Source organism: Nesoenas mayeri, assembly GCF_963082525.1.
Source record: "Nesoenas mayeri genome assembly, chromosome: 21".
Lineage (NCBI taxonomy): Eukaryota > Metazoa > Chordata > Aves > Columbiformes > Columbidae > Nesoenas > Nesoenas mayeri.
The window spans coordinates 1,306,688-1,378,776 of NC_137571.1; the positions used below are offsets into that span (position 1 = coordinate 1,306,688).

Below are 72,089 nucleotides of genomic sequence, written 5' to 3' on the forward strand. Positions count from 1 at the left end.
TAAAATGAAAAAGAAGTGAGGGAAAAAGCATTGTTCTAAGAAGTTATTTCAAGGCACAACTGCTGAGGTGTAGTAGATGCTTGGAAAAGCAAGAATGACTGTTAGGACTGAAATTAAAGAGATTTAAATCATCATCATGATCATCAGTGAGAATGAGGAGTTCCCTGTTACTGTTACTAGTAACAGCACCACTGTTCACAAACATCCTTCAGAGCATCTCCATTTTTCCTGGGCTCCAAAGCTCATCATGCTCAGAGTTTGGCATGGATTGCTGCAAACCCCTGTGACCCAAATCTCTACAACCGTCTCTGCTCAACAGCCTTTTACCCCAGGAAGGGGAAAACTGCCAATGCAGACAACAACCCAGTGCCCAACCTGCCTGGAGAGCCAGAGAAGTTGTGCCACAAAACAGCCGCCTCTGAGGGAAGCTGGAGGTGATGGAATTGCAATGGTTTCAACCCAAATCATAGAATCATAGAATCATTTAGGCTGGAAAAGACCCTTAAGAACATGGAGTTCAACTGTAAAACAAACATTGCCAAGACCACCACTAAACCATGTTCCAAAGTGCCACGTCTCCATGTCTTTTAAACACCTCCAGCCATGGAAGCTCCAATCCTGAGCTGGCAGGACACCATTGGCTGCAGTTGGACATAAGATACTGGTCATGGCTGTGAGTTCAGCCCTCGCTGGCAGAATGTCTCACACCCTCACTGAGGAGGGCAGGGGGCTGGGAGATGGGAGCACGTTCCAGTTTCCAGATCCCAGCACAGAGCCCAAACCATCCTGCCCTTGGACTCTGGATCCCATTTCCTGAGATGCAAAGCTGTTGAGCCTTTTGTGGATAATAGTGTTAAAAGGCACGAAAAGTCCTTCACATGTTTGTGTAGTTTGTCTAGGAATGTCAGTTTTATATGCTTATATTTCACTATCTGTAAAACAGTGCTCTGCCTCTGTGGCAGCCCCTCTGGCAATGACAATTAAATAGATATTGGCAATATAAGGCTCCATACCCCATCCACAAGCACACATCTAAGTGGTTCAGATGACGGGTGGTCTGGCAAACGTCACCCTTTGTGTCCCCAGATGATGGACACTGCTCATGTGCCTCTGCAGAGAGTGGCAGGAGCTGGATCCCCTTCTCGGGACAGACTCCTTCCAGGAGAGACACAGACACAGGGGGAACTCATCGGGTCTTTACGGCATTTCACTCGGCATCAGTTTTGACATATTGGGTGCTGTCCTGTGACTGCCCTTTCTGCACAAATGATCATACAAACACAACCATTTAGTGAAACATGGTCATAAAGGGGCTGTTATGGACAAGAAAGCTCACCGTGAACTCTGCAGAGAGCGAGGAAGTTTATAATAAGCAGCAGGAAGAACCAAGAAGCTCGAGGCCTCTTCTGAAGAGCGGGAGGCCTGAGCAGCCGTGATTGGCCGTTGTAGGTGTGGGAGAGGGTCAGGGCATGTCAGGGAGAAGCAATGAGATGGCTGATGGCTTCAGTGAACCCTTCCAGCCATTTCTGAGCCCAGAAATGGAAAGCAGTTGATGTCTGCATGTGTAGGAGGAACAGGAGGAAGATCTTCCTGGGAACAGGGATGGAAGAAAGGCCTCTATTGGGCTAATCATGTATGGCAGTGCCATTTGCATGCTGTGGGCATGGCTGTGCCTGGGAAATGGGGAACGGCTGCTGCTGGGGTGGCTGTGCTCAGTCATGGCCCATGAGCTGACCCTGCTCTGCTCCTCTCTTACACTGCCCAAACTTGGGTGGTCCTCAGGAATCACCCATGAACGTGGTGGATCCATGAACCTCCTGGAGTGATGGGTAATGATCCAAATAGGGATTCAAGCAAGTTTGGGACTGGGACATTGAGGTGATTGGTGACCATTGTCAGGTGTATGAAAGAAGCTGGATGAGTTGTGAGGAGCTCACAGGCATTTCCAACTCCACAGAAAACCAGAGTCTTGCAGTTAAAGCAACAGCACTTGACATAAAACCCACCCCCAAAACACAAAACACTCACACTGACCACAGGAAAAGCCTTGAAAAACATTGGAGAAAAATCTACCAGGTCCCAGGGGTCAGGGCTCAGCCATTCTGGTGATGAACAAGCATCAAGGGCTGACATGGCACCAGAGCCACTTCCACATGGCCCTCACCACCTGGAACCAGTGTCTGCAAGTCTGCCCTTCACCAGCCTCCAGGGACAGGGACCTGCACTGGTTGTTTCCTTCACAGTTGTGTCAGTGATGGCCCTTCATGGGGTCCAAACACCCTCAGAAACTTGGGGTTTGCTTCTGCCTTTCACTTCATTGGAGGTTTGTTCATTCTTTCAGTATCTGCAGTTCAGGATCATGGCAGCAGAGGGCTCACTAACATCGAAAATGTTCTTACAAGCCAAAGCTGTGTGCATCATTATCCTAAAGGCTTCAAGTCTGGTGTCGATGATTAGAGAGATTTCAGGAATAGCCAAACAAAGAGCATTTCCATAATAAATAGGAACAAAGCAGTATTTCTTCTATTTCATTCTCTGCTCGTGCTTCTCTCCCTTTCCAGAACAGGTGGTATCAGCAGCCTCCTGTATATATTGATGTCGTACATCTCCTGATAAAGTCTGAATATGTCAGAAAAGTGGGTGCCTAAAACACCGTGTGAGTGAGGAGACAGGCCAGGACACCTCAAGAGGAGTCACACTCCTAAGCAGGAAATCTATAATCAGCTCCCCAAAATCCTTGTTTCACTCATTGCCCCCCTGGGATTTAGAGCACATTTCTTTACATCAGATTCTGCACTGAAGTTCACACTGATTGTTACAGCTTCTTTGCAGGAATTGCTTCATGTTTCCTTAGAGAACTGGATGAAAACAGGCACCGGGGAATTTTTAATTAGAGGAAACAAAAAAGGAGAAAAGAAAATAAAAAACAAAACCACAATAGAACTTAATGATGTTTCTCAGTTCTGTGGTTTCACAGAACTGCAGACAGAGTTCTGGCACTGCAAGCACAGGGAAAGGCCAACGTTTCATCTCCCACAGTCCATACACATTCTGAAAATTCATATTTTGGCAGGATAGAAATTCCACAGATATTTTAGTGCAAATATTGAATTATTTCATCTGATAAAAAAATAGATTGTGGCGATTTTTGTTCTTTTTGTAGTTGTTGTTGGGCTGGTTTGGTTTTCAGTTTGTAGGGGAGTTCTCAGGTTTTCGGGCTGAGCTCCATGGTCTCACTATAAACATCCAGTGCAAACCTCGAGAGGCCCCGTGTACCTGAGGTGTTTGCCTGGGACTGGCAGGTATCAGACCAGACTGATAGAGCCATGTCGCTTCCATCATTTACATCTGGTATTCAAGACTTGTGTGTTTAATTAGAAAACTTTCAGGACTGTAGGTAAAGAGGCAGGTACGTGAAGAGCACTTAGAAGTGTTAGAAGAATTTTGCAGTTGATATCACAGAATCATAGAATCGTTTCAGGTGAAAGAAATGCTCAGAATCATTGAGTTGAACCATAACCTGACTCGAGCACTAAACCGTCTTCCTTAAGAACCTCGTCTAAACTCCTTTTAAACCCCTGCAGGGATGCTGACTCAACCACTGCCCTGGGCAGCCTGTTCCAATGCCTGACAGCCCTTTCCAGGAAGAATTTTTTCCTAATATCCAATCTAAACCTTTCCTGGCACAACTCGAGGCCATTTCCTCTTGTCCTATCACTGGTTAGTCATGAGAAGAGACCAACACCCTCCATGTTCCAACCTCCTTTTGGGCAGTTGTAGACAGTGATAAGGTCTCCCCTCAGCCTCCTCTTCTCCAGCTGAACCCACCAGTTCCCTCAGCCGCTCCTCATCACACTTGTGCTCCAGCCCCTCAGCAGATTCGTCACCTCCTCTGCACTCTCTCTAGTGCCTCAATGTCCTTATGATAAGGACCAGATTCAAGGTCCAGCCACACCAGTTCCAAGTACAGTGGCACAATCACTTTTCTAGTCCTGCTGGCCACACTATTCCTGATACAAGTCAAGATACTATTGGTGGCCTTTTTAGCCACCTGGCCACACAATGGCTCCTGTTCAGCTGCTGTCATCAACACCCCCATATCCGTCTCCACCAGAAAATTTTCCAGCCACTCCTTCCTGAGCCTGGGGTTGTTGTGACCCAAGTGCAGGACCCGGCACTTGGTCTGGTCAAACCTCATACAAATGGCCTCAGCCCAATGATCCAGCTGGGCCAGATCCATCTGTATGGCCTTCACACCCTCCAGCAGATCAGCACTCCCATCCGACTTGGTGTTGTCTGCAAACTTACTAAGGGTGCACTTGATCACCTCATACAGACCATTGATAGAGATTAAAGAGAACTGAGCCCAATACTGAGCCCTGGGGAAAACCATTCGTGACCGGTCACCAACTGGATTTGCCTCCATTCACCACAACTCCTTGGGCCCGGCCCTCCAGCCACACCTCAGACATGGTCCCCTTCTGGCCAGAGTGGTGCTGATGGGGCTCAGGAAGTGGATGCTGGGTGGGAAGTTGGCTAAACACTCATGACCAAATATCACCAGTGGTACAAAGTCCTCTGTGCAGCCAGTTACTGGTGTCATCTCAGTGGCCAGCACTTGGATCAACACTGTTGAACGTCTTTATTCTCATCTTTTACGATGTTACACAGTGCACTTTCAGCACCTTTGAGGATGATGCAAACCTGGGTGGAGGCCTTGAGCAATCCCACCTGGTTCACCCTGCCTTGAGCAGGAGAGTGAGCCAAATGAGTGAGACAAGGGCTCTCTTCAAACCTGAGTTATTCTGTGATTTGACAGAATTTTTGCCTTTGAGAGATTTCGAGAGAGAGAATAGGTAGAAGAATAGTAACAAAAAAAAAAAAAAAAAAAAAAAGGGCAGAAGTGGAGATATAGAAGTGCTTTTCAGTCACATTTTTAGTAGGAAGTATATATGACAAATTTGAACATGGTGAGGAAACGAGATGGGTGTCTACAGCCTGTGAGAAAGAGGGGCAGGTGTAGGAGTGTGTAGAACATGCTTCGGTCCTGGGTGCTAAGGAGCAAGACGGATGGGTGTGGTATTATGAGGTCAGTTGTGTCTCAGACACTCATAATCCAGTCAGAAGAGTGTGGCTGTGAAGGGGCCTGTGAGGTCAGTTCCATCTCTGGACGTGACAGCCCAGCAGCAGAGACATGGCTGGGTAAGAACCTCGTGTCTATTAGAGAAGCTGAAAGGCCAGCAGCAGTCATGGGATTTAGAGGATCATGTTGAGGTTACTTCTCCCTGGTCAACTGGAAGACCAGAGGAGGTCTAACAGGTTGGGATCTCTGCTTGATGGGGAGTTTCTGAGGTGGTGAAGCTTTCTCAAGTAGTGGGAAAAAGCAGCACAGACCAAAAAAAAAAAAATAAAAAAGCACCAAGTGCAGACTGGGACGTGGAGACTGGATATCGGGAGGAAGAAATGACACTGGAAGGGCAGTGCTGTGGTGCAAGAGGTGACGCAGAGGGAGATGAATCAGCCCGTGGTTTGTGTTCCAAAGTACAGCCAGTGAGGGTGCAGACACAGCAGTGAAGGTGCAGAGATGCTGGGCTGAGAGCAGGTAGGGACAAGGAGGCCATGAGGCCCCTGTGCTGCAAGGACAAGGTGTCTCCTCACAGGCATCAGAGGTGCAGACAACAGCCATAGCCAAGGGGAGAAGGAGCTCATGTCTGGTGGGGCTTTCAGCCTCTTTCCATCCCGTGATCATCTCCACGACAGCCTGTCCTGTGCTGTGGCATCCCCTGCACCTCTGTTCCTGCAGGCTGGAGACATCCCCCCTGCTGCCCCACCTTGCTCTTGTCTGAGCATCTTCCTTCCTTTGCTGAGATCTCTCCATCCTCCCCAGCTGCTCCTTGAAGCACAAAGCCTTGGGCTGATGCAGACTCCCTCTGCTGACCTGCTCCACCACAGCACTGCCCTTCCTTCACATTCCTTTCTGCTCATGTCCAGCCTGGACCTCCCCAGATGCACTTTGGGACATTATTTCTTTCTCAAGCTCTTTCCCACTATGCAGAAACCTCCACCACCTCTGAAACCGCCCTTCAAGCACTCTCAGGCTACTCCTGCGCTGCTGCAGCCTCCCCAGCGCTGCTGGGCCAAAGCAGACCAGGTCCCTCCGCACCCCACACCGTGTGCACAAGGTGCTGAACCTGCCTTGGCACAGCCCTGCACTCTCCAGTTCCTCCCTGCTTCTCCAAACTGGGAAGCTGCACACTGGCACACACCCGTGTGTGTGGGTCACACCAGTGCTGAACCGAATGGGATGAGAACTGCAGGTGTCTGGGTCCCCACGCTCCTCCTCATGCAGCCCCGTGTGCAGCTGCCTTGTTCATGGTGAGCGTGCACCACGGGCTGGTGTGGGGACCTTGTAGTGCCCAGGCCCTTCTCCTCAGGGTCACTGAGAACTCGTCATTTCATCTTGTCACAATTTAGAGATTTCTGATGGGCGAACACCAGATATTCACAAGGTCTGGAATCTCCCTTGACTGAAGCTCCATTTGCTCAGGTATTAATGTTTGAACGCAGATGGCTTATCCTGATGAGGGTGTCTCTACCAACATAACAGCATGAGGCACTACAGGATTCTATAAATATCATCTCCTGGGGAAAATGTGGCGTCTTGGGTGTCTGATACTCAGAATACCAGAGGTCTGGAGTCAAAGGGATAGCTTCCCTTCATGTGGTAGAGCAGCAGGAATGCGTGGAGCTCTGCCTGGGGACAGACAATGTCAGCTGAAGGTTGAGGAGTCAGCATGAGAGGGCAGAACAACATGGGCAGTGTTGTGGTGACTGGACATCAGCTACAGACTCATTGATGAGGAAGAGGAATGAGATGAGGCCTCCTTCAGACAAATGAAAGAAGCCTCATGTTTCCAGGGCCGTGTCCTCATGGCAGACCTGAGATATCACAATATCTGCAAGGAACCGGCCATCCAGGAGGGTTTGAAGCTCATTGACAACATCTTCCTGACATGGGTGACTGAGGAGTCAGTGGGGTGAGGTGCCCTGTGGGACTTCACACTTACAAACCAGAAAGAGTTGGTCAGGATGGAACAGTCAGGGATGGGAAAGTGGAGCTGAGGCTCCTGGGAGATGAGAACAAGGCCAAGAGCAGGATTTCAGGAGAGCAGGATTTGGCCTGCTGAGGGACCTGCTCAGGTCCTGTGGGATATGACCTTGGTGTCTGCAGTGCTTTTCTCTCTCATTTCCTCCCTCCTCTCTCCCACCTGCTGTTGTGCAGCATTTTTAACCCTTTCTCAAATACAATATCCCAGAGGTGCTGCCAGCATCACTGAGTGGCTCAGATTTGGCAAGGAGTGGGTCCATTTTGGCCGGTCAGTGGTGGGTCCACAATGTCGGTCAAACTTGTTGTTGACTTCTCAGAGAGGTGACATCTGTAGCACACCCACACTCACCCCCAGTTCCAAGACTTTGCCATGTATACCCAGTAGAGGGTGACAACATGTGGGATGTTTACAAACTACTTGATCATGGAGAAGAAATGGAAAAGATCTTCTGTCAGCAACCTGAGAAACTCTCCAGACAATGAGCAGGTTCCTATGGGGAACTGTAATTGCCCTGAAATTCACTGGCCAGGCAAATCTGCAGGTGCCAACAGTCCAGAACATCTTGGGACAACTTCTTAACATGTCTGCCTGATGGGCCAACAAGGGTGATGTTCACCTGAATCTGTAACTGGGAAACAGGAAAGAGCTGGTGAGGGATGTGAACATCAGTGTCCACCTTGGCTGTCATGAGCAGGACACAGAGGGGTCCCAGGCACCAGAGGGGAGGGAGGAAGGCCAGCAGCAGAGCACAGGCTGGTGGGCTTCAGAGGAGAAGACTTTGACATACTGGGGAATGGTGGGCAAAGTGGAGACATGGAAGTAGATCTGAAGGGTGAAGGAGCTCAGGAAATCTGATAATCCTTACAGGACAGGCTGCTCCAAGCACAAGAATGATCTCCCCAAGTACCCATGAACAGAAGCATTTATCGTGTGAGGCTGCTCTTCTTAATTGATGGACCTCCAGGGCACAAAGGCAGCACACAGGAGGTGAGAGCAGGGGAAGCTGCAAAGGAGGAATATTAAAACCTTGTCCATGGTCGTGGGGATGATGTCAAAGCTGCCCTGGACTTGATACCTGCACGGGAAGGGCAGCAAGATGAGCTGACAGAGCATCACTTGCAGTAAGAGAATACACAGGGTGAACGTGGGCTTGCTGCTGAACTTCATAAGAGTAGAATCAGACGGGACTGAGGTTCTTCATGGCTTCTTTGCCTCCAACTTCACCAGCAAGGTCTCCTGGGACTTTGTTCCTGAAGGCAGGAGTCTGGAGAACACCCAGCAGTGGATGGGGCTCAAGTCAGGAGTGACCTGAGCACACCCAGACACCATTACAGAACAGAAGATGGGTCACTTGACCAGCTCCTGGACACAAGTATCACTGTGCTGTGGCACTTGAGATTGCCGGGAACACCCACCTCTTGGTCCAGAGGAGTGTGACTCGTCTTGAGGTGTCCTGGCCCGTCTCCTCATGCACATGGTGATTTAGGCACCCCCTTTTCTGGCATATTCAGTCTTTATCAGGAGATTCAACAGATCAATATGAACTGGAAGCTGCTGATGTGACCTATTCTGGAAAGGGAGTGAGGGGCGAGCAGGGAAGGAAACAGAAGAAATTTGGCTTTATTGCTATTTATTATGGAAATGCTCTCTGTTTGGCTATTCCTGAAATCTCTCTAATCATCCACACCAGACTTAAAGCCTTTAGGAAAATGATGCACAGAGCCTTGGCATTTAAGAGCATTTTAGATGTTAGTGAGCCCTCTGCTGCCATGATCCTGAACTGCAGATACTGAGAGAATGAACAAACCTCCAATGAAGTAAAAAGCAGAAGCAAACCCCAAGTTTCTGAGGGTGTTTGGACCCCATGAAGGGCCATCACTGACACAACTGTGAAGGAAACAACCAGTGCAGGTCCCTGTCCCTGGAGGCTGGTGAAGGGCAGACTTGCAGACACTGGTTCCAGGTGGTGAGGGCCATGTGGAGGTGGCTCTGATGCCATGTCAGCCCTTGATGCTTGTTCATCACCAGAATGGCTGAGCCCTGACCCCTGGGACCTGGTAGATTTTTCTCCAATGTTTTTCAAGGCTTTTCCTGTGGTCAGTGTGAGTGTTTTGTGTTTTGGGGGTGGGTTTTATGTCAAGTGCTGTTGCTTTAACTGCAAGACTCTGGTTTTCTGTGGAGTTGGAAATGCCTGTGAGCTCCTCACAACTCATCCAGCTTCTTTCATACACCTGACAATGGTCACCAATCACCTCAATGTCCCAGTCCCAAACTTGCTTGAATCCCTATTTGGATCATTACCCATCACTCCAGGAGGTTCATGGATCCACCACGTTCATGGGTGATTCCTGAGGACCATCCAAGTGTGGGCAGTGTAAGAGAGGAGCAGAGCAGGGTCAGCTCATGGGCCATGACTGAGCACAGCCACCCCAGCAGCAGCCGTTCCCCATTTCCCAGGCACAGCCATGCCCACAGCATGCAAATGGCACTGCCATACATGATTAGCCCAAGAGAGGCCTTTCTTCCTTCCGTATTCCCAGGAAAATCTTCCTCCTGTTCTTCCTCCACCTGCAGACATCAACTGCTTTCCATTTCTGGGCTCAGAAATGGCTGGAAGGGTTCACTGAAGCCATCAGCCATCTCATTGCTTCTCCCTGACATGCCCTGACCCTCTCCCACACCTACAATGGCCAATCACGGCTGCTCAGGCCTCCCGCTCTTCAGAAGAGGCCTCGAGCTTCTTGGTTCTTCCTGGTGCTTATTATGAACTTCGTTGCTCTCTCCAGAGTTCATGGTGAGCTTTCTTGTCCATAACACCCCCTTTATGACCATTTCTGACAAAACAGTTGTCTCTTTATGATCATTTGTGCAGAAATGAAATCACCTGTTACATAGAAACTGATGCCGAGTGAGATGCCATGAAAACCTGATGAGTTCCCCCTGTGTCTGTGTCTCTCCTGGAAGGAGTCTGTCCCGAGAAGGGGATCCAGCTCCTGCCACTCTCTGCAGAGGCACATGAGCAGTGTCAATCACTTGGGGAGGAACAGGGTGACTTCTGCAAGACCACCCTTCATCTGATCCACTTAAGAGCTACCACAGATGCAGAGTACTCTTTTAGTGACATTTAAATATAAACATGTCATTTTATTTTCTTTAAAAACTGACATTCCTAGACAAATTACACAGACATTTGAAGGACTTTTCATGCTTTTGACATGATTATCCACAGAAGCCCCACCAGCTTTGCATCTCAGGAATTGGGATTCAGAGTCCAAGGGCAGGATGGTTTGGGCTCTGTGCTGGGATCTGGAAACGGAAACGTGCTCCCATCTCCCAGCCCCCTGCCCTCCTCAGTGAGGGTGTGAGACATTCTGCCAGCGAGGGCTGAACTCACAGCCATGACCAGTATCTTATGTCCAACTGCAGCCAATGGTGTCCTGCCAGCTCAGTATTGGAGCTTCCATGGCTGGAGGTGTTTAAAAGACGTGGAGATGTGGCGCTTTGGGACATGGTTTGGTGGTGGGCTTGGCAGTGTTTGATTTATGGTAGGATGCTGTGTTCTTAAGGGTATTTTCCAGCCTAAATGATTCTATGATTCTATGATTTGGGTTGAAACCATTTCAGTTCCATCACCTCCAGCTTCCCTCAGAGGCAGCTGTTTTGTGGCACAACTGTCCTGGCTCTCCAGGCAGGTTGGGCACTGGGTTGTTGTCTGCATTGGCAGTTTTCCCCTTCCTGGGGTAAAAGGCTGTTGAACAGAGACAGTTGTAGAGATTTGGGTCACAGGGGTTTGCAGCAATCCTGTCAAACTCTGGGCACGCTGAGCTTTGGAGCCCAGGAAAAATGGAGATGCTCTGAAGGATGTTTGTGAACAGTGGTGCTGTCACTAGTGACAGTAACAGGGAACTCCTTATTCTCACTGATGATCATGATGATTTAAATCTCTTTAATTTCAATCCTAACAGTCATTCTTGCTTTTCCAAGCATCTACTACACCTCAGCAGTTGTGCCTTGAAATAACTTCTTAGAACAATGCTTTTTCTCTCGCTTCTTCTTTGTTTTAATCATTTAAAGAGTACACCTCTTGCACAGAATTGCCCCAAAATTGTGCTTCTTTCATTATTTTTCTACCTTTTCATTATTTCTTATGTGGTGTGATGTGGAGGTTGCATAGGAGAACAGTTTTTTTTTGAGACAAAGAAGGCCAAGGAACAGATCCCAGGTCAGTGCAAAGGCCCAAAGGAAGCCAGAATCTTTATGTGTGTGCACTGACACACACTGTCACCTGCATTTCCAGTCTCTGCAGTCCCAACAGTGCCGCAGAGTCTGGAGTTCTGAACTCTCTCATCTGCCCTGTTTGACACGTGTACAATGGAACTACCCCAGTCCAATGGCTGGTTTTGATTCTCTTCACAGCCTGAAGAACCACATGGGTCAGGAGACAAGCCAGGATACCCAACCAGGACTCACATACCCTTCACGTAGATTTTAGGTGTTCCCTGGCATCTCAGCAGACATGTCACACTGATATCTGGGTTCAAGGAGCTGGTCAAGTGCCTCGTCCCCATTTCTGTAACGGTGGCTTTGCTGCCTGGCTGGTGTGCAGACTCTGTACATTGGATGCTGAGACCTCTTGAACAACCTGCTCTGAAAGGATGAACAAGGTGGTGTGTTCCTTCTGCAAGGGTACTAGGAGAGCAAAAAAGACCCTGGGTTTGGGCAAGTGAGAAGGGATGCAAAAGTTGTGGTCAGGGCTGTTTAGGGGCACTTATAAAGCAGCCCTGCACCTCATGTGAATTATTCCTGTGGTCAGAGAGAACCTGAGAGCTTTGTCTGAATTGAAAACATGAGGGGGATGAAAGGACAGCATTATTCAGGTTTAAAGGGAGTTTGGAAGGTGTCTTGACCAACGTCCTGCTACTCAAAGCAGCATTAGACCAGATAACTCAGTGCTTTATCCTACCTTGGCTACAAAAATATTGCAGGAAATGATGCTGGATTCCTTGCTGACTTTCAGGTAACAGACCACCACTGCTTTGCCCACGTCCACAACCCTATCCTTTCCTCATAGAAAGCAAAGAGGATGGACAGGCACAACCTGCCCTGGGCAAACCCCATCACCTTCTCTTCCAGACACCCAGAAATGGGGTCCCAGTGGACATGCTCTGGGGCACAGCCCTTAGTTCCCCTGCTCACCCATGGGCCATTTTGAAAAGTGCACACACTGTGTGAGAGCTGCCAGTGGTCAGGGAGTCCCCCCAGTCTCCATGAGCTTTCACAGATGGTGGAGAGTGGCCTCACTGTGACATGGTCCTGCTGTCCCAGCTTCTGGGATGCTGCCCCTGCTGTCCCATAGACTGGAGAGGACTGTGTTAGTTGCAGTGACCCCTGACTTGATCCTCATCCACTGCTGGTTGTTCTGACTCCAGTCACAGAGGCCTGGGAGACCTTGCTGTACAAGGGGGACAACAAGAGGACATAGGGTTTCTCACCTCTTTCTTTTATTAAGTGTATCAGTGGCCAGACAATGAGTTTGTTTCTCCTTTAACTGTTCCTGCAGTAGTAACAGCTCATTATGGGAAGTTGAATTGCCTTACAGGTCTAGACTGAGCTTTGATCTGGGCTGTTGCTGTGCTTGGAGGCTGCTGTCCTTGAGACCAGATGAACTCACTCCTGCCACCCTGCCTGGCAGTTCATTCCATCCGTGTCACAGCTCTGTCTGCAGCACTGACAGCTCCAACTCCCCAGTCAGGTCCCTGGCTGAGGACATGGCCTCACATCTGGGCTGAGCCACCCCAGCTGTGGCACCAGCCCAGCTCTGACCTGCACAAGAAACCTGGCACCAAGTGTCCAAGAGCCCATGTGTGCAAAGGCTTTGAATCAGAGCACAGACATGACATAGCCAAATATTGATGAATGTCTCTCTAGACCTTGGAGTATAAAACCAGAATAGAATGCCTGAACTCATTCAACTGAAGATATTCCTTCTTCAGCTTGGAGAAATTAGATCCTTTGGTGTAACCTTCGTGGTGTCCTGTCTAATGATGGGACAAGAAGAGATTATTTTCATACTAATTCGTTTAATAAAAAGAACACAATGATGTGTCTCTTCAGAGGAGAGAGAATCAACATCACTGATTACTTCAGATTTTTTGAAAGGATGTGACCCTGGAGTCCCAAGGACACCTGGAGGAGCCCAGAGGGGACAGAGCAAGGGACATCAAGGGCTGCTCCTGTGCTGCTGAGCTGGGCTGGGCTCCTAGGACACAGGGAGCTCATGGCAGCGGCAGCACTGCAGAGAGACAGCTCTGCCCAGGAGCAGCTCCTCTGCACACGCAGCAGGGCTGAGGGCTCTGCCTGCAGCACCGAGGGCACAGGAGCCAGGCACAGAGAGGGAATCGCAGTCTGGGCTGGGAGGATGCTGAGAGGTCACTGGAAATGAAATCCTCTCTGATATGAAGCCTGTGGCTGCAGGGCATTGCATCTGCAAATCATGGTAGGATCTCAGAAAGCTGTCACATTGCAGAGCCTGCGAGAGATGTAAGTACAGCTCTCAGAGGTTCTCTGATCAGAGGGGAGGATGTGCTGCAGAGCAGGGATTGCCTTCTGCACTGTCAGTGACAAGACGTGAATGCTGCGTTCTCCCCAGGGTGGCTGTGGGGTGTAAATGTCAATGTGCAGGCAGGGGTGCCCAGGGCTGTCCTGCAGAGCAGGGTCCCTGCACCCCAGGGCTGTGCCGGGCAGGGACTCTGCCGCCTGCCAGGGTCAGCGCTCAGCCTGCCCGGGAGAGCCCAGCAACACTGAGGGGAGAAGCTGTGGGGTGAAGGAGTGACCCCCGGCAGGGCAGGGTCCCTCTGCTGCTGGGTTCTCCGTGGGTCGGGGCTGCTCACAGCTCCAGCTCATTCCAGAATATTGACAAGAGGAGGTTTCAAGGAGAAGAAGACAAAGAGTACTACAAAGATAAGGAACCTCCCTGAGTCTGTGTTTTCAGTCTCCTACTCTGGGGAATGGGTGGTGATTAAGGCTGTTCTTAATTTTAAAGAAATACTTGAGACACATGAACCGCAGTAGGTCTTCAAGAGAATCCTGGCATGCCTTGCCTCTCCTCTGCCCAGAACCAGCATCACCTTTGCTGGACACCTTACACTTAATCTGTAACCTGTTTTCCAGCCTGCAGACAGGAAGATGCCCCCAGGCAGTGCCTATGAACAGGAAGGATCTGTAGGGCCAGGGGGAGGGCACAGAGGGTGGGATGGTCTGTGAGCACTGACAGGGAAGAGACATGGACAGGGAAACACCTCCCAGGGGAGAATCTCCAGGCAGCAGGAAAATGATCAGAAATGAGAGGAAATCAAACCGGGAGTTGTTACGGGAGGGAGAAGAGAGAAAAGTCCCTGTGACCCCCTGCAGGTCAGATCCCTCCTGTGAGCAGCCCCCTGGCCTCCTGTCCCACCCAGCAAAGCCTCTGCCCTCAGCGCCGGGGGCTCCAAGGCACGAAGCAGCTCCTGTGCAGCCAGAGCTCCAGCTCCTCTGCAGAGCACAGGGGCTGAGAGCAGCTGCCCGGCACTGTTGGTGTCTGGGAGGTGGCTGCACAGCTGGGGAAGCGTGACGCTGTCTGAGTGCCCGGCTGCCTCTGCCCTGGCCTCTCTCACACCCACCCTCACCGCATTTTCCTTCTTGCTCCCCTGCTCTGGGTCACTGCTGTTGGGATCTTGTTCTTGCTGTCAGGCTCTCTGCGGATGGCAGTTTCAGCTGCAGAGGCACAGCCTGATCTTGGGGGTCCTTTCCTGCAGGTGTGTCCATGGGCACACGTGTCCCAGCTTTGCTCTGACCTGTGGGCTGTGGGCAATGCAGTCTGTGGGGCTGGGGAATGAGCTGTGTGTGTCCTGAGACCTTAGGAAAGGGTGAGACCTGTCATGGTCTGAGGAGGATCCCTCTGCTCTCAGCAGTGCCTGGTAGCTTTTCAGGGTAACATGGGAGTGTGATCAGCCTCCATCTCAGAAAGGTGCCAGCCCAGGGCAGCTGGAGCAGGACAGAGGGACAGAGCAGCTGCCCTCACTCTGCACTGACCCACAGGCACCCCCTGGTCTCGCAGGACTCGCTCTGTTGTCCCTGAGTGCAGCAGAAATGCTGAGGGTTTCTGACACCCAACAACACTCCCCAGGGTAGGAGGGCAGAAGGAGCTGTAGAAACACCAAACCTCTCAAACTCAGTTTCTCAGGCCTGGGGGTACAGATGCTGACAGTCCCTTCTGCACCAGGAGCGGTTCCAGCTGACAAAGCTGAACCCCAGGACTGGCCCCTGCCCACCCCATCACACAGGGTCAGGCTGACTCCTCAGGAGCCCCTGGGCAGAGACCCTGATCTGCATTGCACACTCATCAAGCACCGACGAGGGCTCAGCCAGGACATTCTCCTGAAAAAAATAATGGGTCTCTTTGTGTGAGTGGGGTGGGAGAGACTTTGGGAAATGCCTTTGGTTGTTCCCATAGAAGGCTTGACCTAAACCTTTTCCTCCTTGCACAGGTCCTCATGCCCACAGGCAGCAAATGACCAACAGCAGCTCCATCACCCAGTTCCTCCTCCTGCCATTCGCAGACACACGGGAGCTGCAGCTCTTGCACTTCTGGCTCTTCCTGGGCATCTACCTGGCTGCCCTCCTGGGCAACGGCCTCATCATCACCACCATAGCCTGCGACCAGCACCTCCACACCCCCATGTACTTCTTCCTGCTCAACCTTGCCCTCCTTGACCTGGGCTCCATCTCCACCACTGTCCCCAAGTCTATGGCCAATTCTGTGTGGGACAGCAGGACCATCTCCTTTTTGGGATGTGCTGCACAAGTCTTTATGTTTTTCTTTTTCATTTCAACAGAGTATTTTCTTCCCACCATCATGTCGTACGACCGCTACGTTGCCATCTGCAAACCCCTGCACTACGGGACCCTCCTGGGCAGCAGAGCTTGTGTCCACATGGCAGCAGCTGCCTGGGCCACTGGATTTCTCCATGCTCTGCTGCACACGGCCAATACATTTTCACTGCCCCTGTGCAAGGGCAATGCCCTGGGCCAGTTCTTCTGTGAAATCCCCCAGATCCTCAAGCTCTCCTGCTCATACTCCTACCTCAGGGAACTTGGGTTGCTTGTGGCTAGTAGCATTTCTGTGTTTTGGGTTTATTGTGGTGTCCTATGTGCAGATCTTCAGGGCCGTGCTGAGGATCCCCTCTGAGCAGGAATGGCACAAAGCCTTTTCCACCTGCCCCCCTCACCTGGCCGTGGTCTCTCTGTTCGTCAGCACTGGCATGTTTGCCCACCTAAAGCCCCCCTCCATTTCCTCCCCATCCCTGGACCTGGTGGTGTCTGTTCTGTACTCGGTGGTGCCTCCAGCAGTGAACCCCCTCATCTACAGCATGAGGAACCAGGAGCTCAAGGATGCCCTGTGCAAACTCATATCTTATTGTTTTGTAAAGCAATAAACCACCCATCTGCTTCTACATAGGTGTTTTAATGTAGCTAATTACAGCTCCAGCCTGTCATCTGGATTTTTTGTTGTTATTATTTGTTTTCTTCTTGTGATAATGTTGTCATCCCCTTTCTAATTCACTATTGGCTTTTCTTTTATAACTGTTGGCTGTGCAAAGGAGGAGCCGTGCTCTCCTTGTCTCTAAACAAAATAAAAGGCTCTTTAGTGACTTGTTTATCACTATATCCTTCCTGCAAGCACATTTTTAGAGCTCCAGGGCTGGTTCCCGTGTTCATGAGAGGAGGGTAAAAGAGTCCATCATGGCCGCACTGTCAGGGAGCAGCAGCGCTTGTTCTTCCAGAGCTGTTCTGGTTCCACTCCACACTCTCCTTCTCATCCCTGGTGTTGGTGCAAGGCCTGAGTGCTCTGGCAGCTTGGTCACCGTCCTGCTGTGTGTCAGTGCTGTGGGTGCAGGCAGGGACAGGCAATGGGCACTGCTGTGACAGAGCTGGCCTCACAACAGCCTTTCCAGATAGAAAGATATAAAATCTCCAAACTAAACGGCCTGAAGGCTTATGTCTTCTTCCAAAGATTCTCTCAAGAACATGCCCATGAAAGTGGCAACTAATGCAAACACCAGTGTACAGCTGAACAGTGTGTGTGTGCAGGGCTGGCACACAGCAGTGTCCTCTCACAGCCAGGCTCCTGCCAGAGACCTGCAGGACCAGCAGAGCAGGGCTGGGCTGTGCCTCTGTGCACTGGACACCCCGTGGAAGGAGCCTCAGGTCAACCACCATGGACTGGCCTCTCAAACCACCATTTCCAGCACTGGCTTCTCACCCACAGAGGCTGTTTTCTCTCCATGGATGGACACTCAATGAATAGTTCAGCAGTCCATGTTTGCCTTGTACAGATGAGATGTGAGCACGCACATCATGTACATGAGGTGACGTGAACCTGAGTGAGCACAAACACCATCAACTCTTCCTTTCCGTTCCGTGAAGGCCTGCGGGACAGGCAATGTCTTGAGGTCACTTCATATTGGGAGGAACAACCTATGGGAAATCACCTGAATGCAGCACTGGGTTGTGCTTCCTTGAACTGAGCTCCCTGTGTCCATTCCTCATGATGTGGGACATCTCAGATGAGTGCAGAGCAGGTGACACACCATAGGGCCGAGGTGTCTCCTGTCCTTTGGGAGTGGCAACAGGAGGCCAGAGGGACACTGTGACTCCTGCCTCTGTGTGTAATAGGGACAGACTCTGTCTCTGAGCATCCCTGGGTGAACAAGGAGTCCTGAGACCAACTCAGATATGGACGCCTGACAGAACCCTGATATTTCTGTGTGTGACTCCATAAACAAACCCCACTGGATCAGTGAGATTCGTCTCAGCTGCCTTGAAAAGGATCACTGCAAGTGCTCCAGTCTGTTCTATCACCCTTTCTTGTGATTCCAGATTGTGCTCTCCTGAGTGTCAAGGAAATCAGAATGGCTCTGGGGTCCTTAGAAATCTCAGACCTCAAACCCATCTTCAAGAAGAGCAGGAATAGGAATGGGAAGAATAACAGGCTGGCCACCCTTCCTCCCTCCCTGGGAAGAGGATGGGACAAGCCTCCTGCAGCCATTTCCAGGAATGTGAAGGACAAGCGAGGGATTGCTGAACCCAAATGGACAGGGGAAAGAAAGGCATGTTGTGTACAGGGCATTTGCAAGGCTCAGCCATGGTCTCCTTCTGGTCAGAGTGGTGCTGATGGGGCTCAAAAAGTGGATGCTGGGTGGGAAGTTGGCTGAACCATCAAGCCCAAATATCACCAGTGGTACAAAGTCACAGTATCACAGTATCACAGTATGTTTGGGATTGGAAGGGACCTCAAAAGATCATCTAGTCCAATCCCCCTGCTGGAGCAGGAACACCCAGGTGAGGTCGCACAGGAACATGTCCAGGTGGGTCTTGAATGTCTCCAGAGAAGGAGACTCCAGAACCTCCCTGGGCAGCCTGTTCCAGTGTCTGTCACCCTTACTGAGAAGAAGTTTTTTCTCAAATTTGAGTGGAACCTCTTGTGTTCCAGCTTGATCCCATTACCCCTTGTCCTATCATTGTTTGCCACGGAGAAGAGCCTGGCTCCATCCTCGTGGCACTCACCCTTTATATATTTGTGAGCATTAACAAGGTCACCCCTCAGCCTCCTCTTCTCCAAACTAAAGAGCCCCAGCTCCCTCAGCCTTTCCTCATAAGGGAGGTGCTCCACTCCCTTAATAATCTTTGTTGCCCTGCGCTGGACTCTCTCCAGCAGTTCCCTGTCCTGCTGGAACTGAGGGGCCCAGAACTGGACACAATATTCTAGATGGGGTCCACCAGGCCGGAGTAGAGGGGAAGGAGAACCTCTCTCGATCTACTGACCACCCCCCTTCTAATACACCCCAGGATGCCATTGGCCTTCCTGGCCACAAGGGCCCAGTGCTGGCTCATGGTCATCCTGTTGTCCACCAGGATCCCCAGGTCCCTTTCCCCTACGCTGCTCTCTAATATGTAATTTCCCAACCTATACTGGAACCTGGGGTTGTTCCTGCCCAGATGCAAGACTCTGCACTTGCCCTTGTTAAATTTCATCAGGTTATTTCCCACCCAGCTCTCCAGCCTGTCCAGGTCTTGCTGGATGACAGCACAGCCTCTGGCATGTCAGCCGCTCCTCCCAGCTTAGTGTCATCAGCAAACTTGCTGATAGTCACTCTATTCCCTCATCTAAATCGTTAATGAATATATTGAATAATACTGGCCCCAGTGCTGCCCCCTGAGGAACTGCACTAGATACTGGCCTCCAACTGGACTCCGCACCATTGACTACCACTCTCTGGCTTCTCTCCTTAAGCCAGTTTGCAACCCACCTCACTACTCTATTGTCCAGACCACCCCTCCTCAACTCAGCTGTGAGGATGCTGTGGAGACTGTGTCAAAGCCTTTACTGAAGTCAAGGTGACCACATCCACCACTCTGCCATCATCCATCCACCTTGTTACATTCTCATAAAAGGCTATGAGGTTGGTCAAGCATGACTTCCCCTTGGTGAAGCCATGCTGACTGCCCCTAATGACCCTCTTATCCTTGATATGCCTTGAGATGGCACCAAGGATAAGCTGTTCCATTGCTTTCCCAGGGACATCAGTCATCAAATGTCATCAGAAAAGCAAGGTTGGTCTCTTCTCTACCCAACAGCTGCAGGCATTGCATGGACAAGCAGCACATCACACAGGGATCTTCACTCAGTCTCTTGATGATACAATCAACAAAAAGACCAAATACTTTCACAATATGCCTGGATCCATCTAGTTTTCAAGGACAGCGTCCTCCAGGCACAGCAATGGTTCAGATCAGAACACAATTAAAACTCCAAAAGGAATTGAAGGTCATCAAGATAAGCTGTTGCTAATTCAGGAACAGCTAAAGGAGAATCCTAAATACTGGGAGACTACTACTGAATTTAGTAAGACAAGGTGTAGGTAGAGCTGAGATGTCTCCGTGTCTTTGCATCAGTTGTCACCAGCAAAGTCTTCCAGGCCTTTGTGCTTCCAGGCAGAACTCTGGAGGGCAACAACTGTGGTGGATGGGGATCAAGCCAGGGGTTTCATGAGCAAACTGCAGCCTTACCAGCCCTTGGGACCAGAGGGTTTGCATCCAAGAGTGCTGGGAGAGTGTTTTTCCCCAGTTGATGCTGGTCTGGTATGATCTCTAGAAAGAGGTTTCTCTTGCTCCTGGATTCTTCCCTGCAGACACAGAAATGCTGCCTTGCTCTTCTCCAGGGACATCCCTTTCCCCAGGTGAGGGTGTCCAGCCTGGCCTGGTCGGCTGGTCCTGGTTCCCTGTCTGTGCTCCCCACAGGGCCCTGAGCTGGCCATGCTGCTCTGCAGAGCGAGGGGCTGTGGTGCCCTGGGGCCATGGGTGACTCTGCTCTGGCCACGCTGGCTGGGCTGGGAAACAGACCCAGCTGGATGAGGATCACTGCTGCTGAGCCCTTTCCATCTTCCCAGCTGGCTCAGGAGCCCAGGACAAGGCTGGGCAGGACCATGGGGTGTCTCTCACGGCACAAAGGGCAGGGGAGGGCTGAACCAAGATGGGGTCCTGAAACATTCTCCAGTCTGACATCTTTTGGCATCCTGGCTCCTCACAGCCTGTCCTGGCACTGAAGGGCCCTTGTTACCCTGTGCCCTCCTCAGGTTCACCTCTTCCTCTGGGACACCTTGCACGATCACTCCTTTGACCAGGACTGTTTTGTTTAACCCAGCGGGCAGCTGAACATCACACACAGCCCTTCTCTTCCTCCCTCCAGCCCAGTGGGATGGGAGAGGGAATCAGGAAAGAAAGAAACATCTTGGCTTAAAATGAAGACAGTTTAATGAGACAAAAAGGCAAAACAATAACAACAGCAACAGTAGCAACAATAGCAACAGTAGCTACAGGAGCAACAATAAATATAGTATAATAATGATAATAAATAAAATAATGATAGCAATAGTAATTATAATAATAATGATGGCAGTAGTAATAGTAGTAATTGCACAAATGGTAATAATAATAACAGGAGATATAAACCAAGTCATGCACAATGCAATTGCTCCCAACCCATTGAGTGACACCCAGCCAGATCCCAAACAGCGCTCCCCCAGATAACTTTTCTCTGGTTTACATACCAAGCATGACATCATATGGTGTGGAATATCCCTTTGGCCACTTGGGCCAGCTGTCCTGCCTGTGCCCCTCCCAGCTTCTTGTGCATCTCCAGCCTCCTTGCTGAAAAGTCCTTGGTTTGGGATAAACATGGCTTAGCAACAACCAAAACATCCCTGTGCTATCAACATTCTTCTCAGATTAAATCCAACACACCGCACTCTACCAGCTACTAGGAAGAAAATTAACTCTCTCCCAGCTGAAACCAGGACAGTGCCCCCGCCTTATTCTGTACCATCTGTGTTGTGCCCAGGTCCCACACTCTCCAATACATTCCAGTTAATCAACAGCACTTTCCTCTCTCTGGATATACACACAGATCTCATTCCTCAGTCTATAGGCCATGCCTCTAAAATGCCCAATGAGTTCATGTGGTCCATGGCTTTGGGCTCCAGGGGTCATAAGAGTCTGTCAGGACAGGAGAGATGGTCTTTGCTGTTGGACTGTTGTGTCCTGTGTCCAGAGCTTGTAGCTGGTGTATCTGTCCCAGCCAGGGACAGTGTGTGAGTCTGGGTGGGCAGCGAGTGGCACCTCAGGGAGATCCTCTGACAGTGCCTGGCAGCTCCACTCCTCTCCAGGATGCATCTGCCACTGCTGGTGGGACAGCGCCAGGCAGATCAGTCACAGACGTGTCCCTGTCTTTTGGACGTATGCGACCAAGAAGGGAGCTCTTCATCCAGGCCTTGGTACCTCACAAATCCCCCTGGGACCCCAACCCCAACCACTTCCACTGACACCACTGCCTAAGCCCTAACCTAACACTTATCCATCCCTTACCCTAACCCTAATCCTAACCCCTGCACTTCAAACTTACCCTACACCTATCATTCACCTAAAACTAACCTTAACATTAACCCAACCACCACCCTAACCCTACCTTTTGCCCAAAATCTAACCTAAAGCAACCCCCCCATAATCCTAAAACCAACCCTAACCCTAGCCTTACCCAAACTCCTACCTGAAATATCACCCTAATGTGACCTCTAAACCTAAACCATAACCCTAGCCTAACCCTAACCCATCATACTAACACCAGTCCTAAACCAAACACTAAACTAAACCAAGCCCTAACCCTAAATCCTAACCTGTAACTCTTATGACTGACTCTAACCCTGAAATATCCCTAATTCAAACCTTAACCCATTAACGTAGCGCTAGTGCTATCCCTACCCCTAACTCATAAAACTAACCCCTTACACTGATCCTAACGACTTACACTAACACTACCCCCTAACCACTAACCAGAATTCTGACCCTAAATGCCAAAACCACCCTTAATCTCTAATATAAATCTAAAACCTAACTCTGACCATTCCACTATCGCTACTGCCTAACACTAACCCTAACCCTAATGCTAACCCCCCCCAACTCTAACTAAATCGTAAAACGTAATCCTAACTCTAACCCAAAACATAAAACTAACCCCTAACGCTAAGTCCAACCCTACATTCTAACCCTCTTCTAAACCTAATCTAACTCTAATACTTACCCATAATCCTAACCATAATCCTACCCTTTACACTTAGTATTAAAACCTAACCCTGACTGCTTACACTAACACTATTCACTAACTCTAAAGCCTAATCTTAACAGTATGCCTACCCCTAACCTGAAAATTAACCTCTAACCCTATCTCTAATGCCTTAACCCCAAGCACTAACCATAGGCCTTTACCCCTAAACCTAACCTGTACTCTAATCCTGACCCTGACTCGAACTCTATTCCCTAACCCTAATCTAAACCTAACCCTAAACCTTATCCAACACTAACCCTTATCTAAATGATAACCCTAGTGCTAACCCTAACTCTAAATGCAATCTTAACTCTTAAACCTAACTTAACCCTTAAACTAAGCCCTAACTTGTACCCTAACACTAACCTTAACTGTAATTCCTAAACCTAACTCCAAGTCTAACCCTAAACATCTAGCGCTAACTCTACCCCTAACCAAAACCGTAACACCAGACCCTAACCCTTCCGCCAACTAGTAATGCCAACTCTAACCCTAACCATCATCTAACCCTAGCTGAAACCCTAACCCTAAGTCAGAACTGCTAACCCTAACCCTATCCTTAACTATAATACTAACTCATTCCCTAATCACTAACCCTTCCCCTAACCCATAAAACTAACCCCTAACCATAACCACATATATGAACATTCATTGCTAAACCTCAACCGTGATCCTAACCTCTAAACCATAACTCTAACCCTAACCTAATCTCTACCCCCATCCCCAAACTCTAGCCTATTCACAACCTAATCCTAACTGTAAGCCTACGCCCTAACACCTATCCCTAAAAAAAATCTAGCCATAATGCTTAACCCATACCCTCACTCTAATCCTAAATCAAAGCCTGAGTCTAAGCCTAAACTCAAACCCTAACCCTACCTCTAACTTTAATCAAAAACTTAAATCTAAATCTAAATTTAACCCTAACCCTATCCCTGTCCCTAACCCATATACCTAACCTCTAAACCTAACCACTTCAACTGACCCTAACACTACACCCTAATCCCCAAACCTAACACTATTCCAACCCTTACCCTAACCTTAATCCTAAGCACTACCACTAATTCTAACCATAAATCTAAAACTGAGCCCTAACACTGACTCTAACAGTAACCCTAAACTCTAACCCCAATACCAAACTCTAACCCTAACCTAACACTAACTCTATCACTAACCTAACCTTTATGGTAAGCTGTAACTAACCTAACCTAACTTAACCTAACCTAACACTAACACTAACACTAACACAGATCCAACACTAACCCTAATTCCAACCTGAACTCTACACCTAACCCCTAAATTCACCTCTAACCCAAACCTTAAACCTAAACATAACCCTAATCTAATCCTAGCCCCATTCATATCCATACCCATGAACCCAGCCACCAACCGTAAGCACTTAGACTAAAATTAACACTAATCCAACCCCAATATCTAACCCTAACCATTAACTCAACCTCTAAGCCTAACCCTAAAGCCTAACCTAAACCTAGCTCTAATCTGATGCTAAAGCCTAACCCATCATTCTAAGACCAACTATAACCCTAAGCCCCTATCCCAAAAATAACACTAACACTACCTCTAACCCTAACCCAGTGTCCTATCCCTAACCCGTCAATATAAATCTAAAACCTAAAACTGACCATTCAAATAACAAAACTCCCTAAGCCGTAACCCTAACACTTATCCATCCCTTACCCTAACCATAATCCTAACCCCTAAACCTAAAACTTACCCTACACCTATCATTCACCTAACCATAACATTCACACAAACACCACCCTAACCCTATCTCTTGCACAAAATCTAACCTAAACCAAACCCCCTCAACCCAAAAAATAACCCTAGTATAACCCAAAACCTAAACCTAACTCTAAACCTAAGCCTATCCCTACCCCTAACCTTAACCACTTACACTAAAACTAACCCTAACTCTACCTTACTCTAACTCGAACCACTGAAATCTTACCCTAATGCGACCTTTAACCCTAACCCATAACCCTAGCCTAACCCTAAAACTAACCCTAACCCATCATACTAACACCAGCCTTAAACCAAACACTAAACTAAACCAAGCCCTAACCCTAAATCCTAACCTGCCACTCTTATGACTGACTTGAACCCTAAACTAACCCGAATTCAAACCCTAACCCTAAAGCTATCCCAACCCCTAACCCCTAAACCTAACCCCTTACACTAATCCTAATGATTTACACTAACACTACCCCCTAACCACTAACCAGAATTGCAACCCTTAATGCCAACCCCAACCTCCATCTCCAGTATAAATCTAAAACCTAACTCTGACCATTCCACTATCACTACTGCCTAACACTAACGCTAACCCTAATGCTACCCCATCCCTAACTCTAACCTAAATCTAAAGCTAAAACGTAATCCTAACTCTAACCCAAAACATAAAGCTAACCTCTAACGCTAACTTCAACCCTACATTCTAACCCTCTTCTAAACCTAATCTAACTCTAATACTTACCCATAAGCTTAACTCTAACCCTAACCCTAACCCTAGTCCTACCCTTCAACCCTAATATTAAAACCTAACCCTAACTGCTTACACTAACACTACTCCCTAACTGTGAAACCTAATCATTAGCTCTAACACTAACTATATCCTAACACTAATCTAATCCTAACTGTAAACCTCATCCAAACCCCTAACCATAAGTCTAACTGGAAACACCATCCCCTAACTCTAATCTAACCCTAACCCTAAATCTAATCTGAAACTTAACCCTAATTCAAACCCTAAATCCTAAAACTAACCCCTAACCTAAACCACTTCCACTGACACAACTCCCTGGCCCCTAAACCTAACCTTAACTGTAAATCTAAAACTAACCACTAACCCTAACTCTAACCTGAACACTAACCAAACCCAAAATGTAAATCCAAACCCTAACCCTAAATCTAACCCTAGTACCTAAACCTACTCCCAACCACTTTCACTACTCCGTATCCCCAACTCGTAACACTAACCCAACACTATTCCCTAACCCCTAACCTTAATCCTTACCTCTAACACTAACCCTAATACTAACCTTTACCGCTAACCACATCCCTACCCTTAAACCCTAAACCTAATCCTAATCAAACCCTAATAATAACCCTAACACTACCTCTAACACTATCCCTAAATCTAAACCTCTAATGTTAGTCTGATCACTTACTGTAATCCTAAAGCAAAGGCTAAATCTAAGACCAACCTCTAACCCTAACTCTAAAACTAATTCAATGCCCTAACCCTGATTCTAAATCTAAACCTTAATCTAACCCTACTCCTAAATCTAACCCCAAAACTTAACTCTACCCCTAAGACAACTCCGGAACCCCTAACGCTAACCCTAATCCAACTATTACCCTAAACCAAATCCTAAAACTTAAGCCTAAATGTAAACCTAAATACTAATCCTAAATCTAATCCTAAAATTTAAGACAAAGCCCTAACTCGAACCCTAAGACTAACATCACATAAACAGAAATCCAAACCCTAACCTAACAATATCCCCAACCCAAAATCTAACGCTAACATCAAACCCTAACTCTCACCTTTCTCCCTGACTGGTAATGCTACCCAATAACTGACTCTAATCTAACCCTACAAGGAACTATAACCCTAAACCTACGTCCTAACCACTTGTCCTAGCCATAATCTTATCCTTCCTTATCCTAACTCTTCTCCCTAATACCTAAGCCTAACACCAACCCCCTAAAGCTGACTGTAGATCTCAGCCCTAAACCTTAACCCTAACCCTAGCCAGTAACCATCATTCTAAACCTCACCCTTACTCGAGCCATAATCCCATAACCCTGAAACTAACCCTACCTAACCCTAACCAGTTCCACTAACCGTAACGCTGCTCCCTAACACAAACCCAACACTTATGATAACTCTAATGCTGACCCCTAACACTAACTATAACCTTAATGGTAAGCCTAAACCCTAATACTAACTCTAACCCTAACTTGAAACCTAGTCCTAACACTAAAACTAAACCCTAACCATAACCCTATCACTAACCTAACTTTAACCACAACCCTTAAATCAACCTAACCCAACACTAACCCTAACATGGACTCTAACCCTAACCTGACCTCTAAACAGAATCCTAAGTCTAACTCTAACCCTAAATCTAGCCTCACCCCTAAACCTAATCTCCTATGCTAATCTTAACCATTTACAATAACATTACTCCCTAACCGTGAACCCGAACCCATATCTCCAACAGAATTCTAAAACCTAACCCTAACCACCTTTTCTAACACTACTGCCTAACCCCTAAACTTTAATCTAACCCTTACCCTAATCCCACTTATATTTCCTATCCCTAACTCTAACCCCAACCCCTAAATCTTACCCCAAGCCCCAACTCCTACACCTAAGCTACTCCTAACTATGTCACTAGTGCTACTCCCTCAACCCTAAGCCTAACCCTAAATTCTACCCAATTCTCTTCACCCTAAGGGAATGCTAAGGCAAACCCCTACCTCTAACTCCAACTCTAAACCTAATGCTTAGCCTTCTTACTGTAATCACAAATCTAAGCCTCAACCTAAAACCAAACTCCACCCGTAACCCAAACCCAAAAGCCCTAAGCTTAATTCTAACCCTAATCCTAATCAAACCCTGACCCTACCCCTAACTCTAACCCTAAACCTGACTCTAAATATAACCCTAACCCTAGCCCTACCTCCTAAAACTAACCCCTAACCCTAACCACTTCCACTGACACTACTCTCAAACTCCAACACTCATCAAATCCTACCCCTAATACTTGAACAACTAACCCAAACCCCAGTGCAAACACATACCCGAACCTCAAACCCTGCCTCTCAGACTAATCCCTAATCCCGCTAATACAAACCTACTCCTAACGTGTAGCACTAATTCTCAACCTAACATATCCTCTAACCCTAGCCCCTAACCCTAACACTGAAACCTAACTCTAAACACTAATCCTAACTCTAAACCTAAGTAATATACGCTAGCCAAGAAACAATCACCAAGAAATGATAACCCTAAGCAAAACTCTGACCCTGGTCCTAACCGCTAACCCCAGCTCTGCCCCAAATTCCAACCCTTACTCTAACACTCTTAACCCTAACCACTATTCCAAGCACTACCAGACCCCTGTTCCTAACCTCAAACCCAAAATCTAACCATTTCCCTTATCCCCAAACTCTATCACTAACTACAATGCCAATTCCTCATCCCTAACCCTACCCTAATCCTAACCACTAACACTAACTCTAAACCTAAACCATAAACCTACCTCTAACCAAAACCCAACCTTAACTCTGTCCCTACCCCTAACCCTAACTACTTACCATAATACTCTTCACTAACCCCTAACGCTCATCTAACCCTAACTCTAACCCTAGCACCTAACAGCAAACTGTAACTCTAATCCTAATCCTAACCCATAAACCTAACTTTAAGCCTATCACTACCTCAAACCCTAAACACTAAAGCTAAACCCAAGCCCTCATTCTAACCCTTATCCACAGTCTGTAACCCTAATGCTAAACCTCATTCTAACCCTGAGCAGCACTCTTCTGTCTCCTCCATCTCCTCCTTTTCTTCCTCTTGAGGGGGCAGATGGGCTCTGTGTCCAGACAGGTCCTGGGGCCTGACACTTGCACCACGGGCCTGATCTTTCGGTGCTGACAGCTGGGTGCCTCCCTGCCACCACTGGGACCCTTGCCGGCCACCTCCTTCCCCCCAGGGGACACTGAGCCCTCCTGCGAGATTCTTCTTCTTCTTCTTCCCTGGGGGCTGGAGACTTGATCCTTGTCCTTCACAGCCAGAACACAGGGGCTGCTGTCTGCTCCACGGGGCTGCTTACACTGCCTCTTTTTGGAGGAACCAGCAGTGACGGGGCTGGGCTCCTTCTCGCTGCTGCAGGGAGGAAGGTGGTGCGAAGGGTGGGCAGTGGAACAGGTGGTCACGGGGAGGCTGGGAGCCAAAGGGCTGAGCTGAGGATGAAGCTGAAGGTCGGCTTTTCAGGATTTGGCCAATGGAGAGCAGACGAGGACAGCCTGCAGAACAGGAAAAGAGGCTGACATGATCTGAAGGCCAGGTCAGGAGCAGGAGCCCCCCTCTTCCTCCACACTCCACAGTGCACAAGCACAGCACCCAACTGCTCCCATTTTAGCCAATCCAAGAGAACAGGACAGGTGGCTGCTGAAATCACTCCCGCGGGCCACCTGCCATGTCAGACAGTTGCCTCCTGGACTACTGGCCTTGCTGCCGTGCCGTGCACCTCTGCTGAGGTGCAGAAGCTGCTGGTTCCACCCTGGGCCTTCTGGGACGCTGTGGGCAGATCCCCGCTGTGCCGTGCACTGGGCTGGCAGCACCGCTGCTGCAGGAGTCCCTCTCCAGGGTCTCAGCATTCTCCCCACTGCCCCTGGGCTCCTGGCTGGGGATGGGCTCCAGCAGCAGCTTGGCTGAGGTAGGTGGCTGCTTGCTCTCCCAGGAGCTCTGCCAGGACAGCTCTGCTTTGGCTCCACTTGTGCTGCTGGTGTTGCAGGAGCTCTCAACTGTTCTGGGCACAGGAGCCAGCTGCAGGAGGGCGAGCAGCTTTTTGGGCCTCCAGGCTGAATCACTGTGCCAAGGACACAGGGTGATACTGCAATCCCATCCCCTCCAAGCTCACATAGCAACCCTTAACTGAGCAGGATCCTTCCTGCAAGTCATCCTCCCTCACCCCTGTCCATCGGGTGCAGTGCCTGCCTCCCTGCCAAGCTGCAGCCCACCTGCCCTCGCAGAGCAGGCAGAGGGGCAGCAGCTCCTGCAGCGCTGGCCCAGAACAGCCTTCAGGACTCACCTGGCCTGTCGCTGGTGAAGACCTGGGGCTGTTGGTCTCAGCTTTTTTCACCTGATCAGAGACACTGGCCCCAAGAGATCAAACAGAGCATGAGCACAGGGCCACAGACTGCACCAAACCCCTGAGCCTGCCCCCAGCCAGGCACTGGCCAGCATGCCATGAGGGACGGCTGTACTGTCCCCAGTCCCATGGAGCCTCAATGGAGGAGTCGTGGCTCATGCTCAGGCAACAGGCTCTGCTCTGCCAGACAGAGGCAGCACAACAACAGAAGCTGCTTCCCTCTTGCCTGCACCCTGCCTGACACTGGCAGTTAAGCAGCCTCCAGAGCAGTAACGGTGCAGCTGCAGGAACATCCCCTGTGAGAGCAGAGCTCCCCCACCCACACCCTGCCCCACTACCTGATCTCCAGCACCAGGTCCAGGAAAGGGTCAGAGCTCTCCCAGATGCTCTTGCACGCTGAGAACTTCACTGCAAAAGCAAGAGCAGGAAGCACACCCTGGCACAACACCTGCACCCAACACCACCCCAGCACAGCACAGGCAGCTGCCGTGTTCCCCCTCTCCAGCTTTGGGCTCTGGGATGTCGGCACCAGGATTCACAGCATGCAATTCCACTGTGCGCTGGGACAGCAAGTGCTGCTACATAACTGCCAACATGGGTTCCTCAGCTGGTGGCCAAGAGCTGGGGGCCCCCAGCCAACAGCTTTTTTCATCACTACAACACACGCCACAACCCACAGGAACCACAAGACTGACCAGCTGCACCTCTGGATAAGTTACACACACTCAGCAGTTTTCCCAAAAGATTTGTACTGCAAGGCTCTCAGGGAAACCGCTGCCCTGAGAGTCACAGGCCCAGGACCTGGCAGCCAGCGCTCACCACGGAACCACAGGGATCCGCCAAAGATCTGGTGAACCAGCATGGTGGCCTGGGTCTGGTGATCCAACCTGGAGACAGCAGCACCAGAGCTCACACTGCCCCTCTGCAAAGGCCACCCCTGTCACCCACCGCTGCATCCTCAGGATCCAAACCCATCCCAGTGGCAGCTCCTCTCTCCCTTCCCGGCAGGAGCATCTTGCCAACATTTATGCAGCACTTGCAGTGGCCACTGACCAGGCCTGGAGCTGTCAGGAGAAAGGACTCCCTGGAGCTCACCCAGCTCTAAACTCAGCCCCAACCTGCCGCTGGCTCGGCAGCCGGCACTGCGAGCAGCGCAGAGATGGAGCGGGTGGCAAAGAGCTTTAATCCTCCCTTTCTATTGTCTCTATGGGGCTCTATGGGTCTCCATGGGGCTCCTTGGGGCTCCATGGGCCCCTACAGGTCCCTATGGGTCCCTATAGGGCTCTATGAATCTCTATGGAACCCCCAGGGTCCTAAAACCTTCTCCGGGAACCCCCAGGGTCCTAAAACCCTCCCGGGGAAGCCCCAGGGTCCTAAAACCCTCCTGGGGAACCCCCAGGGTCCTGAAAACCTCCCGGGGAAGCCCCAGGGTCCTAGAACCCGCCCATTCTATGCAGACCCATTGACTGGGACCTGGCAGCTTCCAAACCACTGTGTCCAGGCCACATGCAACACCCCTCAAGGACCAGATGGACAAACATGGGGCCTCTCAGGGCCTTCTGACCAGGACACCTCTCACACACACAAACGAAAACCCACACTAAGGTGGGAGCATGGAGCACCAGGGCAAAAAATGATCATCCATGTTTCTTCTAGTAAAGAGCCTGCTGGCTACTGCAAGGCGCAACTATTGCAGGAAAATGTTAACAAATAATAAACCAAATATTAACAAATGCAGAAGGCCAGTGACCAACGAAGACTGAACACTTACCCCTGGGATTGCCCCAGGCTCAGGAACAGGATTACACCAAGAGGCTTGATCACCATGGACTGCAGGAACCAAACAGGGAGTCAACCACGGGTGAGGAGCTTCCATGGCATGTTGTGATCTCCTTCTTCCTCAGTCACCTGCAGTGATGGGAGGGGGTGAGGTAATGACACAGGACACATACAAAGGTGTACGTTCCCACAGCTAGAAATGGAACACGGGTGACCTTTTTGCTGAGACCTAGCAGGTTTGCAGGCAAATGAATATTCATTACTTGTCTGTGTAACACCACCAAGGCACAAAAAGCTTTTGGAAAGCCTCTGAGATGATCCTGGGTACAATCACACATTAATAACCTATTAAAACGTGAGTGTTTATTCCCTCAAGCAGACAGACAGTGACAACTTACCCCTGGGACAGCCCAAGCCTCATAACCAGGATCCAGCTGAGAAGCTCCATCAGCTCTGCCAATGCCATGGCCTGGAGTCATCACAGATCAGAGAGGTTTCCAGGCTCACAGAGCAATGCTCCTGCATTTCGGGTAAAAGAGGACACAAAGAAGAGAGAAAAAACAAAACAAAACACAGCACAACATATTTAGGACAACAATGCCCATATATTGCAGAGAAATAGCCCTATTTAGGGAGAAAACTGGAAAAATGACTAAATATTCCAAATATTCAGGGGCTAAATTGGCCAATACAGGCAAAAGATTCTGGGTATTTGGGCAAAAAGTGGCCAAAAGAGGCAAAAACGTCCACATTTGGGAGCAAAACTGCTGGCAAAGGTGAAAATATCCCATATTTGGGAACACAGCGCCTCCGTTAGGGGAAAAAATGGGCAAAAGCACCTGAGTATATCGGGTAAAAAGAGCCAGAAAAACCAAAGCACCACTAGACTTGGATCAAAACTGGCCAAAAAGGGGTATAACATCCCCAGATTTGGGGTGAAACTGGACCAGAAAGTCAAAGTATGCCCAGATTTGGGTAAAAAATGGCCAAAAGTGGCCCAAACACCCCCAGATCTGGGTAGAAACTGGACTGCAAAGCCAAAGAACTCCCAGATGGGGGCAGAAACGACCCCAAAGGGCAGAAATGTGCCCAGATTGAGCTCAAAACTGGCCCAAAGGGCCAAAGCAACCCCAGCTTTGATTTGAAACGGGCCCAAAGGCTCAAAGCGTGCCCTGGGATGGGGCCGTGTGGCACGGGGCTGGGGGGCAGGGAGGGCCCCACAGGGACTCAGTGCTGGTTTCTGCCCCTGTGCCACCACTCCCAGCCCCCGCTTGCCCACAACTTGCCCCAGAAGCAGCCGCAGCCCCTCTCCCCTCCCTGCGGGGCGTCTGCCCCCTGCCCACACCCTGGTGCTGCCTGGCTCGCCCTGCCCGGCCCAGCCCGGCTGCTCTCCCGGCCCCAGCCCCAGCCCTGGCCCCACTGCTGCCCTGCTGAGCTGCTCGACGCTGGGTGCTGCCCCTGCCCGCCCACCTGCTCCGTGCGCTCGGCTGGAGCAGCCTGGGCCTCCCGGGCTGGCAGGGACACCAGCAGGAGGAGGAGGGTGAGGACCGTGGCCCCCACGCTCGCACCATGATGCTGCTGCTGCTGCTGCCGAGACACAGCACAGCACGTCACCGTGGGGCTGTGACCTCATAGTCACATTGGAATCACCACATCTGCACACGACTGCATGGCCTTGTTCTACACGAGCATGGGAGGAACAGGAGTGGAGAAGGGGGCACCTATTTGGGAGGCAGCGCTGCCTGTGGGAGTGCACAGGCTCTCACTTCTTGCTTCCCAGAAATCAATCAATCAATCAACCAATCAGTACCAAAAGCTCCATATTAAGACTAAATTAGGAAAAAAAAAAAAAAAGCCAACTCCAAGGGTCTTTCCTTGTAACTGTTTTTGTCAGGCAGCTCTCTAGGAAGCAACGAGCTTTACCTGCTAGTTTTACCACAGCTTCAATGCTTTTAAAGCCACCACTTCTTACCTCTGCTGCTCCCACACAGCCTCACAGCCCAGCAAAATCATAGTGCAGGCAGAAACCTTCACCATACAAAGAGGGAGAGTCAGGAATACGTTACTCTCAAAAAACAGACACTGTCAACCACGCTTGTTCTTGCTTACCAAATTCAGACAGTGTTAGAAAACAACAACAAGGAAGCGAGATTCTTATTTCATGGACCCCATTATATGGACCATTCAACATCAAGTCCAACCAGAGTCTGAACCTCTGAATAAGAAATATCATCTTAAAATTTCTAGGAAAATGAAGGGCTTTGAAGTGGCAACACCATAAAATGTTCATAAAAGCACCACCATGCAAGTCCACATCCCTGACTTGTATCGCAGATACAGCATCCCAGATACAGCATCCTAGAAACAGCATCCCAGATACAGCATCCCAGATACAGCATCCTAGATACAGCATCCTAGATACACTACTAGATACAATAAGTTTTGTTTGGGGTTTTTCGAATGGCTCTGTTGACACATCATACAAAAACTGATTGCTGCAGTGCTAATGAATGAACAGGAGGATGAGCAACAGACTGCAGAAACTGCTTGGGTTTTGGTTTATTGAAAAATTCTTATTGAACTCAAAAAGCAATACGATCTTGCAGTGGTCTTCTAATACCTAGTGACAGCTTTTTAATGTACCGGTTTGGAACTTTGAGATGATATTGGATATGAAGGGCTGTTCCATTGTGGAATATTGCAGGAGTAAACTGTTGCATTTCAGCATGCCTGGCAGATCTGCAGCTTGATAAAGCCCTCAGGCTGTTTGGTTTAATCAGACTTTTGTAGACCCCACCTTCACTGGTCAAAGCACCGGCTGCCAATGTGTTTTCTGGTGTTGTCACTTCTTTCTGACCAAAGACGGCAGAGGCAGCAGCTCTACTGGTGGTGTCTGTTTTATTGAAACATGGGGATCTACAGGAACTTTAACCCGAAAGCTCAGGAAGCTGTGGTCCGTGGTCTGTCTTTGTAATGTTTGTAGATTCTTCTGCAACGTTTGTGAGTGTGAACTGCTGTGCAGGTAGAAGGAAGAAAGATGTGTGAGCTAAAGCAGCAGGAAGGCTGCAGCCGTGTAAGCCGGGGGTGCAAGCGGCACGAAACGGGCTGCAGCGGCGGAGCCCTCGGTCCCGGGCCGTCCCGGGCAGGCGCAGCCCGAGCGCTCCCGGCCCCGCTGCCGCTGCCCCGCCGGGGCCGGGGCCGCGCTGCGGGCGGACAGCGCCGCTCTGCGGCCGCCGGCGGCTCCGGGCCGGGAGGGGGGGCGGGGCCCGGTGGCGGGCGCGGACGGGATTGGCTCCTGCGCCGGATGGGCGGGGCCACGCTGCAGAAGCGCGCGGGCCGAGGAGCGCGTGCAAGCGGTGCAGCGGCGGGGCCGGCGGTGAGCGAGGGGCGGGCGGACACCGGGGAGACCGGCCGGGGCCGCCCCGGTCCCGGCTGAGGGGGGAGGCTGGAGGGGGAGGGACGGGCTGGTTTGGGCAGGAGGAAGGCGAGGGGCAGGCAGCCGCAACAGCGCGGCCCCGGGCCGGGCCGAGCAAGGGGCGAGGGGGAAACACGCGGGCGGCTGTGAGGGAAGGGAGCCCCGGGCTGAGCGCTGCGCGGGGCTCGGGCGGGGCCGTGGAGCGGAGCGGGGAGCCCGTGGTGCCACAGGGCAGAGGGAGGAAGGCGAGCGGGAGGGGGCAGCGCTGGGTCGGGAGAGGCCGGGAACGGGGGGAGCGGCGGAGGAGCCTGAGGGCGGGACGGCGCGGAAGGAGCTTGGGCAGGAAAGGCTGAGGGACCTCGGGGGGAGTGACATCGGGGAGGCTTTGGTGGGAAAGGCTGAGGGAGCTCAGGGAGGAGATGGCGTCGGGGAGGCTGCAGGGGGCAATGCTGAGGTAGCTCAGGACGGGATGGCACTCAGGTCTGGTTTCAAAGGGAAATGCTGAGGTACCTTGAGGAATGGACACTGGGCTGGGAACTATGAACACATCAGATGGTTAACCGAGTGTTCATGACAGAAATTTGTGCAGTGAAGTATTCCAGCAGAGAGCGGGAGAAGAGCCAAACATAGATCAGGCCTCCTAGGACGCCTGCAGGTTTGGGGACAGGGATGACGAGGTTGTTAATTCGGTCCAACTGTTTCTTTCTCTGTCCCTCTCTTGCAGCACCTGACTGAATGGAGGAGCAAGTGGACGGGAAGTTCCTGCACCACACACAGATCACATTTATTGCTCTCGCCCTCAGAGACCCGGAGATCCAAACCGTTTGCATTGTGCATGAGGACCGTGGGTGTTTGTACTGAGCTGTGACATCTCTAACCTGTGACACTGGGGTCCCGCAAGTACCAAGGAGCAGGTGAGGACCGTGGGCATTTGTACTGAGCTGTGACATCTCTATCCCGTGACACTGGGGTCCAGCAAGTACCACCGGTGGTGGAACCGCAGGTCAGGAGAGCTCAAGGAGGGAGAAAGGTGACTGTGGCCGTATGGGTTTTTCTAACTCACACACCAATGAAAACAGTTTGGATAATAAAAGAAATGTATGCAAAACCAATAAAGGCAGAGAATGTATGCTATGTATGGGGTAGACCTGAAGGTATATTTCTTCCTACAAGGAAGGAGAATTTGCAGTGGTAATTAACTGAAGATGTGAATTTCCAGATTGCATTGGCAACATACACAGGGAACATATCAGTTTATTACTGTCAACATAAACTGTGGGCTGAAATTGGTAATTTACCGTTGTACGGCAAATGCTGCTGTCAGCAACGACACCCGCGCCATCCACAGAGGGTGTTAATCCAGGAGGGATTACTGCCAATGAAGTATGGCCAGCGGATGTAACGCATTGTTCTGAATTGGGTAAATACGTACGTGTTTCTGTAGACGCTCATTCCAGATTTCTCGCTGCTGCTGCACGCGCTGGTGAAAGAGCATGAGACGTCTGTAACATTGGTTGGCATGTTTTGCTGTTTGAGGAGTTCCACGATCTGTAAAACCAGAGGAAAGCGGAACGCACGCTTGGTTAGGGGAGTGATCCCCCAGTGTGCTGTAATAAAAGTGCCTGCTTTTTAACACTTTCAAAAGAGTGTTTAAGAGGCTGTTTGCTGACTTTTCGGTATCATTTCTGGCGATGAAGATGGATAATCTGCCTGACCAGCAATTTGATAAAGGTACCTTTAGTGATTTTGCTGTTTGTGCCTTAGCAATTTTATAATTGTTTGTGTCTTTAGTGGTTTGTTGTTGTTGTTACTTGTGTCTTGGGGGATTTTATAGTCCAGTACTTGGGGTTCACCAATTGTCTGTTATTGTGATTGTGAAGTAGGTAGTGGACAATCGGCAGGAGGATTCGGGATAAATCCCCCCCGGGCTGTGTTTTCTGACATTGGAAAAGGATCGTTTGCTGTTCAACAGGGCGTCAACCAGGGAGAATCTGATTGAATATTGTAATTAATGGTGGCCACTGTAAATAATATTAATATGCTGCACAGGTCTAGGTGGGTATACTTTGAGATCTGTAGTATAGTAATGTGCTACATGTAATATATAGTAAGATAGATATTTTAAATCATAAGTTGCCTATTACATAAGGCATATTACACAATACGTAATGTTACATATGCATTGTCTTTATCCCCTTCAGATCCATTTGTTTTGAAAAAGGATAATCAGGGAAAGAAATGCAAACCAGTAAAAGGTTTGTTGAAGAACAGCTATTGGTGTAGAATACACAGAGAACATGAGATCAAAATTGTCCCTCGGTCAGTCCAGGGTGGGATCCTGATATCCTTATATGGGGGGACAGGCTGCATTGGTATCGCCAGTGCATTTTATACGGGATTAGACACGCTGCACCTAAAGCTGTAAATACACCAAAACCTTCTGAGATTAAACAGGATCGTGAGGAGTCTCCCACGGAGTTTTTACACCGTCTTAAACTGACAGCTCAGTAATATATTAATATAGATCCTGACTTGGAGAACAGAGAAATAGAATTCTTAGTTGACTGGGAGCTCATTATTCTGTGTTAAACACTATGCAGGGAATATTAAGTAGCGATTCTGTAACAGTTATGGGTGCCACAAAAATTGCAAAACACGACCCTTTAACCTGCTGCTTAGAATGTTTGTATGTGGAGTCTGTACTTATTGATTGTGTACCATGTGTCTTCTCTTGTGCACAACGAATGGTTGAAAAAAGCTTTAATGGTGCAATGGCTGTGCAGTTACACGCTGCTATGGCTGCAATTGTTAAACAAAGAAGAGGAGGTGTGGCAGGGTTGTGACATCAGGCCCGTGAGAAACTGCAGGAGTCACAGTGAGAACAAGCGCTGATGGAACAACAAGCAGGAAAGACTGTGTGGGACATGAACCATCAGGGACAGAGGGACTGATACGGGATTGGTACATCAGGGACAGAGGGATTGATATGGGATTGGTACATGAAGGACAGAGGGATTGATACGGGATTGGTACATGAAGGACAGAGGGATTGATACGGGATTGGTACATCAGGGACAGAGGGATTGATACGGGATCGGTACATCAGGGACAGAGGTCCACGATGTTTCAAATGCAAACCTGAGTTTGTATTAAATGTCTCTCTGCATCTTAAAGACCACAGAGACCCATAGAGACCCATAGAGACCCATAGAGACCATAGAGACCATAGAGACCATAGAGGATGAATCACCATGGGCACAACACCAGGAACCCGCCTGTTTGTGTCCAGGATATCCACTCCAGCAGACACGTTTTAATTGGTACTTGCATTATGGATTAGGTGCAACAAAAATCCATACTTTCTTTTATCCTTTACTGTACAGGAGGGGGTTGAACTTTTCTATAGCAGATTCGATCACTTGTTGTAAAGGAATGAAATAAATAACTTAGGCTTTTTCTATGGATAAACAACGTTTAATCCAATTCCTTAATTGTATTCCTTAAACACGTGTTCATTAGAGCATAAGCAAATCAGCGCTGGGTACGCGGGGGATTCGCTCCGCCCAACACGCACACCTTTAAACAACAAGAGGTGTGCTTGAATACAGTAAGGTGTTACATATTCATCATGACCCCAGGAACGCCCGTACATATCCATAACCTTTCCTGCTTCTCATTAAAATGAGTCTCAGAGAACCATTTCCATAGTCTCCTCCTTGACCTGCCCCTGTTGCGCCTGCGCAGTGTCACTTGGTGGCTTTGAGGAGGGGTCTCTATGGTCTCTATGGGACTCTATGGTCGCTGTGGTCTTTATGGGTCTCTATGGGACTCTATGGTTTCTGTAGTCTCTATGGGTCTCTGTGGGTCTCTGTGGTCTCTGTGTGTCTCTATGGGTCTCTATGAGACTCTATGGTCTCTGTGGTCTTTATGGGTCTCTATGGGTCTCTACGGATCTCTGTGGTCTCTATGGTCTCTGCGGTCTCTATGGGATTGTATGGTCTCTGTGGTCTTTATGGGTCTCTATGGGTCTTTATGAGTCTCTGTAGTGTCTATGGGTCTCTACGGATCCCTATGGTCTCTGTGGACTCTATGGGTCACTATGGGCTCTATGGTCTCTGTGGTCTCTATGGTCTCTATGGGTCACTATGGTCTCTATGGGTCTCTATGGTCTCTATGGGTCTCCCAAGCTGCCAAGTCGACCGAAACCAGACTGGCCCCCGTTTTGCTGTAACTCTTGGCTGTCTTGTCTCCTCAAGGTTACAGCTGGTGCTATAAAACTTCTGATCTCGGCACTCGATGAGGTTCTGGTTTTTATTAACACAACTGGTTACATACAGCTCTAAACTAGATACTCGTGGCTTCAAGTGTTAGTTTGTTAGTAGGCCCTTATTATGTGGTTGGTTAACCCTGAAAATGTGAGCTCCTTCTATCAATATAACCTCATAAACAAGTTTCAGAACTTTTTACATAGAACTTACCCACCTTTTCCTTTTTGCAGGTTCAGAGGCCGAGCCTCATTTGGTTTCACCCTGTTTTGTGTCCCAGTCCCTCCCTGCTCCCTCCTCTTTCCTGCTGTGCCCTTCTTCCTCTTCATCTCTTCTCCCTCTGGCGCTCTGCTGCTTCCTCACCTATTCCCCCACCCTTCTGAATCTCTGTGCAGGGTTTCTTGTATCTCCCTCTCGGTCTCCACCCCTCTGTGTTCTCACCATCCCTGGTTTCTCTTTGTCGTCATTCTTGTCTGTTGCTCTGTCCCGCTCCGTGCCCCATCATTTCTCACTGTATCCCTCTGTCCTGCTCCCTGCGCCTATTCCTGCCCTTCTTCTTTTTTACTCCCTCTCCCTCTTGCTGCCCACCCCAGGATTTTTTCCCAATCTCTATCCTGCCCCAATCCTTATTGTTCTTTCTCTCTCCTGCTCCCTTTCTGTCTTTCTGCCTGTCTGCCCTTTCCCTGCTGCTTCTTTCTCCATCTCTGTCCAGATTACTGCCCCTTTTCCTTCTTGATGTCTTTCTGTCCTGTTTGTCTTTCTGTCTTCCTTGCCTGTTCCCAGCCCCATCCCCTCTCGCTGTATCTTCCCTGTCCAGCTGGCTCTGCCTTTTCTTTGTCTTCTCTTCCTCTTTGCTGCTCCTCAGCCCTCTTTTCCTCTTCCTCCAGCTCATTGCTGCATGTTTTCCCTTTCCAGTCTCTTCATTTGGATCTGAACTTTGCTTTGTTTCTCAGTCCCTTTGTTCTGTTCCCTTCCTGTTGCCTCTCAGTGGGCAGTGACGACCTGGTTCAGAGACAGCACGGCGACCACCCCCCAGGTCGCTCGATCCATCAGCACAGACACCAATGTGGTGGACATCAAATGACGTTTATTAACAACTAACACAGCGTTATATACCTTAGGTTTACAACGTCACGTCCGTGTACTTGCCTCACATACTCCTACGTACCTAGGGAGAGGCTACTATCTTTCTGTACAGTGTGAGATGTTCCAGCCGCCAGACCCTAAATACATACAGGTATGCGTCACAACTCCCCCTGGACACCGTTTGTGTCACAAACGCCACTGGACAGCGTGTGTGTCACAAACCCCATTGGACAGCGTGTGTCAAAACCCCCCGTGGAAACTGTGTGTGTCACAAACACCCCTGGACAATATGTGTGTGAAAAACCCCATTGGAGAGTGTGTGTGTCACAAATCCCATTGGACAGGGTGTCTGTCACAAACCCCATTGGACAGCGTGTGTGTCACAAAACCCATTGGACAGTGTGTGTGTCACAAACCCTGTTGGAAAGCGAGTGTGTCACAAACCCCATTGGACAGTGCATGTGTCACAAACCCCCCTGGACACCGTTTCTGTCACAAACGCTCCTGGACAGGGTGTGTGTCATAAACCCGAATGGACAGCCTGTGTGTCACAAACCCCATTGGACAGTGTGTCTGTCACAAAACCCATTGGACAGCGTGTGTGTCACAAACCCCATTGGACAGTGTGTGTGTCACAAACACCCCTGGACCCCGCTTGTGTCACAAACGCTCCTAGACAGGGTGTGTGTCACAAACACCATTAGACAGCCTGTGTGTCACAACCCCCATTTGACAGCGTCTGTGTCACAAACCCCATTGGAAAGCGTGTGTGTCACAGACCCCGTTGGACAGCGCGTTTGTCACAAACCCCAGTGGACAACGTGTGTGTCACAAACCCCGTTGCACAGTGTGTGTGTCGTGTCACAGACCGCATTGGAGAGTGTGTGTGTCACAAACACCCCTGGAAAACATTTGTGTCACAAACGCCCCTGGACAGGGTGTGTGTCACAAACCCCATTGGACAGCGTGTGTGTAACAAACCTTGTTGGACTGTGCGTGTGTCACAAAACCCATTGGACAACGAATGTGTCACAAACCCCATTGGACAGCGTGTGTCACAAACCCCATTGGAAAGCGTTTGTGTTAAAAACTCCATTGGATAGAGTATGTGTCACAAACCCCATTGTAGAGCGTGTGTGACAATACCCATTGAATACTGTGTGTGTCAGAAACCCCATTGGACAGCGTGCGTGTCACAAACCCGCCTGGACACCGCTTGTGTCACAAACGCTCCTGGACCGGGTGTGTGTCACAAACCCCATTAGATACCCTGTGTGTCACATACTCCATTTGACAGCGTGTGTGTCACAAACCCCATTGGAAAGCTTATGTGTCACAAACCCCATTGGATAGCGTGTGTGTACCAAACCCCATTGGACAGTGTGTGTGTCACAAAACCCCCTGAACACCGTTTGTGTCACAAGCGCCCCTGGACAAGGTGTGTGTCAGAAACCCCATTGGACAGCCTCTGTGTCACAAAACCTATTCGACAGCGTGTGTGTCACATACCCCATTAGACAGCGTGTGTGTCACAAACATCATTGGACAGTCTGTCTGTCACAATCCCCATTGAATACCGTGTGTGTCAGAAACCCCATTGGACAGCGTGTGTCTCACAGATCACGTTGGACAGCGCGTTTGTCACAAACCCCATTGGACAGCGTGTGTGCCATAAACCCCATTGGACAGCGTGTGTGTCGTGTCACAGACCGCATTGGACAGTGTGTTTGTCACAAACACCCCTGGACACCGCTTGCGTCACAAATGCCCCTGGACAGGGTGTGTGTCACAAACCCCGCTGTACAGCACGTGTGTCACAAACCCCATTGGACAACGAATGTGTCACAAACCCCATTGTAGCGCGTGTGTCATAATCCCCATTGAATACTGTGTGTGTGACAAACCCCATGGGACAGCATGCGTGTCACAAACCCGCCTGGACACCGCTTGTGTCACAAACGCTCCTGGACCGGGTGTGTGTCACAAACCCCATTAGATACCCTGTGTGTCACATACCCCATTTGACAGCGTGTGTGTCACAAACCCCATTGGAAAGCTTGTGTGTCACAAACCCCATTGGATAGCGTGTGTGTACCAAACCCCATTAGACAGTGTGTGTGTCACAAAACCCCCTGAACACTGTTTGTGTCACAAGCGCCCCTGGACAAGGTGTGTGTCAGAAACCCCATTGGACAGCCTCTGTGTCACAAAACCTATTCGACAGCGTGTGTGTCACATACCCCCATTAGACAGCATGTGTGTCACAAACACCATTGGACAGTCTGTCTGTCACAATCCCCATTGAATACTGTGTGTGTCAGAAACCCCATTGGACAGCGTGTGTCTCACAGACCCCGTTGGACAGCTCGTTTGTCACAAACCCCATTGGACAGCGTGTGTGTCATAAACCCCATTGGACAGCGTGTGTGTCGTGTCACAGACCGCATTGGACAGTGTGTTTGTCACAAACACCCCTGGAAACCATTTGTGTCACAAACGCCCCTGGACAGGGTGTGTGTCACAAACCCCGCTGTACAGCACGTGTGTCACAAACCCCATTGGACAACGAATGTGTCACAAACCCCATTGTAGCGCGTGTGTCATAATCCCCATTGAATACTGTGTGTTTCACAAACCCCATGGGACAGCATGCGTGTCACAAACCCGCCTGGACACCGTTTGTGTCAAAACGTCCCTGGACAGGGTGTGTGTCAAAAACGCCATTGGACAGTGTGTGTGTAACAAATCCCATTGGACAGTGTGTGCCACAAACCCCGTTGGACAGCGCGCGTGTCAAAAACCCCGTTGGACAGCGTGTATGTCACAAACACCCCTTGACACTGCTTGCGTCACAAACGCCCCTGGACAGGGTGTGTGTCACAAACCCCGCCGTACAGCGCGTGTGTCGCAAACCCCATTGGACAACGAATGAGTCACAAATTCCATTGTAGAGCGTGTTTCACAATCCCCATTGAATACTGTGTGTGTCACAAACCCCATTTAACAGCGTGCGTGTCACAAACCCGCCTGGACACCGTTTGTGTGACAAACGCCCCTGGACAGAGTTTGTGTCACAAACCCCATTGGACAACGTGTGTGTCACAAACCCCGTTGGGCAGCGCGTGTGTCACAAACCCCATTGGACAGCGTGTGTATCATAAATACCCCCGGAAACTGTTTGTGTCACAAACGCCCCTGGACAGGGTGTGTGTCACAAAGCCCGCTGTACAGCGCGTGTGTCACAAAGCCCATTAGACAACGAATGTGTCACAAACCCCATTGTAGAGCGTGTGTCATAATCCCCATTGAATACTGTGTGTGTCACAAACCCCATTGGACAGCGTGCGTGTCGCAAACCCGCCTGGACACCGTTCGTGTCACAAGCGCCCCTGGACAGGGTGTGTGTCACAAATCCCATTGGACAGTGTGTCGCGGTTGAGACGGACAAGCGACATGGACCAGGTTCTTTCAAGATGAAAGTAATAGATGCCATTTATTGCTACAAGTGCATTTTTATACAATTCTGCCAGTTCATGTGTCTTTTCACTATTGGTTACAAGTTACAACACCAACATCTCATTGGTTAAACTTGCTATCATCCATGTTATTCTTCTATCCCCTTCTCTCTCACGGGTACATCTCTCCTCTCTCCGGATACTCCTTTACTCCCATCCTCCTCAAGGGTAAATCTTAATATCTCAAGGCTGATCTCTACTCTCATATTTTCTGTCAAGGATTCCACAGACCCGCTGCAGTTTCCCACAATTCCCCCTTTTTTATTTGTGCTAAAAATGCTGCCTTCATTGTCCGCTGCAGGGCCCTTTGCAGCAGAGAAACCATGCATGGCAACATTAGTAACACAACCACAACAATCATCAAAATGATCAGTCCTGTTTTCACTACTGATAACAAGCATCCTAAAAACTCTCAACCACTAAGCAATTTATTTAACAAATCCCATCAAAATCTTCACACCCATGTCCTTAAGCTAATAACAAAAATCTATCGTGGCTCTATTCTGCCGTGTGGCGTGTCTTACAGAATCTATATCTAACAAAAGTCCACTTAAAGCCTTTTAAGTTCTGTTAGTTTGCTTAACTAGCCAGCATCCTAATTTTCTAAAATATTTAAAGCTTTTAGCTGTGCCAACACCAGATACAAGAGATCCTAAAACCCTTAACCTTGATCCCCAAAAATCTACATTATCATCACATTTTGACTCTTATACACGCAAAAGCTGTTTTTCTCATCTTACTCTTCTGTGATCTATTATCATAGATACATTGGGCATTAAGAGAGTTAATAGTCCCAAAATACACAGTCCTCCAACAGAATTAGAGGGAATTCTTGGTCAGGCTCTATCTCCACAGATCAAGAATACACCATACAGGAGGTTTTGGGGTCGCTGTTCCACATTATCAATGACAACTCTTGGATTCTTCTGCGAGGCATTACACCATCGAGTTTCATTTCTATAGTCACCAATGGTGGCATTAACATTTTGCAGTCTTATCCATTCATGCTTTAGCATATTGTCCTGGCACTTTTCACAAACCAGCTGGATACAAGCGTTCATGGGCACAGATCCCAGCAATTCCAGTTCCTGTGGTTCAATGTCTATTTCCGGGAGACAGTTAATCCAAAGTGCCATGTTAGTATTATTACAGTTTGTTGCAATGCCTCTGCATTGACCACTATTTTGAAACAATTGTGTGATGCTGCTGTAGTCATCAAGGAGGATGCCAACCAAGCATGTGTGGAATGGGTTTTCCAGAGATGCCATAGCCAGGCATATGGAGTCCTGGTCAGTCATGTTGGCTAAAGTACTCCACATGTTAGTCTTTGTCTGTGCGGGCATCCAAAACACAGCAGCTGCAACAATCGTTGTCAGGACGATAACACAGGTTTCACATTTCGCGCCAGCAACCATTGCGGCCCTTGATCTGTAAAGACACAAGCAGAACCTCTCCCCCAGGTTATCAATTGATGTGGCCTTTTCCATTGACTAGTGATTTGACCATAGCTAATGTAGGTTCCTTCTGATTTAGCATGATTTTGGGTCATACTTGCAAAGTATTTAATCACATAAAATGCTTTTGACAATTGGTTTTGTGGTACTTTCCCTACTTCTCCCCCCTTTTTGTTTTAAAAAAGAACAAAACCAAAACAAAAAAAACACAGTTCAGAAGCAGATATGTGCATTGAACCTTGATTATGTACTCAGAATCACAAATCAAATTTAGAGGTTCCTCCCTAAAAATCTCTAAGTAATTTAAAGCTGTGCCAAGTTCTGCTAATTGGGTTGAACCTTCAAAAATTTTTTCAGAATGATGCCAATTGTTATTTTCACACTAAACCACTACAGCTTTATGAGACTTCCCAAAACCATCGACAAAAACTTTGCAAGTATGTAGGATCAGACCAAATACAAGTATGGCCTATGGCCTGATGTTGAAGACTTGCAGGTTCTGCAGTAATTTACATTTTACATTTATGCATGCCAAAAGCTGTGGTGTTAAGAAAACCAGCTAGTGCAATTTATAGAGACATAGATTACAAATAAAAAAAATCAAAATTAAATTTCACAAATGGTACATATATGACAAAAGGATCATGGCCTATTGAAACTTAAATTAATTCCCTGCTTTTCTGGATCAGAGTAACAAGTGGTATATCAGTCTGCTAGCAATCTCATCATACTGTCCCACAATAGCCACAGGTTGTTTCTATGTTGTAGCCATAAATAGACAAATCTGCAAGTCCAATCGAACGCAGTCAGCCTGTAAAGTTGTCATAAATTTATTCCTTAAAGCTTCCAACTCCATTTTGGCTGTCATATTTATTGGATATTGTTTTCCCTTACCGGATCAAGTCCTGTTTCAGATCTATCAGTGTAGTATTTGCTTTATCAAAACATTGGCTGTTAATACTAGTGGAAATACAGCATTTTAAATTTCCTTGGAGATTTCTCACTTGCAGCAAGCAGATCTGCAGCATCCCAGCAGCTTCTTGTAGGCTATGCAACTAAACAGAAGTCTCAGAAAACGTTATTTGAGCTTACAATTTACTTAACAAATCTTAACCTAAGAGAGGTATAGGAGTTTCTAACAACTATAAGAATTCATGTATTTAAACTTTGTTCCAAATTTGGCATTCCATTGGTCTCAAAAAACGGCCTTTCTTTTGTTCTCTCTCATGACCTCAAAAACTAGCATGGTGAATTTACTAAGAAGTCACTTACAACTAATTACCACAGAATAAGTCTATTAACAAATTTTTGGTTTAATTTTCCAGTTTCATTAGAACTATGGATCCACTGGTGATGCCTTTAAATTTTACCCTCAGACTCCTTCATGCAGTATTACAGCTCTCTAGCAGTAACATTGCTTGGGGGAGGGGCGCGGCGGGGAATAAAACTTCCCTCTTGCCCCCATCTGAGATGGCAAGACGTCCAGCCCAGTATGAAAACACATCAGTTTGAACTCCACATCAAACCAACTTGGCTCCACTCCACACTCAAATCAGTACCAGTCTGACCCAGAGAAGCACTGAACACTGTGATTCCCCAAAGCTGACCAGTGTGAAAAGACTGACTTCAGCAAGGAGGTAAAATTATGAGCTCTTTTTCCCAAATGTGCCAAAAACTAGGAAACAAGACAGAAGCAAAAATAAACAACACCAACAACCCCTGATTCAAAGCCAAAAAACAACACAGTGCCACAACAAAAATGGATGACAATACTTCCGGGGAAAAAAAGCACAGAGCGGGGGGAGTAAAGCCCCCCTTTCTCCGCTTAGCAGCGGGAAAACAGGTTTCTCCATTTTTTTTCGTTCTCTTCTTCCTGCAGTTCAGATATAGTCAAGGTCATGCAGCTGGTACAAGGTGGGAGGCTCTGGTAAACTCCTCAGTTACGATGAGATGCACATAGGCCTGGAATATTTTGCTGTTTTGTTTTCCATTTCGTTCCAACCATAATACACTTTATATGCAATTTCAAGTAGCTCAGCAATAGTTACATGCCTTAGCTCCATTTACCTGTTACAATTTAGAGATGTCAAAAACCAGTATAAACCAGTATAATAAACATAAATCCATTATTCTATTTTCCTAAATCTAAATCAGTTAATATTCTAGCAACTTTTAAATACAACCTCTTCCAAATTCACAGCTATCATAGCATTTTAACAATTTAAATGCTTTTCTAACAATATAAGCAATTACTCTAATGTGTAAGGATGCATCCTAAGGGGGAGCAAGGTGGAATTTTTGCAGTGGAACAGGTTCCCATTTTGTAATTATCTCCCCAAACAAGATTCTTTTGGTACCAAATATGAATATGCAAACTAAAATACTGAGCTCAGATATGAAAACCATATACCAAGTTCAAATATGCAGATGGATCACAGTTACACCAATTTAAGACAATATCTCAATTTTTGCATTGCACCTTTGGGCCGCTCACTGCTCAGCCAGGTGGAGGTACCTCTGGGTCTCCCTGACAAAAAAGGTCAGTTGCGCCCTGAAACCCATCCGCATCCACCGACCCGGACTGAGCAAGGCCTTCTTTTGTTTTGTTTTGTTTTGTTTTTTCTTTTGTTTTAATGTCTCATCTGGTGCGCTACAACCGTCATTCCAAAACCAGGATTCTTTACATGATGTGCATACGGAAAAAACAAATCCAGCACACCGAGATGAGACACAGCCTGTCACAGAGTTGCGCAAGTCTGAATGCTGGAATAAAGCTAGCATGCTAGAGAAGAAAAAAAAAAAAATAACAGCTACTACACACAAAATTTACCATCACATTCACGTAGTAAAGAACTAAATTACTCATGATCTTCTGTATTATCACAAAACGCACATTTTGAGTTAATGAATTCTCATGATTTAACAGACTGTGAAGTTATCGTACCATATAACAAAGACCTACCAAAATTACAACATGCGTAAACCGATACCCACGAAGAAAACAGATTAATGAGGAAAGCATCTTGCAGACCTTAGCAAGTTTACTGTGACCTGTGTGTTATCAGTTAACTCTCTCTCAGCTTGTTGACATTCAAACCGGTCCAGCTGTAAAACTATCTGTAATGATTTAATGATCTCTTGTAGAGATTTATTTTGTCCTGCTCTTCTCACCTTAAAAGCAACATTAATTGCAACAAAATTCTATTCTCCAGACACTTTTACCAATCATTTAACGTAAACAGCAGCGAACACTGATTTCAATATTTAACAAGATCTTCCTTCCTTATAATTCTAAGTGCTTTCCTAAGTTTTAAAACACCTCCCAATACTGATTTTTAGGAACACAACTGAAAACAATTATTCCTGACCCCATCTTGCAAGTAAAAACCTTGAGAAGGGGGAGGGAGGGAGGGGTGCTGCTTGCAGCATGACTGGGAAAAGTAGGGAGAGAGTTTTGCGGCACACTTAACTCACATTCCTGACAAGCTGCTTGATTTTTCAGAGAGGCAATACACAGAAATGCATAATATGTACTGTAAAACTCGCAGATAGTAAACATGAGCATTCTCTACTGCTAATTTCAACACCAATGCTTCCTTAGCTTGTAAGTTTTCAACCTGCTTACTGATAGCCTCTTGAAGATGGTCAATAAATTGCATGTAATTATCACTGGGACCCCGATTAACAGTTGCAAATGATTTGGCCACACTGCTGGTCCCAGGCACCCCCATCACAGCTTGATATGTGAGGTCTGTTGACTGCTTCAGGATTTCAGAAAGTTATCGTGCCTGTATAGCGTCTCTTCCAGAAACGCACAGGGTCCCGTGGTTTAACTGTAATCGAAACTGGGGGTAAATCCCAGCTTTTTGGTAAGTTCGGTTTACGCTCTGAAACTCTACCCTCACCCTCAGGAATTCAGTGTGGGAGGGAGGCGGGGGCAGGTTGGAGGGCCCCAAATCTGTAGGAATTACGTTATTTGGCTCGGTCTGGCTCACCACGGGGGGGTCCTCCCCACCTAAATCTCCAGGCAAGGGGGGACAGGAAAAAAAAAAAAAAAATGTCCATTTTCTTCTTCCGTGACTGATAGCGGCGGGGCAGAGGGTTGAACTGTGATCAATGGCGGTGATGCAGACGGTGGAACCGCGGTTGCTGATGATAGAGGAGAGGTTTGAGCCGTAATTGATGACAGCGGAGCGGTTGGCCGAACGCACCGCTCTGACTGGTGCTCCGACTGGTTCTCTGAGGGCCCCTCCTGAGACCATAACGCTGTTTTTTCATGTGAGTCTTTCATAACTTTTAACCGATCTCGGGGCCACACATATGTATACGACTCTTTCGTAGTTTTTTTCTGATCTCGGGGCCACATATACGTGCGCTCCTCCTTTATTCCTTTTAACTTTCCAAGAAAGTACCGCGGATCCTTGTCTGTGTCAGATAATATGGATTTGGGCGGTATTGATGAATCTTTAGTAACAGGAGGTGTCGGAGTAGTACTTAATCTTGCTTTTTCCTCCGAATCTGGCCCAGAAGAGCCAAGAAGACCATCCCCCTCAGCCGCCTCTGCCTGTTGCTATTTTAACTCTTTCAAAGTATCTAATAATAAGCACCACGTCGTTAACAGTTCAGTTGCTTCCTTGGACCCTTGGGTAGCACTATCAAACAATTTATCTCCCAAGTCCATCCATTGTGACACACTAAATGCTGTCACAGGATTAACCTCTAAACCTTGTGCTTTGCCCCATAGTAACATTTTTCTTAAAGTCAGTTCCGGAAGGCTAACACCCTGCTTCTTCAGAAGCAGCTTCCATGTAGATAATATAGAACCCTCTTCTTTAGATAAGTTTCCCCCCATGTTCCCGGTAGCTCACCTCCTCCTTCGCGAGGTGTCTTTTCAATCGATCCGGATCTTCGGCAGCTCTCCTGGGCTGTTCTTATCAGCTGTACCGGGCTCCGTCTCCACAGCTCTTCGGCTGTTCACAGCTTTCCACTGTCACCTTGTTAGGCGAGATCCTCTTCAGGTAGGATCACGTCGGGGTCACTACATGTCGCGGTTGAGACGGACAAGCGACATGGACCAGGTTCTTTCAAGATGAAAGTAATAGATGCCATTTATTGCTACAAGTGCATTTTTATACAATTCTGCCAGTTCATGTGTCTTTTCACTATTGGTTACAAGTTACAGCACTAACATCTCATTGGTTAAACTTGCTATCATCCATGTTATTCTTCTATCCCCTTCTCTCTCACGCATACCTCTCTCCTCTCTCCGGATACTCCTTTACTCCCATCCTCCTCAAGGGTAAATCTTAATATCTCAAGGCTGATCTCTACTCTCATATTTTCTGTCAAGGATTCCACAGACCCGCTGCAGTTTCCCACAACAGTGTGTGTCACAAACCCCGTTGGACAGCGCGAGTGCCAAATCCCCATTGGACAGCGTGTGTGTCACAAACACCCCTGGACACCGCTTGCGTCACAAATGCCCCTGGACAGGGTGTGTGTCACAAACCCTGCTGGACAGCGTGTGTGTCACATACCCCATTGGACAGCGTGTGTCACAAATCCCATTGGACAGCGTTTGTGTTACAAACTCCATTGGACAGAGTGTGTATCACAAACCCCATTGTAGAGCGTGTGTCACAATCCTCATTGAATACTGTGTGTGTCAGAAACCCCATTGGAGAGCGTGCGTGTCACAAACCCGCCTGGACACCGCTTGTGTCACAAACGCTCCTGGACCGGGTGTGTGTCACAAACCCCATTAGATACCCTGTGTGTCACATACTCCATTTGACAGCGTGTGTGTCACAAACCCCATTGGAAAGCGTGTGTGTCACAAACCCCATTGGATAGCGTGTGTGCACCAAACCCCATTGGACAGTGTGTGTGTCACAAAACCCCCTGAACACCGTTTGTGTCACAAGCGCCCCTGGACAAGGTGTGTGTCAGAAACCCCATTGGACAGCCTCTGTGTCACAAAACCTATTCGACAGCGTGTGTGTCACATACCCCATTCGACAGCGTGTGTGTCACATACCCCATTAGACAGCGTGTGTGTCACAAACACCATTGGACAGTCTGTCTGTCACAATCCCCATTGAATACCGTGTGCGTTAGAAACCCCATTGGACAGCGTGTGTCTCACAGACCCCGTTGGTCAGCGCGTTTGTCACAAACACCATTGGACAGCGTGTGTGTCGTGTCACAGACCGCATTGGACAGTGTGTTTGTCACAAACACCCCTGGAAACAATTTGTGTCACAAATGCCCCTGGACAGGGTGTGTGTCACAAAACCCGCTGTACAGCGCGTGTGTCACAAACCCCATTGGACAACGAATGTGTCACAAACCCCATTGTAGCGCGTGTGTCATAATCCCCATTGAATACTGTGTGTGTCACAAACCCCATGGGACAGCGTGCGTGTCACAAACCCGCCTGGACACCGTTTGTGTCACAGGCGCCCCTGGACAGGGTGTGTGTTACAAACCCCCCTCGACACCGCTTGTGTCACAAACGCCCCTGCACAGGGTGTGTGTCACAAACCCCATTGGACAGTGTGTGTGTCACAAACCCCATTGGACAGCGTGTGTGTCACAAACCCCGTTGGACAGCGCGTGTGTCACAAACCCCATTGGACAACCAATGTGTCAGAAACCCCATTGGATAGCGTGTGTGTCACAAATCCCATTGGACAGTGTGTGTGTCACAAACCCCATTAGAAAGAGTGTGTTTCTCAAACTCCATTGGACAGCCTGTGTGTCAGGAACACCCCTGGACAGTGTGTATATCACATACCCCATTGGACAGCGTGTGTGTCACAAACCCCATTGTACAGCGTGTGTATCATAAATACCCCCGGAAACTGTTTGTGTCACAACGCCCCTGGACAGGGTGTGTGTCAAAAACGCCATTGGTCAGTGTGTGTGTAGCAAATCCCATTGGACAGTGTGTGTCACAAACCCCGTTGGACAGCGCGAGCGTCAAAAACCTCGTTGGACAGCGTGTGTGTCACAAACACCCCTGGGCACTGCTTGTGTCACAAACGCCCCTGGACCGGGTGTGTGTCACAAACCCCGCTGTACAGCGCGTGTGTCACAAACCCCATTGGACAACGAATGTGTCACAAACCCCATTATAGAGCGTGTGTAACAATCCCCATTGAATACTGTGTGTGTCACAAACCCCGTTTAACAGTGTGCATGTCACAAACCCGCCTGGACACCGTTTGTGTCACAAGCGCCCCTGGACAGGGTGTGTGTCACAAATACCATTGGACAGTGTGTGTGACAAACCCCGTTGGACAGCGCGTGTGTCACAAACCCCATTCGACAGCCTATGTGTCACAAACACCCCTGTACAGTGTGTGTGTTACAAACCCCCCTTGACACCGCTTGTGTCACAAATGCCCCTACACAGGGTGTGTGTCACAAACCCCATTGGACAACAAATGTGCCACAAACCCCATTGGATAGCTGTGTGTCACAAACCCCATTGGACAGTGTGTGTGCCACAAACCCCATTAGACAGCGTGTGTTTCTCAAACTCCATTGGAGAGCGTGTGTGTCAGAAACACCCCTGGACAGTGTGTATATCACATACCCCATTGGACAGCGTATGTGTCACAAACCCGATGACACAGCGTGTTTATCATAAATACCCCCGGAAAATGTTTGTGTCACAAACGCCCCTGGACCGGGTGTGTGTCACAAACCCCGCTGTACAGCACGTGTGTCACAAACGCCCCTGCACAGGGTGTGTGTCACAAACCCCATTGGACAACAAATGCGCTGCCATTGGACAGTGCGAGTGTCAAAAACCCCATTGGACAGCGTGTTTGTCACAAACACCCCTGGACACCGCTTGCGTCACAAACGCCCATGGACAGGGTGTCTGTCACAAAGCCCGCTGGATATCGTGTGTGTCACATACCCTATCGGACAGCGTGTGTCACAAATCCCATTGGACAGCGTTTGTGTCACAAACCCCATTGTAGAGCATGTTTCACAATCCCCATTGAATACTGTGTGTGTCACAAACCCCATTGGACAGCGTGCGTGTCACAAACACCCCTGGTCTTGGTGTGTGTCACAAACCCCATTTGATAGCGCGTGTGTCACAAACCCCATTGGACATTGTGTGTGTTACAAACCCCGTTGGACAGCGCGTGTGTCCCAAACCCCTTTGTACAACGAGTGTGTCACAAACCCCATGGGACAACGTGTGTCACAAACCCCGTTGGACGGCTCATGTGTCACAAACCCCATTGGACAGTGTGTGTGTCACAAACACCCCTGGAAACTGTTTGTGTCACAAACGCCCCTGGATAGGTTGTGTGTAACAAACCCCATTTGACAGCGTGCGAGTCACAAACCACATTGGACATTGTCTGTGTCACCAACCCCTTTGGACACTGTGCTTGTCACAAACCCCATTGAACACTGTGCGTGTCACCAACCCCAGTGGACAGTGTGTGTGTCACAAACCCCAATAGAAAGCGTGTGTGTCACAAACCCCATTGGAGAGCGTGTGTGTCACAAATCCCGTTGGACAGCGTGTGTGTCACAAACCTCATTGGACAGTGTGTGTGTCACTAACCCCATTGGACACCGTTTGTGTCTCAAACGCCCCTGGACAGGTGTGTGTAATAAACCCCACTGGACAGTGTCTGTCACAACCTGTCACAATCCCCATTCAATACTGTGTCTGTTACAATCCCCATTGAATACTGTCCATGTCACAAACCCCATTTGACAGCAGGTGTGTCACAAAGCCCTTTGGACAGCGCGTGTGTCACAGACTCCATTGGACAACGTTTGTGTCACAATCTGCAGTGGACAGCGTGTGTGTCACAGACCTCATTAGACAGTGTGTGTGTCACAAACACCCATGGACACTGTTTGTGTCACAAACGCCCCTGGACAGGGTGTGTGACATAAACCCCATGTGACAGTGTGTGTGTCACAATCCCCATTGGTCAGTGTGTGTGTCACAAATCCCATTGGACAGTGTGTGGGTCAGAAACCCCATTGGACAGTGCGTGTGTCACAGACTGTATTGTATAGTGTTTGTGTCACAAACACTCCTGGACAGCATGAGAGTCACAAACCCCGTTGGACAGTGCGTGTGTTAAACCCTGTTGGACAGCGTGTGTGCCACAAACCCCATTGGACAGTGCGTGTCTTACAAATCCCATTGGACAGCGTGTGTGTCACAAACCCCGTTGGACAGCGCTTGTGTCACAAAGCCCATTGGAGAGCGCGTGTCACAAACCCCGTTGGACAGCGTTTGTGTCACAAACTCCATTGCACAGAGTGTCTGTTAGAAAGCCCATCGGTCAGTGTGTGTGAAACAAACCTCATTGGACAGTGTATGTGTTAGAAATCCCCCAGGACACCGTATGTGTCACAAACGCCTCTGGACAGGGTGTGTGTCACACACCCCATTAGACAGCCTGTGTGTCACAAACCCCATTGGACAGCCAGTGTGTCACAAACCCCATTGGACAGCGTGCGTGCCACAAACACTCCTGGACAGTGTGTGTGTCACAAATACCCCTGGAAACCATTTGTGTCACAAACGCCGCTGGAGAGGGTGTGTGTCAGAAACCCCATTTGACAGCGTGTTTTTCACTAACACCATTGAACAGCGTGTGTGTCACTAACCCCATTGGACACCGTGTTTGTCACAAACACCCTTGGACAGGGTGTGTGTCACAAACCCCGTTGGACAGTGTGTCTGTCACAATCCCTATTGAATACTGTCTGCGTCACAAACCCCGTTGGACAGCGTGTGTGTCACAAATCCCATTGGATAGCATTTGTGTCAGAAACCGCATTGGACAGCGTGTGTGTCACAGATCTCATTGGACAGTGCATGTGTGACAAACACCCCTGGACATGGTGTGTGTCACAAACCCATTGAACAGCGCGTGTGTCACAAACCCCATTGGACAGCGTGTGTGTCACAAACACCCCTGGACTTGGTGTGTGTCACAAACCCCATTTGATGGCGCGTGTGTCACTAACCCCATTGGACAGCCTGTGTGTCACTAAGCCCATTGAACAGTGTGTGTGTCTAAAATCCCCCTGGACACTGTTTGTGTCACAAACGCCTCTGGACAGTGTTTGTGTGATAAACGCACCTGGACAGGGTGTGTGTCACAAACCCCATTGGATATCTTGTGTGTCACAAATCCCATTGGACAGTTTATGTGTCACAAACCCCCTGGACACCGTTTGTGTCACAAACGCCTCTGGACAGTGTTTGTGTGATAAACGCACCTGGACAGGGTGTGTGTCACAAACCCCATTGAATACTGTGTATGTCACAGACCCCATTGGACAGTGTGTGTGTCACAAACACCCCTGGACACCGCTTGTGTCATAAACGCCCCAGGACAAGGTGTGTGTCACAGACCCCATTAGACAGCCTGTTTGTCACAAACCCCATTGGACAGCGCATGTGTCACAGACCGCATTGGTCAGTGTGTGTGTCACAAACATTCCGGGAAACCATTTGTGTCATAAACGCCACTGGACAGGATGTGTGTCTTAAACCCCAGTAGGCAGCGTGTGGTCACTAACCCCATATGACAGCGTGTGTGTCAGAAGCACTCCTGGACACGGTGTGCATCACAAACCCTATTGGACAGCATGTGTGTCACAAACGCGATTCGACAGCGTGTGTGTCACAAACCCCATTGAACAGCATGTGTGTCAGAAATACCCCTGGACAGGGTGTGTGTCACAAACACCCGTGGACAGCGTGTGTTTCACAAACCACATTGGACGTGTGTCTGTCACAATCACCATTGAATACTGTGTGTGTCACAAACCCCATTGCACAGCGTGTGTGTCACAAACCCCATTGGAAAGCGTGTGTGTCACAGACCTCATTGGACAGTGTGTGTCTCACAAATACCCCTGGAAACCGTTTGTGTCACAAACGCCCCTGGACAGGGTGTGTGTCACAAACCCCATTGGACAGTGTGTGTGTCACAAACTCCCTTGGACAGCGCGTATGTCAGAAACCCCATTGGACAATGACTGTGTCACAAACCCCATTGGACAGCGTGTGTCACAAACCCCATTGGACAGTGTTTGTGTCACAGACTCCATTGGACAGAGTGTGTGTCACAAACACCATTGGATATCTTGTGTGTCTCAAATCCCATTGAACAGTGTATGTGTCACACACCCCCCTGGACACTGTTTGTGTCACAAACGCCTCTAAACAGGCTGTGTGTGACAAACGCCCCTGGACAGCCTGTGTGTCACAAACCCCTTTGGACAGTGTGTGTGTCACAAAAAACGTTAAACAGTGCGTGTTTCACAAACCCCATTGGACAGTGTGTGTGTCACAAACCCCAATGGACAGTGTGTGTGTCACAAACACCCCTGGACAGGGTCTGTCTCACAATCCCCATTGAAAAGCCTGTGTGTCACAAACCGCATTCCACATCGTGTGTGTCACAAACCCCATTGCACAGCGTGTGTGTCACAAACCACGTTGGACAGGGTGTGTGTCACAAACACCCCTGGACAGCGTGTGTGTCACAAACCCCTTTCGACAGCGTGTGTTTCACAACCCCCCTTAGAAACTGTGTGTGTCACAAACCCGTTCGGACAGAGTGTGTTTCACAATCCCCATTGGACATCGTGTATGTCACAAACCCCATTGGCCAGTGTGTGTGTCACAAACCCCGTTGGACAGTGCGTCTGTCACTATCCCCATTGAATACTGTTTGTGTCACAGACCCCATTGGACAGTGTGTGTGTCACAAACACCCATGGAAACCGTTTGTGTCACAAATGGCCCTCGACATGGTGTGTGACACAATCCGCATTTGACGACCTGTGTGTCACAAACTTCATTGGACAGCATGTGTGTCACAAACACCCCTGGACAGGGTGTGTGTCACGAACCCGATGGGACAGCGTATTTGTCACAAACCCCATTCGAAAACATGTGTGTCACAAACACCATTGGACAGTGTGTGTGTCACAAGTACCCCTGGAAAACGTTTGTTTCACAAACGGCCCTGGATAGCGTGTGTGTCACAGACCCCATTGGACAGCGTGTGTGTCACAGACACCATTGGACAGCGTTTGTGTCACAAACCCCATTATACATCGTGTGTGTCACAAACATCCCTGGACACTGTTTTTGACACAAACGCCCCTCGACAGGGTGTGTGTCATAAACCCCATTGGACAGGGTGTGTGTCACAAACTCAATTGGACAGAGTGTGTGTCAGAGGCCCCATAGGACAGTGTGTATGTCACAAACACCCCTGGAGACTGTTTGTGTCACAAGCACCCCTGGACTTGGTGTGTGTCACAATCCCCATTTGAAAGTGTGTGTGTGTGTCACAAACACCCCTGGACAGGGTGTGTGTCACAAACCCCATTCGACAGCATATGTGTTACAAACCCCATTGGATATCGTGTGTGTAACAAATATCCCTTGAAATCCTCTGTCTCACAAACGCCCCTGGGGAGGTGAGTGTTAAAACGTCATTGGACAGCTTGTGTTTCACAAACCCCATTCGACAGGGTGTGTGTCACAAACCCCATTGGAGAGCGTGTGTGTCGCAAATACCCCTTGAAACCGTTTGTGTCACAAACGCCTCTGGAGAGGTGTGTGTCACAAAACTCATTGGACAGCGTTTGTGTCAGAAAGCCCAGGTAGACAGCGTGTGTGTCACAAACCCCATTGGACAGCGTGTGTGTCACAGACCCCATTGGAAAGTGTGTGTGTCACAAACAACCCTGGAAACCATATGTTTCACAAACGCCCCTGGACAGGGTGTGTGTCACAAACCCCTTTTGACAGTGTGTGTGTCACAAACCCCATTGGAGAGCGTGTGTGTCACAGACCCCATTGGACAGTGTGTGTGTCACAATCAACCCTGGAAACTGATTGTGTCAGGAACGCCCCTCGACAGGTGTGTGTCACAAACCCCATTGGACAGGGTGTGTGTCAAAAACACCTCGTGACAGCGTGTGTGTCATAAAACCCCTTTCGACAGCGTGTGTTTCACAACACCCCTTGGAAACTGTGCGTGTCACAAAACCCTTCGGACAGAGTGTGTGACACAAACCCAATTGGACATCGTGTGTGTCACAAACCCCATTGGACAGAGTGTGTGTCACAGACCCCATTGGATAGTGTGTGTGTCACAAACACCCCTAGAAAGTGTTTGTGTCACTAAGGCCCCTGCGCAGGGTTTGTGTGACAGACCCCATCTGAAAGCATATGTGTCACAAACCTAATTGGACAGCGTGTGTGTCACAAACTCCATTGGACAGTGCGTGTGTCACAAAAACCGTTAGACAGGGCGTGTGTCACAAACCCCATTGGACAGCGTGTGTGTCACAAACCCCATTGGACAGCGTGTGTGTCACAAACAGCCCTGGACAGGGTGTGTCTCACAATCCACATTGAACAGCGTGTGTGTCACAAATACCCCTTGAAACCGTTTGTGTCACAAATACACCTGGACAGGTATGTGTCACAAACCTCATTGGACAGCGTGTGTGTCACAAACACCCCTGGAAAGTGTTTGTGTCACTAAGGCCCCTGCACAGGGTGTGTGTCACAGACCCCATCTGAAAGTGTATGTGTCACAAACCTCATTAACCAATCTGTCTGTCACAATCCCCATTGAATACTGTGTGTGTCACAAACCCCGTTGGACAGGGGTTGTGTCACAAACCCCACTGGACAGCCTGTGTGTCACAAACCCTACTGTACAGCATGTGTGTCAGAAACCCCATTGGAGAACGAGTATGTCACAAATCGCATTAGACAGTCTGTCTGTCACAATCCCCATTGAATACTGTGTGTGTTAAAACCCCATTGCACAGTGTGTGTGTCACAAACCCAATGGACAGCATGTGTGTCACAGACCCCATTGGACATCGTGTGTTTCACAGACCCCATTGGACAGTGTGTGTGTCACAAACATCCCTGGAAACTCTTTGTGTCACGAACGCCCCTGGACAGGGTTTGTGTCACAAACCCTATTTGACAGCGTGTGTGTCACAAACCCTTTTGGACAACGTGTGGGTCACAAACCCCATTGGAGAGCCTGCATGTCACAAACTCCGCTGGACACCGTTTGTGTCAGAAACCCCTTAAGACAGGGTGTGTGTCACAAACCCCATTGGACAACATGTGTGTCACAAACACCCCTGGACAGGTTGTTTGTAACAAACCCTATCTGATAGCGTGTGTGTCGCAAACCCCATTGGACCGCGTGTGTGTCACAAACACCCCTGGACAGCGTGTGTGTCACAAACCCCATTGGACAGTGTGTCTGTCACAATCCCCATTGAATACTGTGTATGTCACAGATCCCATTGGACAGTGTGTGTGTCACAAACACCCATGGAAACCATTTGTGTCACAAATGGCCCTCGACAGGGTGTGTGAAACAATCCGCATTTGACGACGTGTGTGTCACAAACTCCATTGGACAGCGTGTGTGTCACAAACACCCCTGGACAGGGTGTGTGTCATGAACCTGATGGGACAGCGTGTTTGTCACAAACCCCATTCGAAAACATGTGTGTCACAAACGCCATTGGACAGTGTGTGTGTCACAAGTACCCCTGGAAAACGTTTGTTTCACAAATGGCCCTGGATAGCGTGTGTGTCACAGACCCCATTGGACAGCGTGTGTGTCACAAACGCCATTGGACAGGGTGTGTGTCACAAACAGCCCTGGACACCGTTTTTGACAAAAGTGCCCATGGACAGGATGTGTGTCATAAACCCCATTGGACAGGGTGTGTGTCACAATCTCAATTGGACAGAGTGTGTGTCAGAAGCCCCATAGGACAGTGTGTGTTTCACAAACACCCCTGGAGACTGTTTGTGTCACAAGCACCCCTGGACATGGTGTGTGTCACAATCCCCATTTGACAGTGTGTGTGTCACAAACACCCCTGGACAGGGTGTGTGTCACAAACCCCATTCGACAGCATGTGTGTTACAAACCCCATTGGATATCGTGTGTGTAACAAATATCCCTTGAAATCCTGTGTGTCACAAACGCCCCTGGAGCGGTGAGTGTCACAAACCTCATTGGACAGCTTGTGTTTCACAAACCCCATTCGACAGGGTGTGTGTCACAAACCCCATTGGAGAGCGTGTGTGTCCCAAATACTCCTTTAAACCGTTTGTGTCAGAAATGCCTCTGGAGAGGTGTGTGTCACAAACCTCATTGGCCAGCGTTTGTGTCAGAAAGCCCATTTGGACAGCGCGTGTCTCACAAACCCCATTGGACAACGTGTGTGTCACAGACCCCATTGGAAAGTGTGTGTGTCACAAACAACCCTGGAAACCATATGTTTCACAAATGCCCCTGGACAGGGTGTGTGTCACAAACCCCATTTGACAGCGTGTGTGTCACAAACCCCATTGGAGAGCGTGTGTGTCCCAAATACCCCTTTAAACCGTTTGTGTCAGAAATGCCTCTGGAGAGGTGTGTGTCACAAACCTCATTGGCCAACGTTTGTGTCAGAAAGCCCATTTGGACAGCGCGTGTCTCACAAACCCCATTGGACAACGTGTGTGTCACAGACCCCATTGGAAAGTGTGTGTGTCACAAACAACCCTGGAAACCATATGTTTCACAAATGCCCCTGGACAGGGTGTGTGTCACAAACCCCATTTGACAACGTGTGTGTCACAAACCCCATTGGAGAGCGTGTGTGTCACAGACCCCATTGGACAGTGTGTGTGTCACAAACAACCCTGGAAACTGATTGTGTCAGAAACGCCCCTCGACAGGTGTGTGTCACAAACCTTATTGGACAGTGTGTGTGTCACAAACCCCATTGGACAGGGTGTGTGTCAAAAACAGCCCGTGACAGAGTGTGTGTCATAAAACCCCTTTTGACAGCGTGTGTTTCACAACACCCCTTGGAAACTGTGCGTGTCACAAAACCCTTCGGACAGAGTGTGTGACACAAACCCAATTGGACATCGTGTGTGTCACAAACCCCATTGGCCAGTGTGTGTGTCACAAACCCTGTTGGCCAGTGTGTGTGTCGCAAACCCCATTGGACAGAGTGTGTGTCACAGATCCCATTGGATAGTGTGTGTGTCACAAACACCCCTAGAAAGTGTTTGTGTCACTAAGGCCCCTGCGCAGGGTTTGTGTGATAGACCCCATCTGAAAGCGTATGTGTCACAAACCTAATTGGACAGGGTGTGTGTCACAAACACCCCTAGAAAGTGTTTGTGTCACTAAGGCCCCTGCGCAGGGTTTGTGTGACAGACCCCATCTGAAAGCGTATGTGTCACAAACCTAATTGGACAGCGTGTGTGTCACAAACTCCATTGGACAGTGCGTGTGTCACAAAAACCGTTGGACAGGGCGTGTGTCACAAACGTCATTGGACAGCGTGTGTGTCACAATCCCCATTGGACAGCGTGTGTGTCACAAACAGCCCTGGACAGGGTGTGTCTCACAATCCACAGTGAACAGCGTGTGTGTCACAAATACCCCTTGAAACCGTTTGTGTCACAAATACACCTGGACAAGTGTGTGTCACAAACCTCATTGGACAGCATGTGTGTCACAAACACCCCTGGAAAGTGTTTGTGTCACTAAGGCCCCTGCACAGGGTGTGTGTCACAGACCCCATCTGAAAGTGTATGTGTCACAAACCCCATTAACCAATCTGTCTGTCACAATCCCCATTGAATACTGTGTGTGTCACAAACCCCGTTGGACAGGGTGTGTGTCACAAACACCCCTGGACAGCGTGTGTGTCACAAACCCCTTTCGACAGCGTGTGTTTCAAACCCACGCTTTGGAAACTGTGTGTGTCACAAACCCCTTCGGACAGAGTGTGTTTCACAATCCCCATTGGACATCGTGTATGTCACAAACCCCATTGACCAGTGTGTGTGTCACAAACCCCGTTGGACAGTGTGTGTGTCACAAACCCCATTGGACAATCTGTCTGTCACTATCCCCATTGAATACTCTGTGTGTCACAAACCCTATTGGACAGCGTGTGTCACAACACCCCCTGGATACTGTCTGTGTCACAAACACCCCTGAACAGCGTGTGTGTCACAAACCTCCCTAAAAAGTTTGTGTTTCCAATCCCCATTGGACAGTGTGTGTCACAAACGCCCCTGGACATGCTGTGTGTCACAAACGCCATTGGACAAAGTGTGTAACAACACCCCCTGGACAGTGTGTGTGTCACAAACCCCCCTAAGCAGTGTGCGTGTCAGAAAGCCCATTGGACAGCGTTTGTGTCACAAACTTCATTGGACAGCGTCTGTGTCACAAACATCCCTTGACAGCGTGTGTGTCACAAACGGCCCTGGACACGGTCTCTGTCAGAACCCCTTTGTACCGTGTGTGTGTCACAAACCCTATTGGACACCGTGTGTGTCACAAACCCCATTGGGCAGCGAATGTGTCACAAACCCAATTAGACAATCTGTCTGTCACAATCCCCATTGAATACTGCATGTGTCACAAACCCCATTGGACAATGTGTGTGTCACAAACCCTGTTGGACAGCGCATGTGTCACAAACCCCATTGGACAACGTGTGTGCCATAAACAGCCCTGGACAGGGTGTGTCTCACAATCCCCATTGAACAGCCTGTGTGTCACAAATCGCATTCTACATCGTGTGTGTCACAAACACCCCTCGACAGCGTGTGTGTCACGAACCCACCTGGACACCGTTTGTGTCACAAACGCCCCTGGACAGGGTGTGTGTCACAAACCCCTTTGGAAAACGGGTGTGTCACAAACCCTATTGGACAGCGGGTTTGTCACAAATGCCATTGGACAGGGTGTGTTTCACAAACCCCATTCGACAGGTGTGTGTCACAATCCTCATTGGACAGCGTGTGTGTCACAAACACCCCGGGACAGAATGTGTGTCAAAAATCCCATTCGACAGGGTGTGTGTTGCAAACCCCTTTGAACACTGTGTGTATCTCAAACCTCCTTGGACAGGGTGTGTGTAAGAAAACCCATTGGACAGCGTGTGTGTTACAAACCCGATTAGATAGTGTGTGTGTCACAAACCCCGTTAGACAGTACGTGTGTCATTGACCCCCCTGGACAGTGTGTGTGTCACAAACCCCATTGAATACTGTGTTTGTCACAAACCTCATTGGACAGAGTGTGTGTAAGAAAACCCATTGGACAGCGTGTGTGTCACAAACGCTATTGGACAGCGTGTGTCACAACCCCCCCTGGAAACTGTCTGTGACACAAACACCCCTGAACAGCGTGTGTGTCACAAACCTCCCTAAAAAGTATGTGTTTGAAATCCCCATTGGACAGTGCGTGTCACAAACGCCCCTGGACATGCTGTGTGTCACAAACACCATTGGACAGAATGTGTAACTACATCCCCTGAGCAGTGTGTGTGTAACAAACCCCCCTAAGCAGTGTATGTGTCACAAAGCCCATTAGACACTGTGTGTGTCATAAATCTCATTGGAGAGCGTGTGTGTCACAAACCCCATTGGACAGGGTGTGTGTCACAAACAGCCCTGGACAGTGTGTCTGTCACAAACACCCCTGGACAACGTGTGTGTCACAAACGCCTTTGAACAGGGTGTGTGTCACTAACACCCCTGAATGCCATTTGTGTCACAAACGCCCCTGGAGAGGGTGTGTGTCACAAACTCCATTGGACAGCGTGTGTGACACAAACCCCATTGGACAGTGTGTCTGTTACAAACCCCATTGGACAGCGTGTGTGTCACAGACCCCATTGCACGTTGTCTGTGTCACTAACACCCCTGGAAATCGTTTGTGTCACAAACGCCCCTGAACAGGGTGTGTGTCACAAACCCCATTGGACAACGTGTGCATCACAAACCCCATTCGACAGCGTGTGTGTCACAAACACCCCTGGACAGCACGTGTTTCACAAAATCTATTGGACAGCGTGTGTGTCACAAACTCCAGTGGACAGCGTGTGTGTCACAAACACCCCTGGACAGGGTGTGTGTCACAAAACCCATTTGACAGCATTCGTATCAGAATCCCCATTGGAGAGTGTGTGTGTCACAAACCCCATTGGACAGTTGTGTGTCACAAACACCCCTGGACAGGGTGTGTGTCACAAACCCCATTGGACAGCGTGTGTGTCACAAACACCATTGGACAGGGTGTGTGCCACAAACACCCCTGGACAGGGTGTGTGTCACAAACCCCACTGGACAGTGTGTGTGTCACAAACCCCATTGGACAGCGCGTGTGTCACAAACTCCGTTTGACAGCGCGTGTGTAACAAACCCAATTGGACAGCCTGTATTTCTCAAATCCCATTGGACAGTGTGTGTATCACAAAACCCATTGGACAGTGTGTGTGTCACAAACACCATTCGACAGCCTGTGTGTCACGAACCCCATTGGACAGCGTGTGTGTCACATACCCCATTGGATAGCCTGCATGTCAAAGACCCCATTAAACAGTGTGTGTGTCACAAACACCCATGTAATCTGTTTGTGTCACAAACAACCCTGGACAGTGTGTGCTTCACAAAGCTCCCTAAACAGTGTCTGTCTCAGAATCCCCATTGGTCAGCGTGTGTGTCACAAACTTCATTGGACAGCGTCTGTGTCACAAACCCCATTGGACACCCTGTGTGTCACAAACAGCCCTGGACAGGGTGTGTCTCACTATCCACAGTGAACAGCGTGTGTGTCACAAATACCCCTTGAAACCGTTTGTGTCACAAATACACCTGGACAGGTGTGTGTCACAAACCTCATTGGACAGCATGCGTGTCACAAACCCCAATGGACAGCGTGTGTGTCACAAACACCCCTGGACAGGGTCTGTCTCACAATCCCCATTGAAAAGCCTGTGTGTTACAAACCGCATTCCACATCGTGTGTGTCACAAACCCATTGCACAGCGTGTGTGTCACAAACCCCATTGGACAGGGTGTGTGTCACAAACACCCCTGGACAGCGTGTGTGTCACAAACCCCTTTCGACAGCATGTGTTTCACAATCCCCCTTGGAAACTGTGTGTGTCACAAACCCGTTCGGACAGAGTGTGTTTCACAATCCCCATTGGACATCGTGTATGTCACAAAACCCCATTGACCAGTGTGTGTGTCACAAACTCCGTTGTACAGTGTGTGTGTCACAAACCCCATTGGACAATCTGTCTGTCACTATCCCCATTGAATACTCTGTGTGTCACAAACCCTATTGGACAGCGTGTGTCACAACACCCCCTGGATACTGTCTTTTTCACAAACACTCCTGAACAGCGTGTGTGTCACAAACCTCCCTAAAAAGTTTGTGTTTCCAATCCCCATTGGACAGTGTGTGTCACAAAAGCCCCTGGACATGCTGTGTGTCACAAACGCCATTGGACAAAGTGTGTAACAACACCCCCTGGACAGTGTGTGTGTCACAAACCCCCCTAAGCAGTGTGTGTGTCACAAAGCCCATTGGACAGCGTGTGTGTCACAAACCCCATTGGACATTGTGTGTGTCACAAACATCCCTTGACAGCGTGTGTGTCACAAATGGCCCTGGACACGGTCTGTGTCAGAACCCCTTTGGACCGTGTGTGTGTCACAAACCCTATTGGACACCGTGTGGGTCACAAACCCCATTGGGCAGCGTATGTGTCACAAACCCCATTAGACAATCTGTCTGTCACAATCCCCATTGAATTGTGTGTGTCACAAACCCCATTGGACAGTGTGTGTGTCACAAACCTGTTGGACAGCACGTGTGTCACAAATCCCATTGGACAGCGTGTGTGTCATAAACAGCCCTGCACAGGGTGTGTCTCACATTCCCATTAAACACCTTGTGTGTCACAAACCGCATTCTACATCGTGTGTGTCACAAACCCCATTGCACAGCGTGTGTATCTCAAATCCCATTGGACAGGGTGTGTGTCACAAACACCCCTCGACAGTGTGTGTGTCACTAACCCACCTGGACACCGTTTGTGTCACAAACGCCCCTGGACAGGGTGTGTGTCACAAACCTCATTGGAAAGTGTGTCTGTCACAATCTCCTTTGAATAATGTGTGTGTCACAAACCCCATTGGACAGCTTGTGTGTCGCAAACAGCCCTGGACAGGGTGTGTGTCACAACCTCATTGGACAGCGTGTGTGTCATAAACCCCTTTGGACAGAGTGTGTGTCACAACCCCTCCTGGATACTGTCTGTGTCACAAAAACCCCTGGACAGCGTGTGTGTCACAATCCTCCCTAAACAGTGTGTGTGTCACAATCTCCATTGGACAGTGTGTGTCAGAAACGCCACTGGACAGGGTTTGTGTCACAGACTCCTTTGGACAGAGTGTGTGTCGCAAACCACATTGGACACCGTGTGTTTCACAAAGTCCATTGGACAGTGTGTGTGTCACAAACCCAATGGGACATCGTGTGTTTCACAGAGTGTATTGGACAGTGTGTGTGTCACAAACACCCATGGAAACCGTTTGTGTCACAAACGCGCCTGAACATGGTGTTTGTCACAAACCCCATTGGACACCGTGTGTGTCACAAATCCCATTGGTCAGCTTGTGTGTCACAAACCCCATTCGACAGCGTGTATGTCACAAATCCCATTGGACAGCGTGTGTGTCACAAACCCTGTTGGACAACGCACGTTTCACAAAGCCCCTTGGACAGCGTGTGTGTCACAGACTTTATTGGACAGTGTGTGTGTCACAAACACCCCTAGACACCGTTTGTGTCACAAACACCTGGACACCTGGACAGGGTGTTTGTCACAAACCCCATTGGACAGCGTGTGTGTCACAAACACCCCTGGACAGTGTGTGTGTCACAAACTTTTTGGAGAGGTTGTGTGTCAGAAACCACCCTGGACACCGTTTGTGTCACACTTGCCCGTGGACAGGGTGTGTGTCACAAACGCTATGGACAGCGGGTGTGTCACAAACCCCATTGGAGAGCGTGTGTGTCACAAGTCCCATTGGACAGTGTGTGTGTCACATACCTCGTGGGACAGTGCGAGTGTCATAAGCCCCATTGGAACACGTGTTGGTCACAAACTCCATTGGACAGCGTGTGTGTCACAGACTGAATTGGACAGTGTGTGTGTCACAAACACCCCTGGAAACCGTTTGTGTCACAAAGGCCCCTGGACATCGCGTTTGTCAAAACCCCATTGGACAGTGTGTGTGTCACAAACCTCATTGGACAGAGTGACTAACAACACCCCCTGCACACTGTGTGTGTCACAAACCCCCCTAAACATTCTGTGTGTCACAAACTCCATTGGACAGCCTGTCTGTCACAGAACGGATTGGACAGTGTGTGTGTCTCAAACACCCATGGAAACCGTCTGTGTCACAAACGCCTCCGGACAGGGTGTGTGTCACAAACCCCATTGGACAGGGTGTGTGTAAGAAAACCCATTGGACAGCGTGTGTGTGTCACAAATACCATTGGACAGCGTATGTGTCACAAACACCCCTGGACAGCGTGTGTGTCACAAACCCCCTTGGAGAGGTTGTGAGACAGAAACCACCATGGACACCGTTTGTGTCACAAAGGCCCCTGGACATGGTGTGTGTCAAAACATTGGACAGCGTGTGTGTCACAGACTGTATTGGACAGTGTGTGTGCCACAAGCCCTCCTGGAAACTGTGTGTGTCACAAACAGCCCTGGACAGCGTGTGTGACACAAACCTCTCTAAACAGTGAGTGTCTCACAAAACCCATTGGTCAGTGTGTGTGTCACCAATTCCATTGGACAGAGTGTGTGCCACAAACCCCATTGGACAGCCTGACTGTCACAAACCCCATTGGACAGTGCGTTTCCCCATTGGACAGCCTGTGTGTCACAAATACCCCTGGAAACCGTTTGTGTCACAAACGCCTCTGGACACGGTGTGTGTCGAAATCCCCATTGGACAGGGTGTGTGTCACAAACCCCATTGGACAGCGTGTGTCATAAACCCATTATACAGCGTGTGTGTGTCAGACCCCAATGGAAATTTTTTGTGTCACAAATACACCTGGACAGCGTGTGTGTCACAAAACCCTTGGGACAAGGTGTGTGTCACAAACCTCCGTGGACACCGTTTGTGTCACAAACGCCCCTGGACAGGATGTGTGCCACAAACCCTATTGACAGCGTGTGTGTCACAAACACCATTGGAGAGCATGTGTGTCACAAACCCCATTGGACAGCTTGTGTGTCACAAACCCCGTTGGACAGTGAAGGTGTCACAAACCCCATTGGGAAACGTGTGTGGCACAAACCCCATTGGACAGTGTGTGTGTCACAAACCCCATTGGACAGCCTGTGTGTCACAGACCCCATTGGACATTGTTTGTGTCACAAAAAAGCCAGGAAACAGGACAGGTTGTGTGTCACAAACCCCATTGGACAGCTTGTGTGTCACAAACCCCATTGGACAGCGTGTGTCACAAACCCCATTGGACAGTGTGTTTTTCACAAACACCCCTGGACAGTGTGTGTGTCACAAATCCCATTGGACAGCGTATGTGTCACAAACACCCCTGGACAGCGTGTGTGTCACAAACCCCCTTGGAGAGGTTGTGTGACAGAAACCACCATGGACACCGTTTGTGTCACAAAGGCCCTTGGACATGGTGTGTGTCAAAACCCCATTGGACACTGTGTGTGTCACAAACCCCTAATAGACAGTGTGTTTGTCACTAACCCGATTGGACAGTGTGTGTGTCACAAACCTCACTGGACAGCGTGTTTGTCACAGACCCCATTGAACAGTGCACTTGTGACAAACCCCATTGAACAGTGTGTGTGTTACAAACCTCATTGGACAGCGTGTGTCACAACCGCTCCTGGAAAATTAGTGTGTCACAAACACCCCTGGACAGCGTGTGTGTCACACACCTCCCTAAATATTGTGTGTCTTACAATCCCCATTGTTCAACTTGTGTGTCACAAAATCCATTGGACAGAGAGTGTTGCACAAACCCCATTGGACAGGATGTGTGTAACAAACGCCCCTGGAGAGAGTGTGTGTCACAAACCCCATTAGACAGCAAGTGTGTCACAACCCCCATTGGTCAGAGTGTGTTTCACAAACTCCATTGGACAGCCTGTGTGTCACAGACCCCATTGGACAGTGTGTGTGTGTCAGACCCCATTGGACAGTGTGTGTGTCACAAACACCCCTGGAAACCGTTTGTGTCACAAGCGCCCCTGGACAGGGTGTGTGACATAAACCCAATTGGACAGAGTGAGTAACAACACCCCCTGGACACTGTGTGTGTCATAAACCCCCCTAAACAGTGTGTGTGTCACAAACACTCCTGGACCGGGTGTGTGTCACAAACCCCATTTGACATCGTGTGTGCACAAACCCCATTGGACAGCGTGTGTGTCAAAAACACCCCTGGACAGGGTGTGTGTCACAAATCGAAATGAACACTTTGTGTGTCACAAATCTCATTGGACAGAATGTGTCACAACCCCCCCTAAACAGTGTGTGTGTCACAAACACCCCTGGACAACGTGTGTGTCACAATCCTCCCTAAACAGTGTGTGTCTCACAATCTGCATTGGTCAGCGTGTGTGTCACAAACTCCATTGGACAGAGTGTGTGTCATAAACCCTATTGGACAGTTTGTGTGTCACAGACCCCATTGGATACTGTGTGTGTCAGAAACCCCCCTGGACAACGTTTGTGTCACAAATGCCCCTGGGCAGGGTGTGTTTCACAAACCCCATTGGACAGCCTTAAAGTCGCAAACCTCATTGGACAGAAAGTGTGTCACAAACCCCATTGGACAGCTTGTGTGTCACAGAACCCATTGGACAGTGTGCGTGCCACAAACACCCCTGGAAACCGTTTGTGTTTAAAAGGGCCCTGGACAGGATGTGAGTCACAAACCTCATTTGACAGTGTGTGCGTCACCATTCCCATTGTACACTGTGTGTATCACAAGCCTCATTGGACAGCGTGTGAGTAAGAATACCATTGGACAGCGTGTATGTCACAAACCCCATTGGATAGTGTGTGTGTGTCACAAAGCCCCCTGGACACCGTTTGTGTCACAAAGGCCCCTGGACATGGTGTGTGTCAAAGCCTCATTGCACAGTGTGTGTGTCACAATCCCCATTGGACAGCGTGTGTGCAACAAACACCATTGGAGAGCGTATGTGTCAGAAACCCCATGGGACAGTGCGAGTGTCACAAACCCCACTGGAAAACGTGTGTGTCACAAACCCCATTGGACAGTGTGTGTGTCACAAACCCCATTGAACAGTGTCTGTCACAACCTCCCCTGGAAAATATGTGTGTCACATACCCCATTGGACAGCGTGTGTGTCATAAACCCCCCTGGACATTGTGTGTGTCACAAAACCCATTGGAAAACTTGTGTGTCACAAATCCCATTGGCCAGTGTCTGTGTGACAAACCCCATTGGACAGTGTCTGTCACAACCCCACCTGTAAAATATGTGTGTCATAAACCCCATTGGACAGCTTGTGTGTCACAAACCCCATTGGACAACCTGTGTGTCACAGACTCCATTGGACAGTGTGTGCGTCACAAACAACCCTGGAAACCGCTTGAGTCACAAACTCTTCTGGACAGGTTGTGCGTCACAAACCCCCCTAAACAGTGTGTGTGTCACAAACCCCATTGGACAGTGTTTGTATCACAAACCCCGTTGGAAGATGCGAGTGTCACAAACCCCATTGGAAAACGTGTGTTTCACAAACTCCCCTGGACAGTGTGTGTGTCACAAACCCCATTGGACAGTGGGTGTGTCACAGACTGTATTGTATAGTGTTTGTGTCATAAACACTCCTGGACAGCATGAGAGTCACAAACCCCGTTGGACAGTGCGTGTGTTAAACCCTGTTGGACAGCGTGTGTGCCACAAACCCCATTGGACAGTGCGTGTCTTACAAACCCCATTGGACAGAGTGTGTGTCACAAACCCCATTTGACATCGTGTGTGTCAGAAACCCCATTGGACAGCGTGTGTGTCACAGACCCCATTGGACAGTGTGTGTGTCACAAACAACCCTGGAAACCATTTGTGTCACAAACGTCCGTGGACAGGGTGTGTGTCACAAACCCCACTAGACAGCGTTTGCGTCACAATCCCCATTCGACAGCGTGTGTGTCACAAACTCCATTGGAAGGAGTGTGAGTCACAAACTGCATTGGACAGCGTGTGTGTGACAAACCCCATTGGACAGTGTCTGTCACAACACCACCTGTAAAATATGTGTGACATAAACCCCATTGGACAGCTTGTGTGTCACAAACCCCATTGGACAATCTGTGTGTCACAGACCTCATTGGACAGTGTGTGCGTCACAAACACCCCTGGAAACCGCTTGAGTCACAAACTCTTCTGGACAGGTTGTGCGTCACAAACCCCCCTAAACAGTGTGTGTGTCACAAACCCCATTGGACAGTGTTTGTATCACAAACCCCATTGGAAAATGCGAGTGTCACAAACCCCATTGGAAAACGTGTGTTTCACAAACTCCCCTGGACAGTGTGTGTGTCAAAAACCCCATTGGACAGTGGGTGTGTCACAGACTGTATTGTATAGTGTTTGTGTCACAAACACTCCTGGCCAGCATGAGAGTCACAAACCCCATTTGACAGTGTGAGTCTCACAAACCCCGTTGGACAGTGCGTGTGTTAAACCCTGTTGGACAACGTGTGTGCCACAAACCCCATTGGACAGTGCGTGTCTTACAAACCCCATTGGACAGAGTGTGTGTCACAAACCCCATTTGACATCGTGTGTGTCAGAAACCCCATTGGACAGCGTGTGTGTCACAGACCCCATTGGACAGTGTGTGTGTCACAAACACCCCTGGAAACCGTTTGT

At 49.0% G+C, this 72,089-nt stretch overlaps 1 pseudogene across 1 annotated transcript; it reads left to right on the forward strand.

The window, feature by feature from the left end:
* The first annotated feature begins 15,657 nt into the window (after positions 1 to 15,657).
* LOC308048579 (olfactory receptor 14J1-like) lies at positions 15,658 to 16,582 on the forward strand (annotated as a pseudogene). Its single transcript has one exon. The product of its transcript is annotated as an olfactory receptor 14J1-like (transcript).
* Positions 16,583 to 72,089: the final 55,507 nt, after the last annotated feature.